The sequence below is a fragment of the Sphaeramia orbicularis genome, chromosome 1 (genome assembly GCF_902148855.1).
Source record: "Sphaeramia orbicularis chromosome 1, fSphaOr1.1, whole genome shotgun sequence".
NCBI lineage: Eukaryota > Metazoa > Chordata > Actinopteri > Kurtiformes > Apogonidae > Sphaeramia > Sphaeramia orbicularis.
This window is the reverse complement of record NC_043957.1, coordinates 38548958-38621046: the sequence shown is the minus strand read 5'-3', so window position 1 is coordinate 38621046 and position 72089 is coordinate 38548958. Positions and strand designations below refer to the sequence as shown.

At 37.1% G+C, this 72089-nt stretch overlaps 2 protein-coding genes across 3 annotated transcripts; both read left to right on the top strand.

The window, feature by feature from the left end:
- Positions 1–31850: 31850 nt before the first annotated feature.
- On the top strand, positions 31851–63260 carry rab11fip4b (RAB11 family interacting protein 4 (class II) b). 2 transcript variants are annotated; one of them, XM_030137699.1, is made up of 14 exons: positions 31851–32301; positions 48580–48830; positions 49282–49467; positions 51021–51155; positions 53662–53697; positions 54876–54975; positions 55258–55361; positions 56025–56165; positions 56744–56825; positions 57339–57476; positions 57620–57778; positions 59182–59262; positions 59723–59866; positions 60797–63260. In XM_030137699.1, exons 2-14 carry the CDS (start codon positions 48613–48615, stop codon positions 60911–60913), a joined length of 1641 nt encoding a protein of 546 aa, XP_029993559.1. In that variant the 5' UTR covers positions 31851–32301; positions 48580–48612; the 3' UTR covers positions 60914–63260. The 2 variants fall into 2 exon arrangements, with proteins under 2 accessions (XP_029993559.1, XP_029993560.1); XM_030137700.1 differs by lacking the exon at positions 59182–59262 and having other exon boundaries at positions 31852–32301.
- Positions 63261–64567: 1307 nt separating this feature from the next.
- On the top strand, positions 64568–70269 carry LOC115417778 (uncharacterized). Its single transcript, XM_030131874.1, has 4 exons — positions 64568–64670; positions 66144–66591; positions 67054–67181; positions 69461–70269. Exons 1-4 carry the CDS (start codon positions 64568–64570, stop codon positions 69634–69636), a joined length of 855 nt encoding a protein of 284 aa, XP_029987734.1. The 3' UTR covers positions 69637–70269.
- Positions 70270–72089: the final 1820 nt, after the last annotated feature.

Sequence of the window (72089 nt, the reverse complement as noted above, 5' to 3'; positions counted from 1 at the left end):
TAATGATCAATGGTATACGTATACACGGGATGGTCACTTCTCAATGCATTATGTTCCATATGAAATATCTTAATTGTCTTCTGGCAAACCAGAACTCTGCATCTAGTCTGTTTTTAGATGCATAAATGTTTTTAATGGTTGCCTGTTGAAGTCTAGCTTCAATCTGATGTCCAGTAGTTAATGGTATAATGCATTTGACTGTACACTCTGTGCTTTTATCTTGTTCCATCATTGGCATAAAAATGAAAACTATGAAACTGTAATGCATTGATTACTGAGAGATGGAGAACGCACACTTTATTACAGACGACATTTCAAATTCAGCGTTTTCTGCAGGTTTTCAGAAGACCTCCGTTCCGACTGGGTCTCAGAGTTTTCTTGAAAGCTAAAGGAAAAAACATTAGAATTTGAAAAAATTAGAGCTGGGCACGTTAACGTGTTAATATCACGTTAACTCATTTATTTGATAACGGCGACAAATATTTTATCGCGCGTTAATGCAGTTTTATTATAATCATTTTCAATTGTGAAATTCACGGATTCATAGTCACGGTGCTGCTATGTCATTACCTGGAGAAGTCACAACAATGTCATTTCAGTGCCGTAAAATAGACCTATGTTGTTGTTGGAATATTCGTGTAAGCCGAGGGAAACAAGCATGGAGAAAGGTTTACTTTTGAATAGACATTTCATTTTTAAATTGCTGCTGGACGGCCAAATCGATCCAAATAAATAATATGTATTTTTTCAAAAAATACATAATATTTATTTGGTAACTCTCTCCCTCTGACCAAAATCAAGCGAATAAATATAAATGCCTGATCTGGTGGCGTTTCCCGCTGCAGCAGAAAACACATTTTTCCAAAGTTCGGTGTTAAGTCACAGAGCAGGAGAATCAGGTCAGAGGTAATCTGATCAGCAATGAGTAATCAGACATTCAACCCCTTACCTGCCTGAAGACACTTGTGATTAACCAAAGTCTGCACCATGGGGTAGATTTTTTACAGAAGTTTAAGGTACATTTCATGTTTCCACTCATACCACTTCACTTACATTATACTAAATGGTAATTATGATTTTAGCACAGTAACCCTAAAGAACTACAACACATTGGATCTTTAAGTAAGAGACAGAAACACAAATATATATTATCTCCCATGATTGATATTGTTACTATATCAGTGTACAAAATTGGAAAATCTGAAGCGAATAATAAGTAACTTTCAAAAACGTAAGTAATGCAGTAATTTAGTTTTAATTTTGGTCAATTTCAAGTGATTCAGTAATTTACAAAATTTTCACACTCTCTACATTACTTTTACATTATTTTTACCCCGCTAGCCAAAGAGGAGGCAAGGAGTATTGTTTTTGGTTTGGTTTGGTTTGGTTTGGTTTGGTTTGTTTGTTTGTTTGTTTGTTTGTTTGTTTGTTTGTTTGTTTAACACTGTAGCAGCAAAACTTTTGGTTGAATTCATACTAAACTGAGTTTATAGACTGCCAGTGAACCAGAATAGATCTGATTACATTGCAGGAACAGTAGGCCAAAATTAAAAACATTTTTCTGAATTTTCAAAACCTCTTTTTTTCTCCTCATTTACTTATAATGGCTGAAATTTTTAATGTCTGTAGCAGCAAAACTATTGGTTGAATTCATACCAAACTGGGTTTATAGATTGCCAGTGACCCATAATAGATCTGATTACATTTTGTGAACAGTAGGTCAAAATTAAAAAAAAAAAAAAATTCTGAATTTTTATGATCTTTTTTTCCCCCATTTACTTAAAATGGCCGAAATTTTTAATGTCTGTAGCAGCAAAACTATTGGTTGAATTCATACCAAATAGGGATTATAGATTGCCTATGGCCCAGAATAGACATCATTACATTTTGGGAGAAGAAGGTCAAAGTTCAAATTTTTTAGGAATTTTTTTAATTTTTTTTTTTCTCCCATTTACATATAATGGGCAAAATTTCAAATGTCTATAAAAACAGCAATTTTGTTTTAATTTACTTCAAACTTGGGACATATATAGATGCAACTGATATGATGACATTACCACACACATAGACATGATGACATCAGCTGAATAGATGCCAAAATAAGCTACAATACGTGCGAGGGTTTGTTGTCCCTGGCACCACTTCTTATTTAGGTAGAGCCCAAAAAAGCATGAGAAAACCTGAATGTTCATTCCTCCAGTGGATCATTGTTATCTAAGTTAGAGATCATGGCAGGGCTACAATACAGACTCTGTATACGCAATATCTACCTTATTCATCAGGCTGATTACAGCGAATTTGATGAAGACAAAGGTCCAATGTGATAAAAATCATTATTATTTGTAGTGTATTATGTGTATTTATTTAAACCAACAATGTGCTGTGCAACATTACATCTTCACGTGGCCTCTTTTCAGCTGTAAGTGTAGTAGATTGTCTTTTACTGAAGATGACTAAACAGCACTTATACATTCTGCACATTTATTGCTCAGGTTTAATCTTGCAAGGTTATAGATTGTAATCACCACTTGAGGCATAATTTTGCTTGACATAGAATAGCAGATGCAGATAATAACACATTAAATACATAAAGTCTGCAATGCATATTTAACACTGCATTATATAGCAATTACTTGACTACCTTACATGAATAATGAAAAGGGAGATAGATACAGGGTGAAGTAATATTACGATTACCAAATTAACATTGCTGTGTGTAATAATGAGAATCGTAAGTGGCCCATGCATCTCTTTTAAAACTATAGGCAGTGTTGAAAGTGAGAATACAGATACAGATATCAGATACCACTACGTCTCAAATCCCAGCTGGTGGAAAATGTTCCAATCCAATCCGATCCAACTTTATTGGTAAAGCACTTTAAAACAACCACATTGGACCAAAGAGCTGTACAGAAAAATACATAAAAACCAAAATAAGATAGTAAAATACAAGAATAGATTTAAAGACATAGAACAACTGTAAAAATAAAATATAAATAAATAAATAAATAAATAAATAAATAAATACAGAAGAATAGATAAAACCAAAATAAAATAATACAATACAAGAATAGATTACAACATAAAAAGCTGTAAACTAAAAATAAACAACAAACAAGAACAATAAACCAATACCAAATAAAGCAATTGAATAAAAATAATACATTCAAACATCTCATGTGGTTTCAAAAGCCAGAGAGAAAAGATGGGTTTGTCACGCCTACAGGACAGGGGAGAACAAACACACTATACAGAAAACATATATACATATACAGATAAATGGACAAATTATGACCCAGGGTCATAACAGGTTTTAAGAAGGGATTTATGAGGCACTGCGTACTAATGAAAGTGAAGCATAAACATGCACATGTGTAAATATACATGTTAAAGGTACTGGAGGTTTATTCTCTGAGGTGTAAAGAGCACAAGTAAAAGCCTCATGATGCTTCAGTTCCATTAAATGTGTCAGTAAGCCACTGCACTCAAGATGTCATTACTGCTGTTAATTACATCTGCGCTTTTATGTCTGAAAGCTGCAGGATACAAGACCTGTCAGAGCTGTGGCAGCAAACACAGAATAGTAAATGTTGACTGTAGCAGTTCCTCACAGACACAGACGGGGGAGATGCCTGTAAAAGTGTTTCTGTAAGCAATACAGGGTGTATCAAAAAAAAACTACACATTTTGAAAAATTAGCTCCAGTTCCGCATTTGATAATTTTTGGAATTTTCTTTGATGGACGTCGGTAGGTAGGGGATTGGTGGATATTTGTCCAAATTTACAGACCCAGGTTTTCATGCATGAGTGAGCAGGGACAAATTGCACAATCCAAGTTAAAACTGGTTTGTGCAAAGTAGCGGTGGGATTTAAATCCAATCAAAGGTCATGAGAGGGGACAATGGGCATCCATCTTGTTTTCCACTAAATTGCCAGGTTACAGCATTAACACTTTGGCCACCATGTCAATTTAATTTCTTTAACCATGACAGCTGATCCTGCCTTTCAAACTTAATTCAACTTGTTTAGGCCTGAAAATGTCTGAAAATGCCTGTCCTCAGTGACATTTTCAGGCCTAAACAAGTTGAAGCACCCCCTATTGGTGATAAATGATAACTGCAGGAGTTAGATTTATCTGTGGTTGTGTGTCCACCATGTCACTAACATTCATGCATGAAGTAGTGTTTCCTACAGTATTAGATATGACTTATTCATCAATACCAATATCAACTGATTAGATATTGATGTTAGACTACCTGGCACAAATATGTTGGAATCTTTTATTGAACAAATGTTGCTGTCAGGATGAATAGTTGTGATGAGAATTTTCCTTGGGTCATTATTTCAGACTTTTCTCTTGTTAAGTCATCATGCGCAGGATGTACATAACTGTATCACAAGTGTTTTTATGACACTGTATGACACGGCTTACAACTGGTAGGTTAACTCACTTCACAAAAATATTGAAATATATGTTTGCTGCCGTTGAGACAAAATGATATTGATTTGATTGTTTTAGTGCATAATGTGTAATCCTATCTGATGAACAACCTTCAGCCTGTCTCTCTGTACAAATTCCAGGTAATAAAGTTGGCTAAATGTTTGGACCCTGATTCTTATGGGAGAATCAACTTTAAAGCCTTTTCCAGTGGAGTCCTCACTATGAAAGGTGGGTTTAGCACAAGCACTTCAGTGTCACAACCAGGATGAAAAACAACAAAAAAAGAAACCAAATCTAAATATATTAAGCTGTTTAACCTATAAAGACCCAGTGCTTTTCTCTCTATTTTAACCTTTCTTAGTTGATTTATCACCATTTATTATAATATTATCATCTATATTAAATGTTTTGGGGGTTTTTTTCAGTTAAAATCATGTATTTTCCTATATTTAATTCACTGATCATGTAGATGTTCAGAGAAAGCTCAGAGTAAATTCAAAGGTTATTATATCAAAACAGAGACAACTGAAGAAAAAAGTGACTTTTTCAGCAAAATATATCATAAATTGAACATAAACCAAGTGTTTCCATCCATTATTATTCATCAAACTCTATGGGTTTTACTGGTGAATCCATGTTGTAGAACAGGGATGTCAAACTCATTTTTGTTCAGGGGCCATATTTAGCCCAATTTGATCTCAAGCGGGCCAGACCAGTAAAATAATGACTTAATAACCTATAAATAATGACACTTCCAAGTTTTTCTTTTTGTTTAAGTACAAACAAACCCCAATTAAATTATGAGAATATTTACATTTTACAAAAAAGATGAGAATAACCTGAAAAACAGAAATTTCATTTGAAAAATTAGTGCAATTTTAACAATATTATGCCTTGACTTATTATTTATACATGTACATTACACACAGTGTTACATAGACATTTGGTAACAGGCAGAATATTGTTAAAATTTTGGAGTTTGGAACTAAAATTTGAACAATTTCTACAATATTACACCTCTTATTATTAACACAACTACAGATCACAGTGGATCCATAAATGCACAAAATATTTAGTAACAGGCAGAATATTGTTCAAATTGCACATTTCGGGTTGTTCATCTTTGTTTTTATTTGTGTATTTATTTCCATTTTATTGTGAAAGAACAGTTTTGTAAATGTAAATATTTTCACAGTGTAATGTTATTTTTTTCACTTAATTTTTTTCCACATAATTTTTCACAAAGAAAATTTGTCATCAATGTTTATGGGTTATTGTGTTGTTATTTTTACTAGAAATCACATTGGTCTGTATGTGGAACCTGAACCAAAAGGATTTTGACAACCTTGACTGTTCAGGTTAATTTTTGCACTTTCATCCTGTGGGCCAGATTGGAACCTTTGGCGGGCCGGTTTTGGCCCCCGGGCCACATGTTTGACACCTGTGTTGTAGAAGATGATGTGTTTCCACGGTAACTACGGAATCTCTGAACGTCCAAATGGGTCATATCTGATCACCATGAAAAGATGACAAACTGAAGGTTACACCAATACTTTTGGTCAATGGCGGTTGTTTGGGTCTTTATGGGTTAAACAATATACAAGAATTTCTGTTCAACTTCAAGAATAACTTGGCAAAGATTATTATTCTAGTTAAAATAGTGTCTTAATTCTGGTGTGTAACAGTGTGCATCTGTGTTGTTATTGAACAGTACTCTAGACTGACATACACAACAATCACAGGATGACACTGAATGCATTTTTTTGGTGCACGTATATGTGAATCCTTAACCCATAAAGACCCAGTGCTATTTTTGTGGTGGTTCCCAAATGAATTTTTCTCTAGATTTAACCTTTCTTGAGTGATTTACCATAATATTATCCTCTTATTTTGCATTTTTTCTGTGAAAATCAGGTATTTTCTGATATTTAATTTTCTGATTATGTACTTTAATCATCATGCCGGGACTACATTTGAGGGTTATTACACCAAAAACAGAGAAAACTTAAGAAAAAGTGACTTTTTCAGTAAAATATATCATTAACTGAGCATAAACCACGCGTTTCCATCCACTGTCATTGATCCAACTCCATGAGTTTTACTGGTGAATGAATGTTGTAGAAGATGACAGTGTTTCCACGGTAACTATGGAGCCTCTGAACATCCAAATGGGTCATATCTGATATTCATGAAAAGACGACAAACTGCATTTTACACCAATTATTTACACAGATTGATAGGATTAGTGGATCAACAGTGATATACCTTTTTAGATCAGTAAATAATTTTGGTCACGGGTGGATATTTGGGTCTTTATGGGTTAAATCACCCAAAGCTTTGTTACTTACTGAAGGGGAATATCAGTGTGTTTTTGCCGATCCAAGGCCTTTTCACTATAGGTCACATCCTCTTGGTATTCTGCACACGTCAGCTGAGTATAAACCCAGGTCAGCTGCTCTACCAGAGTGAAAACAGGACAATCATGACAAGAAGAAACAGAGTCAAAGTACAAGTAAATACAAATGGGGTGTTTAGTTCAGTATTGTTGAGTAATATTAAATTAATCTTACATTTAGGATTTCTGTATATATTTCACAGTCATTGTTGACACAGGCTCAGTTAAATGTTACAACCAACTGATTTCTTTTTCCTTATATCTTTAATGTAGTACATCAAGTACATCTTACTTTTGGATTTTTTTCCCTCCCACACTTATTTTCAATGTTTTGTTGAAGAAAGCACTATTTTCACCTCATCTCAATCCTTTAAGCCCTTTGTACACTTTTACAGCTGCTTCCACTGGTTCTCTCAATAGGGTTAGAATCTCTTCAATAAATTATAAAGTACTTTCAAGAATTACAGCATTTGCAGTGTTTCTTACTGCAAGTTTTATCAGAGCCGAGGTTTTGTCAGATGTTGTCCTGCTGCTTTTGGAGTGGAATTGAAAGTTTGGAGAATGATTTACTGGGGCCTGTATTGCCCGCATGATGTTGTAAACAGTCTAGTGTTGTGGATGTGAGTGGATGTCACTAGTCGTACCTGGATTCCAAGCACCTCCAAATTTATCTGATACGTATGGTTAGACCAGGGGTCAGCAACCCTGGTCCTAGAGAGCCACTATCCTGCATGTTTTAGATGGTTCCTCTTCCAGCACACCTGACGGTCATTATCAGGCTTCTGCAGAGCTTGATGATAGGCTTATCATTTGAATCAGCTGTAAAAATCACGCAAAAAATGTTAAATATGTGCTTAACAAACCAGCACATAGTATTTTATTACTTCTCTTTGCAGTATATGCACTCAGTTTTCATTTTGTATGCTTTTTTCTAAGCCGATGTGGTTTTAGCTTTATGGAAAGGAAATGATCGCTTTGCAGAAACTTCATGCATGCTTGTATGTGGTTGCAGGTCACATGAAGTCACATCAAAATGCAAGTGGGGCACAGTTCATCAAAAGGCCATATGTGATGAAGAGAAAATATTCTAAGGTCTGTAGAGAAGTGTGTTATATGTGCATGTGTGGTTTGGTGTAGGTGGGTGTTTCATTAAATTCTCTCCAGACATTTCACCAACACAGTGACTGTCAGTGACTGACTTCACTTTTTTTAAGTGTAATGTAAAATGTCAGCCAAAAGGAGTTCTAGTACTCTAATGGGTATTAAAAAGCATTTATTAACTTATGGATAAGATGATCTCTTCTGACTACAAAGAGAATTCAGGACATGCAACCTAACCATGGAACTTTAATTATGAGGTGAAGATGAATAGTTTTGGTGCTTTTTACTGCTATTTTGACTCAGTCCTGTCCTCCATGAGCATTTTTTGTTTTGTTTTGTTTTGTTTTTATACCTTCAATCCAATGGGGCACCCACCACACCTTTCTCTTCCCACTTCTCTATTTGTTTTATTTTTATTTTAACCTTACTAACTAATCTGATAATCTGAATCCATTTTAAAGGCACTTATTTACATGTTTTTAGTGATTAATTTTACTGGCTAACACCAGTATAGCCGTCCCTGCTACAATAGCAAACATAATGTAGCATAGCTGGCAATATAACAGCAACTACAGTCTCTTCTACATATTTTTGACTTAAGGAAATAGTGAGGTATTGATGAGTGTTATCTGAACTAGCTAAACTGAAAAAGCAATAACACTTTCAGGAAGTAAAAGTGGAGCTTGTACTACATGAGTCTGTCCACTTGGTGGCAGTGTACAGCTGATCATGGTCAGTCTGAAGTTCACATAGCAGAATAAAGTAATTAAGGATCACTCTGAAACTGCTCTGCTGAATTCTTGGAAATATTTTAGGTAATTGTTGGACTTGCCATTCTGTTTAGCTTTAAAACCTCATGCCATAGGATTGGTCTATTTGGACATCTTGGGAAACCTCATAAAACAGTTCAAAATAAGGTTTATATAATAATGTCATCATTTCACAGGAAGATATGTTCATCTGTTTTCCCAGAGAGGTAGTTTTGACAGATATAATGAAGACATAACAGTGGCTGTCATTGCCCCACAGTGATGTTCACTGTCTTTGTTTTACACTGAGGTAATTGCTTCAGTACATCATAGTTCAGATGAGAGGAAAGATCCTTAGGTGTTACATGTGACACATATTTCACAAATTCCTGAGGCTTTCTCTTGGGAAATCTGATGCCTTGTACAATACTTACTGTAACCCTGTCCCCTTGCACTAATAAGAACCTGAGTACCTTCAACTGGCTCAGCTCTAGCTTTAAAACACAAGTATTAAATGAAACATACGTAATATATGTAAAGGTATAGATGTTTTGGAGAGTATCATTCTTTTAATATATTCTGTTGTTACTTTAAATTGGTAGGATATTTGGTTTTTTTTGTTTATGTCTTTACGGGGAAGTCCATGATTGTTTTTTTTTTTATGGTCTGGGTACAGTATAACATGTCATTATACCAGTGGAGAAGTGCTCTTGAAATATTCACACTGAGTGAAATGCAATACGGTTCCTACCTGCAGAGTCTTTGACCGGCAACACAAAGCACTTCTCTTTTTTGGAAATGTCTCATTTGAGCACTTCCCTGTGAAATGTTTGTTTCTAGGTAACAATTGTATGCTCTTTACTACCTTATTTGCCTCTTCTTGTTTTCTCTGCACAGTGGCAGGTAGGTGAAACTTTTCTCTGAAATGTAATTCTGTTTTTTACTCTTGGAAGGTTTTTCTTTTGACTGGAAGATTATTAAATGAACTTAATGACCCGTCTAAAAGACATATTGATGTTATTGTTCGCTGAAAAACCTTTGTGCTATATTCATAAGTTTTTATTATGAGTCTTACTGTGTAGATAGATGAATAGTGTAAAAAACTCTTAAGTTTTATTGTAATTGTTTGACACCACATGTATTTTTCACAAACGCAACATAATAGGAGGTCAAACTTGCAATCATTGACATGTTAAAGCTAAGGCTCATGATGCTATTACTCAAGTTTATGACAAAGCTAAAAATGATCATATTCAAGGTAGTGTTCATGAACTTCTTTTAGAAGTTAATTAAACATTTCACCCTTGTATCCTACATTTTTGAATACTTAATTCTTAAATTCTACACACTGGATAGATGGCAGTTCATATGGACTAAAGGCTACAGTCTATGGCAGAGTGTTGGTTTCCAGTACATGGATACAAAGAGGCTTTCACTGCTCTGTCTACAAGGTTGTAAATCTTGGCAGAGCTTATCTAATTTTTCAGTTGGAAGCAGTTTTCCTCTTCTGGTCATAAGTGACGGCGTGAAACTAATAACTACAGTTTACCTTAACGTTGGTAGTTGACTGCTTCAATAACTAGTGGGCTTTTGGATATTTTGTATAATATGTGTACCAGTAATTATATTTATGATCTGTAGAAGCTATGCTAGTGGGAAAAAATGTTGCGGAATGAAGTTTAGTTTCCAAGTTTGGAAAGGAGAGGGTGGAAATGCAAAGCTCATCAGGATAGCACCTCACAGGTGTGTGTGTGTGTGTGTGTGTGTGTGTGTGTGTGTGTGTGTGTGTGTGTGTGTGTGTGTGTGTGTGTGTGTGTGTGTGTGTGTGTGTGTGTGTATTGGGTATTTAAGGGCTAAGGCATGTTTTTTTGTTGGTTTTTTTTTTCACTTTTTATTGAAATTTTATAAGCACAGAATCACCAAAAACAACAAAAAGCGAACAAACAAACCTTGCTTGCGTGACACTACATTCACATTATTCAGTCCTTCCACCATTCCAGGTTTTGTAATCAGTCCATTTATTCCATTTTTTGTCCATTTGTGCTTCTTGTAGTTGCAGTTTGAGAGTTATTTTTTCCATTGTATGTATTCCTTCAATAATTGTGATCCATTGGTCCTTTGTTGGTAGTTCTGTCTTTCCCCAGTTCCTTGTAATAGCTTTTTTGTAAGCCACTAAAAGTACCTTAACCAAGTCTATGTCGTTTCCCACTACATTTCCATCGGACAAGTTACACAAATACAGTACATCACAGCACACTGGAATCTCATACCTCATTATTTGCTGTAGCACTCCACACACCATCTCCTTAAACACAGTTATTTTTATCACATTTCTAAGACAAGGTTTTATGGTTAAAATTAGGTATTTAATTGGGATGTGTAAGGTTAGGGTGAGGGCTAATATGTCACTCCTGTTTTGTATGTGCGTGTCAGAGGATGAAAAAGAGAAGGAGTGAAAAAGGAGGAGGAGGAAGGTGAGAAGTGTCTCATTATTGATATGGGTGTCATGTGAGGATTTATTCGCCTGCTCTGTCCTGCCTGCTGCTGGGCTTCACACAATTGGACACACACGCACACACACACACACACACACACACACACACACACACACACACACACACAAGTGAGTTTTGGGGAAACACTCAGCACAGCCAGAACAGGTGCTGAAATGAATTTTGGCATGCAGCGAAGACAGATTTCTCTGTGTTTTTATGCTTGCCTGCTTATGTGTGTTGGGATGCCTTGGCCTAGTTGTTCAGCTCTAGAGAAGGAAAAAAAAAAGATAGATTACAGGATCAGTGGGAGAAATAGGGAGAGGCTGTCAATGATGCATTTAACCCCAGCAAAAAAAAAAAAAAAAAGACAATTAAGTCATATTCCTTTCAGTCTGGGCATCATGGATGATATATTGTGTGTCTGTTAATCTATAGTCTTCCCTGCTATAATACATAAACTAGTGCATCAGCTGTGTTTTGGCCACTTGGGAGAACTTGGCCTCTTTTCAAATCTAAAGTTTTTGCCCAAATATTACTCTCCTTTTTGCTCTCTTCCAACTCCAGATGGTATTTCTTGGCTGTGTAAATGCCTCTCTTACTTCACCAACTGCACATTATCATTGTTTTTGTCTGATTGGGAGCAGGTTGTGTATTCGTTTGTTAGATGTTCAAAGGAAGCCTATGTTGTTAACAGATAGCAATAAAAATTTATTTAAATGAACAGAGAATTTGATGCAATAGATTTGTGTGGTTTTACAAGGCAGGAAAAAAAAAAAAATCTATAATCCACACCTTAAAACAGGGATGTCAAACTCAGTTTAGTTCAGGGGCCACATTCAGCTAACTTTGATCAGAAGTGGGCCGAACCAGTAAAATAATATAACATATATAACAATATAACATAATAATATATAAATAATGTCAACTCCAAACTTTTCTCTATGTTTTAGAGCGAAAAAAGTACATTTACATTATGAAAAGATTTACATCTACAAACTATCCTTTCAAAAAATGTGAATAACATGAACAAACAATACAACAAACAATATTATGCTTCAATTTATCATTTACACATGTACATTATAACTTACAGATCACAGTGGATCTACAAACACACAAAACATTTAATAACAGGCAGAATATTGTTAAAATTGGACTTACTTCTCTTAAGACATTTCATGTTGTTCATATTTGTTCAGGTTATTCATATTTTTTGCAAAAGTATACTTTAGTTTAGTGTAAATACATGAAAATATTTACATTTACAAAGAGAAAAATTTGGAATTGTCATTGTTTATATGTTATTATGATAGTATTTTACTGAATCTTGCCCACTTGAGATTGAATTGGTCTGAATGTGGAACCTGAACTAAAAGGATTGTTAATATCTTAGTGTAATTGTTACTTTTCACAAATTCATCCCAAGGGCCGGACTGGACCCTTTGATGGGCTGGATTTGGCCCCCAGGCCGCATGTTTGACACCTGTGCCTTAAAAGGAGAGAGGTTAATTTCTCATCCTGGATTTCTAACAGGTCAGAGGAATGATGTGCTCTCTCTGTTTCTAATCCTCTTTCCTGTCAAAGCTTGTCTGCACTTTCTCTGTGTGTTTTCTTCATCTCCTGCATATTTCGTTTGATCTCAGAGCTAACTGTGAACATATATCCTGCTGTGTTGTTGTCTCAGAAAGATTTCAGTTTCCCTGTTTCAGTTGCAGGAGGCTGAAGGTTGCAGATCAGAGCTTAAATCCTGGTTGTGACTTCATTCATTCACCTTTTTCTATTCCCTTTAATTATTTATCCTTGTTTCATCTGTCCTTTAGTGCACGCTGTTGTTTTCATTAATTACTTTTCAGTCTTCCCCTGTTGCTCTGATGCTCCTTTTTGTTTTGCTTTTGCTTCTTTCTTCTCTCTTAAATTCATCACTTCAGCTCTCTCAACCCCACTTGTCAAGGGATTGCTCTCCCTTTGACTTTTCCATCTTTTCTCACTCCCATCATCCTTTTTCTCATCTCCTCCCTCCTCATACATTAGCACTTCAGATGAACAGTGAGGAGGAGATTTCTCTGCCAGGCTCTGCAGTCATTTCATGGTCTGATTAAAGAACTGACACAGTGAAAAAAAATTTGATGTAGAGAGGCAAAATGGATGTCAAGAGAGAGTCAAAAGGACAAAGTTGAAACAAAAACACAAACATATGCTGGAAAAGGGAACCAGTAAAAGGTCTTTTACTGTTTTTACTGTTTCACTGCTGCTTGTGCAAGGACATGGACAAAATGTATCCAGTAAATTTATCAGCTTTGACTTTGACTTCCCTGTCACCACCTGCAGCTTCAACACAAATGTCATATCATCAAGCCTACTTACAAATACAGAAGTGAACTGTTTTTAATCCAAGTCCCACTAAGAGGAAGACTGATTAAAGGTTAATTTTTGGTTACAATAGATTTATGTATTAGTTTGCTACAGTTGCATTGTTCTTCACAATCAACAGTGCAATCATGCAAATGTCTCCTCTTTCTCTTCACGCTCAGATATTTAATCCTTTTCGTGAAGAAATAATCAATACCATCAACCACAACTGCTAGTTAAAAGCCACACACACAATCTCCAGTCAGATAAAAGAGGGATCGGGTCAGCATGCGCGTTGTCTCTGAGTTCTGAGCACTTAAATATAAAAAAGAGAAAAGATCACACTTCCCCTTATTATCTCGCAATACTGGAATGTAATAGTTGAAGAACACACAACATTAATGGACATTAGATCCTGAATATTCTACTGTAAATTAAGTTACAGGTGCTGTGTCATGTTCGAAAATGCAAAAAGTCTCTTTTGGAGTTCAAAGACACCATAAGACAACCCAGCTGTGACACAAAATACCATAAGAACATCAGTACTAATGTTTCAGCAAAGACATGTACCCAACACATTTCAGATCTACCTGCAAAAAAGTAAAACGAAAAAAAAAAAAAAAAAAAAAGCTTATTTTGATTCACACTTCAGTAGATACTGTTATAGATGTGAAATACTATAAAAGCATAAAAGTTGGTTTGTGACCGTGGTGAGTTCTTTGTGCACATCTCTGCTCATTAAAGACATACACCTTGAGGGTTTTTGTCATTTCTATAGTTTTCATCATGGACTAATACGTATGATGAATTGTGAAATAATATCTGACACTTGGAACTCTGATGCAAAAAAAAAAAGGACAAATTATATTCAGATGCAAATCCTTAAAGGCGTGTTGCCACCAGCATATTATCAGCATATATTAGATCTTTTGCAAATAGGTCCTCAAAACAAAACAAAATTTGGGCGCTCATGCTGTACAAATCCCCAAATACTTAGCAAGCACAAGTCTATCTTTGTTAATTTGACTGGCTGTATATATTTTGGAGGAGTCTGACCATATTCCAAAATTTGCACTATATGGATATGATTAACAATAAACAATTAGTTTTGTCACTAAATTTGGACGATGTCTTGGCTCACTTTATTCCAGTATATTTGGTCATCTTGCAACAAGACTAAAAATGACTGATATACTCCATCACCTACCCAGAGCTATTTTAGCCACTTAAAATGTTAAAATCTAAATGTTATTTAAGTCTATATGCCAGAAGTTCTCAACCTTTTTTGGCTCATGACCCCATTTTAACATCACAAATTTCTGGTCACCCCAGACATTCAAAACTGAAACTTTTTTTTTGCTAAAATTTATTTGTTTTTGATCATGTAATAGTTTGCTATATTATATTGCAAATAAACATTAATTTTAGATGACATTTAGTCTATATAATGTATATTTTTATGGACGGAGGCAGAAAAGCCAGGTGTAGATTACTGCACAAAGTGAGAATTTTATTTTCCTTGGTCAGGATATGTACAGTCATTTCAGCTTGGATTTACAAGGCTGACAATTAATACTGAACAAACAAGAACTCAAACTATGAATTATGAAAGAGCTGCAGCATCTTAAACCGACCACAATGAACATTTGAAAGATAAACAGTACCACAGAGCATCAGTTTCAGCTTCAGAGGTTGTCTTTTATGTGTTGTGATTGTCTCTGTCAACTCACCATATATTTTTTATTTGTACATTGTTTTTAATCAATTACTAGAAATTTCAGGCGACCCCATTTGAATTCAAGGCGACCCCAAGTGGGGTCCCAACCCCAAGGTTGAAAAACACTGCTATATACTATAGTGGCTGATAAATGATCACTAAATCACATTTTCAGTAGTATGACAATATGAATATGTGCAATAAGCACATTGCAAAACAAAATAACTTTATTTACAAGTTAAAAGGTTGACTCATACGTATCTCAATTCATATTGTCAGTGCAGTATCAAACAGATTTGCCTCATATTATGCAAACCTAGTATTTAAAGTAAAAAGTATTTAATCTTTAATTTTTTCTGCAGATGGAGGTGAAGATTGCCCTGGTGTTTTACATTTGTTAAAGCCTAGAGACACGTTATCTTTGGGCAGTCACAAACTAACATGGGGAACTTTCATAACAAATTAAAAGCCAGCCAGTTGATTGACAGCTACACTGACAGCCATGCAGACCTTGTGTAATCCAATGTCACACAGTGAGGCCTCTGGTATGATTGAATGTGAAGGCACATCATGACAGGGTGTCTTTTAGATTTATAGTTTTCGGTGTGAGCCTTTTCTGTGATGCTTTCAACAGGCTGTGCTTAACATTGTTTATAAGACAGCTGCCATCTTCTGCCATACAGAGGTATAGATAACTAAAATGAAGGTTCCATTATCTGTAGACTTTACTCACACATCTGTCATCATATCTCAGACACTATTTGTTTGTAATAGATCCTGTGGTTGTGTATGTGTAGCTCTGCTGTGTTTTATAACATTGCACAACACGGTGGTTTTAGTGTTGTGCACCATGTAATCTGTAGTGTGTGATATCAACATAGTGAATAAGTTGTTTTTTCCCATAACATTTATTTGAGCAACACCAAGTGACAAGGAAACTTGTGTGCAATGGTATACAATATTTACATTAAAACATCACAATGTGGAGGGAGGGAGGGGGAGGGGGTTAGGATATAGGCTATAGCATGTAATGTACAAAAGAAACAATCTGTGTGAGTGACCAGGTAGTATAAATCAATGTCCTGTCTTGGTTGTGTAAATGTTCTGTGTGTGGTGAAGTGTGTGAGATGTGTATGTGGTGTGAATGTTGTGATGTGGGCTTCTCCAAAAGTCAGGAGTTTGACAAAAGATAATCATTTTAATCAACACAATTAACTAAAATTAAGTGAGAGGAAGAGAGAGAGAGAGAGAGAGAGAGAGAGAGAGAGAGAGAGGAGGAAAACGGGGGATAGTAAAAATAAACAAGTAAATAAATAAATGATAATAACCAAATGAGATGAAACGTACAATTTATCTAAATATAATGTCATCATCGTTAATGCCATTGTTGTTGCCCCCAGGGGCAGTGACATAGTGAATAAGTACAAAACTCAACACTAACTCACTGTCTGCAACAGAAGAATCATTACTTGTTTGTTGACTAGCTGTAGCTCATATAGCCTAGAGCAAAAAATGGATTTCTGTTCATTGCATTTGTTTACTTTATTGATTCTACACTCCAACCCTAATTTAAAAAAAATTGGGACGCAGTGTAAAATCTAAATAAATAAGACCAGTGTTCATGTTGTAATGAAGCCTCACTCAGCCCCTTTTGATAATGAGTACCTGCACCTATACTCCTGTTGCTCCCTTCACACCTTCTCTAACTCTTCACATCATCTGTGCTTCTTCTATTTGCCCCCATGACCTTACACTGACCCTGAAAGACCCAAACAATGTATGTCATGTAACACTGATGTCCAAATCTGACATGTTGATTTGACCTCGAAAATGAAGGTCAGGTTGACGCCCAAAGAAATGATCCAAGAGCTTCCGAAGTTGCACCTAAACACCAAACATGAATGAGATCTGATGATTTGGTGAAGAGTAATTGTGTTGGCACTGATGGACAGACACACGGATGGATGCTGCAGGGTACAACAAATAGCAGCAACATATCTCAAAAAAATTGGGATGGGAAACAAAAGGCTGGCTTTTTTGAAAGGTAAATTTTCTTACTTTAAACATTCGATATCTTTTATGTGTTCTATGGTAAATAAAATATTTACATTTTATGTAGCATCCCAGTTTTTTTGACAATAGGTTTATAGTTGTGAGCATGTCTAAAGTTATGTAGAATGAGTGTGAATGTAATACTCTGTGCACTTGAAGTGGTGGAATTAAAAGTGTGATGAAACATAAAAATAAAGGTGAAACCTGATGGTGCTGCATCAGGTGTGAATTGATGGATGGAAAAGGGAATGAGTTTGGATAGAGATAAGAGGAGCAGATGGAATGCAGGCAAAGAGGAAAAAATGTGTGGAGAGACAAAAGAGAAACAGAAAAGAAAAAAAGATAAGGGTGGAATAAAAAATAACTGGTTCAGATAACTACATAGCACCTTTATCTACTTTATGAACGGGTGAGCCATTTGGTCTGTGGTTGTGAGTGACAGGACCCTTTAGTACAGGTGACGCACATCAGGCATCGCTTCCAAATCGGTCCGTGGCCTTTGTCTCCACTGTTGAAAGAAGAAACAGATGATAAAGGGATGATGCCACAAACACACCTTGCCAAAAAAGACTACAAAATATTAACTAAAAAGAGTCCAAAGTACAGTCATTGCATATAAACTGCTACATTTACTATTAAAAGTTCTTTGAATATTGTGATCTGAGATTATTTTAACCATCTAAGTTGTAGATATGTCTGTGATTGTATCCCATTTGGGGGAAAAAAATAGTTTTAAGCTTTAAAATGTAAGTTCAGAGGTTCAGAGTATATTCTGTAATGTTGCCTTCTTGCTTTAAACCGTGTCTGTTTGCTCTGTATCGACCGCCGCCAGAGCTATGAGTTTGCAGTTGCATCATAAGAATAAAAAAATACTGATAACATGCTTAAAAATGTAAATAATGTAATCTGCAGAGAAAATGTATTCAGCTGTGTTGAAAATATGCTCTATTTTTCACCTGTTTACACTGCATAAGTTCCGCATAAAATACCCATGAGAACTGCAGCAATTCAGTCCAATATTGGAGAGTTGCAAGATCGGTCTGTGTTGAAGCAGAATGCGATCAATTGGTGATATCAATAAGGAAATTCACTGGGGCCTCTGTGTTGTGGTTGTTAAAGATGTAAACAGCTGTAACACCAAGCTGGTTCACTGATTCATATTTCCTTCTTTCATTTTACAAGGTGGACACTTGTCAAATAAAACCAGGTTAGACCGATTGTTTGGAAGTGCACAAGCAGTACTGTCTCACTTTCTGGCATCGGTCCGAACAGTGTGTGTGGCTTAGTCGGTTAATTAAAATTTGGAAAATACACACACACACATGCACAACACAACACAACAGTGTGTCTGGAATAGAGACAAGGCCCAGCAGAGTCCTACCAATGACATTCAAGGGCACACAAGTAGCACGCAGACGTGATTATCCAGTAACCGTGCAGCTATAAGGGGCGACTGCTAATGAACAGAAACATCACTCGTCACCCTGAGACCCTCCTTTACTCTGATTCTCCCTCTCTCTCTCCCTTCATCTCTCTCATGCACACATCCACTGTTGCTTTTCTGCTCTGATCTCACTGACTGGCACTGCCTATAAATTTTCTGCAGAACTGGCTTCGACTCATTTCCCTTGAACTGCCCGATTTTCCGCTATGAATTGTATGCATAAAACACATGCAATTTGCATATTCCCCTTCAACTATGTCTTTACCCTTGTATCTGACACCTATACATACGATACTTTTATACTTTCAGTGTTGAGTCCTGCCCCATTTCCCAGCTCCATTATTTCATCCCCCTTTGCCTTTATCATCTCTGAAACTGGATTGCCCAGCATTAACTACTTTTTGCTCCACTTTCTGATGAACGATGCTTTTCACTGGTGTTTGATTACCTCAGCCAGTTCCACCTTGTTGATGCAGTGTATGTCTTAAGGCTGTGTCTTATGTTGGAGAACAGAATTACAAACTCTACTGAAGATGCCTAAAATCTATTTTTAACCACAGTCATAGTGCTGATACAAGAATATTACATTACATCTCCAGCTTGAGGCAGGTGTTGTTGGAGTTGTAAAATCTGGAAGAGAACTGGTGCAATTGCAACGAGGAAAGTTAGAATCAAAGAGGAAGCTGAGGAGGGTTTAATGTTAGGTATTTCTGATAGCTACTCTGGGAGTTTACATGACCTTAAAGTAACTTTCAGCAGGATTTGATTTTGTCTTACTGTTACAGTGTTTGTGCATTGTGGGTTTTATGTTTTTTTTGCCACAGCACCAGACAGTCTGTTAGTGGGCAGGGGTCACCTCCTGCCAGGAGCATCTGGGTGGACAGCATGAAACACAAGCTATTACACACAAATACACTCACTTGGTGGATGAACTCGTATGGAACTTGTAGCCTGTTTTCTTGCAGGAAGGCTAATAAATTCTGCAATCCTGTAATTTCTGTTCATTTTGCCTTGAAGGGGCCACATTCTTCTTGTTTTGCTTTTAATTTTTACATTTTACTCCACTAATATATATTTCAGGATGCAGAGAATGGAGTTGCAGTGTGCAAAAAGTAGAGCAGCATTGCATCTTTTAGGCTATACAGTGCAGAGTAGCCTGCCACTGGAGCAGTGCCCTACTTTTATAAGTCCCACTGCCCACTGTTGGAAGTCATCTTTAGCACTCCTACGATAACAGGTGCGTCATATATGCCATAACTTCTATTGTAGTTTATTTTTATTTTAGACTACTATGTGCTTGTATTGCTATGCTAACACTGAGGACTGAATGTGTTTATGGACCTATTCTCTCCTCCATGTCCATCTCTGTATGTGCGTGGGTGATCTCCACTTGCACTTCCTTTTGTGATGACATCCCTCTTAACACTGCTTTGCCATCACTTTTTTTTCCTTCCAAATAACTTCTCCTTCTGTTTGGATGCCTCTGTCATCATTCCCTGCAAGACCGAACAGAGAACATGTGAACTCACAGCTGCTTGGTCCTTTCCTGAAGAGGGAACAACTATGTTACTCAGCAGAACTAAGAAAAAGTGCTTGAGTATGCAAATGCAAGTGCCATTTGCATTGTTTAACTCCTTAACACACTTTCTGCATACTTTAGGCATATTTAGTAATGATCCTGTGCATAAAAGAGGTGCATACTGTACTTAAAAGTATATACATACTGATCTCATTGCCACATAAATTTGTCACCATCAAAGTTGAAAAGAGAGACTACCAGATAGAGGATGGCAATAAGACAAAAAAATTTAATTTAATTTTATTTTTTTTTTTTTTTTTTCAATGTAATGGAAGATTCATGATTTTGTTCTTCTCTTGCTACATGTAATGAAAACAAAACTGAACTGAAGTCAAACATCATTTTCCTTTTCTAAAACTATATGCTAATTATGACTGGAGATGTTACAAGAAGAAAACAGGGTGCAATATGAAATTTTGTCATAGAACAAATGTCTCCAGATGGATAGTCTCAGTTTTGAGTTTCAGGCACAATATTCAGAAAACAAAATTATTGATTAATCATAATAACTCAATATATTGCCCAGCCCTGCTGTCAGGTATAAATCTATGAAACAGTCAAAGTCTATTAAACAGTTTCACATGATGTAGACTATGGCCGAATCGAAATTTACCCCTTACCCCTAGCCCTAGCCCCACCCCTACATTTTGTGTATGTGAAGGGGTAGGGTTGTCCCAATTCTCTATGAGTCAGAGTGGAAGGGCTGTAACAGAAACGGTTACAGCTGCTGACGGCATGATGAAGTATTTCGGAAACAAAGTTGTTGCATCTGTTTATAGTGGCATCATCTTTTTAAAACAATGGATAAAGCATTTCTAAAACTCTTGGTAAGATCATGAATAGAAAGAATATGAAAACATTCAGAGTCCACACTTGCTTCCAGCACTATGGAGGCAGATAGAGCAATGAGGGAAGAGATGCTGTTTATGACACTTATAATAGTATTATTACTGTTCTTTTGTTTTGCTTTGTGGTGACTGGCATCAATAAAGTTTTTTTTCTTTTTACAGTAGTGAAGTTTATGACATGTCACTCTCACACTTTGATGGTGATGCCAAGAATTCCATGCAAGCCTGTATGTTTATAAAGTAAAGTAGTGATGAGTCATACATCAATAATAGCCTAATTGTTTCTTTACACAGAAAAGTAGAAATGCATGTCATATAATGTCAGTATGTTAGAGAACCACTAAAATTTCACTAATTATTTTTTAGGAGAGATCTAATTCAGATGAGCCAGTCTCTCTCTAGCTCCTCCAGAGATCATATCCTAAGTTTGTTTTTGACAAATTTCCAAAAACTTCCAGCAGGTTGGGTTGTTTGCTGCAGACAGAAGATAGAAATATTGTGTCTTTGTGGTGGTGGGCATAAACCCAACCCTAGTGCCACCCACGTGTGCTGCCTCATTAAATAAAATAATGAACTCTCTCTTACTTTCTGTGTGGCCTTCCTCTCTTCCCTCTTTCCTGTTGTCTTTCTCCTCTTTCTTCTCAAGGTGGATAAACTGAAGTGATCCCCCCAGTCTCCCTCTTTCTGCCCCAAATCTGACCAAAATATTTTTAGGTTTCTCCAGACATGGCTTTGCACCCATTTTCATAACTGTCCCTCTGTTTTTGTTTTTTGTTTTTTTTTTTGAATAAAGCCTTACTTTTTCCTCTCTGCAGCTCATGTTTTATTTGGTTCTTGCCTGATTTAATCATTGATTTATCCAGCAGCTCTTTAGCTCCTCTGCTTCACCTTCTGTGCCACTGTAGTTTTTTTTCTGTTTTCTCACTCCCTCCCAACCAACTTTTTCTCCGACATTGCTCTCTTTCCCTTCATCTTCTTTCTTCTCCTCTCTCTGTTTCTTTCTCTTTTTTTCTCTCATTGTCTTTTTGTTTGTTTAATTAGGTCGCTGATTGTGCTGTGATGTGTGGACTGAATGGAAAAGCTGTCACAGGAGTTCAGTTCTGGACCACTGCTTCCTTCTTCCCACTCTCATTCGCTCTCTACTCTTTCATGCAAACCCACACAAACTTTCATCAAAGTGGGAGTTATGATGAAGCATGGTACGCTACTGGATCATTCATCAAACCTTCTACCACGCAGACAACAATTAAATGTATTACATTAAATGGTCTATTCATTCACATTCTACTCAAATTCACCCAGCTTTGAAGTATTCACAGGAAAATAAAAGATAAGATAAAGTGTCATAGATTAAAGCATGAACTTGGATTTATATCTTAGTTATATCTTAGTATCTTAGTTTATTTAAATACAAAGTAGCGAGTGAAAAAAGAGGCCGAAATACTGAGTTCAGGGCTCAAAAGTGAAATTCCATTTTTTCCCAAGAACCAAATGTACAAAATTCATGAACTGCAATTACATCTACATTTTTTAGTGAGTCTTCAACTGTCAAAGACAGTGCACATCATTTGAGATGAACAGATACATAATGCCAAAAAAAAAGATCTCCTGTATTCAAACTGGACAGAGGTGGGAGAAGGATTCAGTAAAAATAGAAATATCATAGTGTAGAAATACTCCATTACAAGGAAAAGCCCTGAATTGTACGTTACTTAAGTACATTAGTGTTTTCAGTAAAACTTCAGTTGAGGCAAAGTTGTTATAGATAATATAGAATTTTATATTATTGCTTTTATCAAATACGTGTAAGAGCCTTTTAATGTTGCAGTCGTTAGAGCCGATTGTAAATCATTTCTCTACCAGAGGGTAAATTATTAGCCTAGTACGGCATCGTAGCATGTACAGACAATATCATTTTTAAATGGAAAGTTACAACTAACGACAAGTACAACTAGAAAAGCACTCGGAGATCAGTACCCCCCCCCCCCCCCCCCCCCCCCCCATTCACCACCAAAATTTTATCATTTTTACTTCCTTGTGTCAGTATCAACATTTCTTGAAACTTTCACCAAAATCCATCCATAACTTCTTGAATTATCTTACTAACAGACAGACAAACAAACAAAAAAATGTGAGTCAATATAGTGAGTTATATTTCAACTCAGTAACTCGGTATTGGAAAATTAATTTGCATATTATAGCATTTTTGTTTTGCATTTTACACATCACATTTGGGGCCCTGAGCCTATGTTAGGAAGAGGCACTTATGTAGTATTTGGCACAGTTTTTGGTCATGACATGTAAAGATTTCACTGATAGTGAAATATAATTTTAGGTCTATGATGCATGAGACCTTTGTATTTCATTACTGGTTTAGCCACAGGAGGTCGCTTACAGTGCACAGTCAAATAATGTTGGCTTGCACAAGTTGTTTTTGCAACAACACTTTGCCCTATTGCCTGTTTGCAGACACTACAACTGAAGAAAACTTGTCATCTTATAAACGTTAACCAACTTCCTGTTTCAGGTGTCTTTAAACTACACCATCTGTTTTTTGTTGATGTCAGTGGCAGTGGAGCAATATAACAGTGAAAGCACTGTGGTTTATTGCATGTTACACATAAATCAAGGAATGAAAAATGGATCCTCGTGCGTTGGCAGGTCTAGGTACTTGCAATACTTTTTACATTTTGTGGGTTTTTTTTATAGCACATAATGCAGTAAAATATTATGACTATTGAGGAAAGCTTTAAAAGACTCGTGTTAAAGAATATAACCTATCCAGTAGCCTCTGAAATCCTTCAGGAGCTGCTGCTATTACTTTGCAGTGTGCATTTATATTCCATGACCTTGGTCGATGGCTCCTTCTGTGGTCCAGTGTTTTCTCGCTCCTGTCTGTCAGGCTAATTAACAGCTGTTGTCTAGCAGCACTGTTTCACTTCACTTCACACCAAATATCCTGCTATCCACTGTAACCTTTTAGTAGAGGAAGTGAAAGTCTCCATTAAACCATAAATATGCAGCTCAGTCTCTGTGCATGTTTACTTCAGCTGTGAGTGACAGGTTCGACACATGCAGCAGAGGGTTTGTAAAACTGCAGCTCAGCGATCAGTAAACTCAGCTGTGTTTACCTTATTTTTACATCTAAGACATTCTGCTATGTCTTTCTTTAACTCATTCAATTGTGTCATTCTACTGTATATGTTTTCAGCACTCTTGTCTTGATCTCCATCCTCCTTATTTCTTTATTGATCCTTTTGTCACTTGTCCCAGTGGGGTGTTAGGTATTTGATATATGGGGGGTGGTCAGGTTGTGCATTGATCGTGGGGCTTTGACCTGTTGTCAGTCAGCTGTTAGACAGGTCTACTCAGCATAATATAAAGGATTCTCTGTTTGTTTATGTTTGTATTTACCTTTTTTTTCTCACTGTCCCAGGAAAGGATGGTATAACGTGAAACTCAGACAAGAAATATAAATACTGATGAAGGGCTGGTATCAAACATTCTGTAATGGACTCTATGCACAGCCCCTCTACTTCCTGAACTTCAGGTGGGTCCTTTATTTCTTGTCTATTATTATTGGACACACCGATTAATCTAGGTGTGCCTAATTAATCAGTAGTCACAACAAGAAGTAGCAGGCACACCTGGATTAATCAGTGTGTCCAATAATAAAAGACAGGAAATAAAGGACCCACCCGAAGTTCAGGAAGTAGTGAGGTTGTGCATAGAGTCCATTAAATTGTGACTAAACCAATAAACTGCAGTACATAAGTGTGTTTGCATGAAAAACAAATGACAGATCTCCACAGCACTGCTCTGCATTATTATAGGTTTACGATGTCTAACTAGCAACTCGTATGCTTGCAATATTAAAAATAGGAACTACCGATTGTTGAAACTCCTCAGTAAAAAGGGAAGAGTTGTACTCTTTAAAGCTTTTTTCTTTTACAGAGAAATAAGGTTTAAACTTAATATGATAGGAACTATATTGAAATATATGCTTCTACCCAGTGGAGTGATGTTATAGCGTAGTTACACAGTCATTTGCATTGTTACTACATAAACTCTTTACAAAAATATGTGTAAGTGTGTGTTTTAGCTATAACTTCATCACTTTCTAATGTCCCCTGTCCCTTGTCTGTCAGTCAAAACTGTGTCAACGTATTGTTTCTCTTCCTAAACAACTGGATTCTAACCATGTGTATAATAGCAATAGGAATCAATACTTGGAGTTTACCCTGAGGGGGGAAACTAACCCATTAGCCTGGTTTCACTCAAATTACAGCCTTATATCCACTAACAGATGCTACAGAAAAGTACTCATTCTTCACATAGCATCATACATACTGTAGATAGCTGTGAGATTTCTTCACCATGCATGTGTCCTCTGTGTAACTCAATATGTGACTTATTCTGTTTGTAATATATGTGATATTTATTTGACGTGTGATCGTAGTCTTCCTCATAGTCTACTCTAGTCCTCTCGTCATGGTCTTGAACAGAATATTGTATAAATTTATATCAAATTCAGCAACGGCAGGAGATAATATCTGAGATGTATGAGATAAGAACATGATAGGCCTGCCTGCTGGTTTTGTTTGTTGCATTGTCTGCAAACAATGGGTATAGTATAGTATTGCACAGATGAGATATAAACATTGAGGAAGCTGATTTAGAACAGTCATTGTTCTTAGTTTAGATGACACTAAACAGTTATGGTGACCAGGGTTAAACACTATACTTATCATTGTATATAATCAGTCATTTCTGCCTTACATAGTTATGCTTTACAAGAGTACATTTGTGTGCATTTATATATACAGTGTCTTCTTTTATTTCATCACAGTCTAGGTGCATGTTCTCTTTTAATGCACTGAAACAAAACAGAAATGTCTCATTTCAGTTTAATGTTTTAGCCCTTGTTTTCATAATACCCCCCCCCCTTTTTTCACGTCAAATACATCATGTAAAATTTTCACCCACATAAAAACTCTTTTCCTATCCAGTCTTGCAAAGTCAAGATAGTAGCAGAAACAATATGGCAGATTTTAGCATTTTCAATCTCTCACTCACTGATTTGTTCACTCACACTCTATGTGACCCCTTTCCTGTACCTCCTCCACTGCCTACATTGTCGATATAGTGAGTCTCACAGAGTTGTGCAGTTGCTGCTTGCATTTCTAGTTATATCTCATCCCCTGTCACCCCTGTATAAACGAGCTAAGATTGGACAAAATAAAACCAGGGTGCCTGAAATGCAATATTAAATATTATGTGTGATTTTTGATTGTGCCAGACGTGATACAATCTGTGAGTGTGGCGTCGAGCCTTATGAGCCAATGCTATGACTCAGACTGTAACAGTACATCTCAGGGGCAGAAGCAGTAAAGAAACCTCCTAGACAATCAGCAGCAGCATAACAATGTTAACGGTGTTAACTGGTTTCTTTTATCTTTGAAGGCAAATTGATATAGTACATTCAGGATAATGCTAGGTGCACATGAGGCTGTACATGCAAGTTTTCAAATGCCTTTGCACTTAGAAAAAGCACCAGCAGTTATTGGCATTCGTGGCACTCAGCCTAAATAAGCAGCCGACCAACCCACTGCCCCCTGAAGAGTCTCCTAGCCTCGATTATTTCTCATGAGCTCCTTCCCTCCTTTCCTTCTCTAATTCAGTGGGGCCTCTCCCTCTTATGCTGTTTCCATCTCTACCCCCACCCTCTTCCTCTCTATCATTCGTCTTGCTGCATTGCGAACCCCAGCAGCTGGTGGAGAATCCCTACAGAGCTGCTTCAGTTGAACTCTGCAGCACATACATTTGTAGGTTTGTGTTTTTAACACACCTTTGTACACCTAAAGAGTGCATATATGTGAGGTTATGTATGTCTTGAAAACTGAAAATCTCTGTTGTCTATGAGAAGTATGATGCAGACTTCTCAACCACATCCTCTCTTGCCACATCGTACTCTTGACACTGAATTCTCCTTTGCAGCTTTGCAACGTGTAATCTGATAATGCAGTTTCTTTGTCTTCCTCCTTCTGAATACCATTAACATATAACTATGTCAACACTTTGTGAATGTATGTGGTTAAAAAACAGTTGCCTTGGTCCATAACTACATGCTGCTGTCCAAATGAGGCAGGTAGACATGAATAGAATTGCAAATGGCTTCTTTGAAAAGGGGGAAAGAGGCCAGCCCTCAAACAAATTGCACATAAACAAATAGCTGCAGGCTATTGGTTGAGCCACTGCCAACATCTTTGAGAAGTGAAGGAGAAAGGGAGAAAGAGAGAGAAGACTGTAGGACGGGTGCATTCCTTTCCACATAATAGGTTTTATTTGGCCTGCGCAGCTACCTTGGATCATATCTCCTTCCGTCTTGTCATCTTTCTCACCACTTTTCTGTCTTTGTCTCGTCCTTCCACCAGAGGAAGGCCAAACATCTGGACTTGGACACTATGACACGCAGTGTGAGACAAGGTTATTATCGTTAACGAAAACGAACGAAAAGACGAAAACTAAAATTGAAATAACATTTTCGTTAACTGAAATAAATAAAAACTCTAATTAAAAGAAAAAAAACGATAACTAACTGAAACTGTATTGTGAGCTTACAAAACTAACTAAAACGTATAAAAATTATGGATACAATTCCCTTCGTTTTCGTCTTTGTCAATGTCGGATTGATATCAAATTAATTTCTTTGGCTCCAGCAGTTTGAGCTGGTGACACCATACGACACTACACAGTCTGTCATGTGTGGTCACTGGTGGTTTCCAGTCGTCTTCTGGTCCCCACTCTACCTGGAACATACAGACTAAAGCTGGGACAAAGCAGCACAGTCCTGTCTGGGGTTTACTGTAGTGATACATGGGTCGGGTTTTTTTTTTTTTTTTTTTTGGCGTACCGTGTGTGCGCGCGTGAGTGACAGAGACAGAGCAGAGCTAAAGGACAGAGTCAAACAGGACTAGCATCCAGGTTAAAACTGGAGAGTTTATCACCATGAAAAGGCCTTCCAAGCCCTGAACTGCACAGTTTAGAAGAGGAGAAAAGAGGAGGATGAAAACTAATCTAATTACAGAGGTATGGAACCTGTTCTAATGTTAAAAAACGTTTGATGTTACTAGCTACAGCTAGCTGAACTGAACTGAAGCAAAGTTGGCTAATAATGGAACTGGAGATGATTAAGATATGAGAGATCTGCTAAGGTGTGGTTTACTGCTGATGAACTGGGTTACATATGTTTATAAGTGGTTTATATATGTTTCTGTCTGCTTTAACTGCTGGTTAGCTGGTTTATAATAGGTTCCTATCTGGTTTAACTGCTGGTTAGCTGGTTAATATATGTTTCTGTCTGCTTTAACTGCTGGTTAGCTGGTTTATAATAGGCTCCTATCTGGTTTAACTGCTGGTTAGCTGGTTTATATATGTTTCTGTATGCTTTAACTACTGGTTAGCTGGTTTATATATGTTTCTGTCTGCTTTAACTACTGGTTAGCTGGTTTATAATATGTTCCTATCTGCTTTAACTGCTGGTTAGCTGGTTTATATATGTTTCTGTCTGCTTTAACTACTGGTTAGCTGGTTTATACATGTTTCTGTCTGCTTTAACTGCTGGTTAGCTGGTTTATAATATGTTCCTATCTGCTTTAACTGCTGGTTAGCTGGTTTATAATATGTTCCTATCTGCTTTAACTGCTGGTTAGCTTGTTTATATATGTTTCTATCTGCTTTAAATGCTGGCTGCTTTGTGCATCTCCTCTCAAGCTTTGCACATCTTCGCATTGTTTCATGTAAGTGACGTTGTGTATGGATTGCACCCCACCTCAACCTGCTATAGGGAATTTATACATTGTACGGTACATTGTGTCTCTGCTCAGTCCATGAGCCGCCCTAACCCGACCCCCAAATAAAGTGTCCTGGGTAGCCCATATCCGCGCCTCACTAATTTCTTTGAATAGGATGATGAGGAAGATAAAATATATGAAATAACTAAAACTAATACTAAAACTAAACTAAACTAAAACTAAGCATTCAGAAAAAAAAACGATAACTAATAAAAACTAACAAACCTGCTCTAAAAACTAATTAAAACTAACTGAATAAGAGAAAAAAAAGTCAAAACTAATTAAAACTAAACTATAATTAAAAATCCAAAACTATTATAACCTTGGTGTGAGAGTCAAACATGTAATACTGAGCACTGAAAAAATGCCAACAAAGGAGGGAGACGGATTTTGAGATGACAAAAGTTCAGTTATAATTCCTTGTAATTTTAGAAGGCTTATATTTTGGCTGAGCTGCTGTTAGCATTTGCCAAGGGCTACTAAGTCCTGTTAGTGGAATAATACATGAAGCATTGAAACTTGAGCTTATGTTACACAAGGATTTACACAGAACATGCATGACACATTATTGTAGTCACACTAGTAATACATTAGGTTTCGGTGTAGTGTAATGTGGTAGAAAGGCAGCTAGAAGGTAATAGAAAAAATACTGAAACTATCATCTATCTGGGTTTATTTCAAGTAGCACAGAGACCAGGGGGGATTTGTTGTGATGGTGTGTGATTTATGTTTCCACAGCACTGGGAATATGTCCTTCAGATAGAAGTAGGACAACAGGAATATGGCCATTGGGAAAGTTTTCAGATGACAATATCAAGAAGAGGTTCACGTAATGGCTTGTGGAGTAAAGTAAATTATGCAGAAGTATGGTAGATTTTATGTTTCTACAAAATTATTTGCAGAAAAACACTATAATCTGAGTGACAATTTGATGTTAAGGCCTTGTGTTTAGTGTACAATACCATGTCTCCAGTCACATCCTAATTCATCTATATGGTCCTCATTTGACTTGCAGCCTAAGTAGAGCAATAATCTAATGTTAAAACATTGTACAAACTCTATATGAAAAAGCAACTGAAGCTGCAAAGGTGAGTGTGGTAGCAGATGTGGTACTTTAAATAGCCACCCTGTGGACTGTAGGGACCGGCCATACTGAGAAACAGCAACACAGATTATCATTTACTGTATAGAGCATTAGTCAGAGGAAGTCCAGGCTCTACAGTGCTGACTCCGAGTTGTTTTCTGTATCCTTGACTCTGATAAGAGGGTTTGGTCCGCTTCCAACTCTGATAGCAGCAGTTAAAAAAAATACAAGAAGGAAGAAAGAATGGGTGAAAAGTTGCTGAGATAAGAGTTAAAAGACTATAATTATAACTATACTATGAAGTTCACCTTCAGGACATCATTACTAACCCCCTGAATAAATAAGTTTAAGGAAATATCCGTGAGACCAAGACTTATGTGAACTAGTTTTAAAAAGTATGACTATGGTAATAGCTTCCCTTACTGCAAAGTATAGGAAATAACTTAATCCTAATCATGTGATTTTTGAGGATTTGGATTGAAATTCCCTATATGTCACAAGTGTTATGGCACTGTACAGTTGCAGAAAAAAATATTAGACCACCCCTTGTTTTCTTGTTTATTTTAAAGCCTGGTACAACTAAAGGTACATTTGTTTGGATAAATATAATGATAACAACAAAAATAGCTCATAAGAGTTTAATTTCAGAGCTGATATCTGGCCATTTTCCATGTTTTCTTGATAATAACCAAAATCATTTCAGTTCTTACATCAATAGCTGTGGCATTGTACTGCCAAAAACAGTGTGCTTAGGCATTCCATGTTTTCTGTTCTGTCCGTTATAGTCACATGATACACACAGGAGTTAGTACTTGATTGCATAATCATTGTTTTTGATGACTTTTGATAGTCTAATAATTTTTTTCCGCGACTGTATGTATGAAAAAGTTTACAGGAACCGAGGGAAGCTTCATTAACCTGAAAAGAGTTGAGGATTTTCTAAACTCCTATAAACAGATCTTTAAAAAATCTGGGTTTCAAAGGTAAAATCTGATGTAATAGTAGATAAATTGACATCATTATTTGAAATACTGTGAAGATCATTGTAAAAATGGCTCATGTATCAAAGGTTTTTATCATTATGTATTAATTCTGATCAGCAGACTGGTAAGCCCAAGGTGTACCTTAACCCTAACCTGGGACAAGCTCTGGCACCCCCGAGACCCTCTTGAGGACTAAGCAGTTCAGAAAATGAATGAATGAATTAAGACTAGCAACAAAAAAAATAGTTAAGTAATTATTTTATATCAATTGTTTAGTTGTTTCTTCCTGTTCATACATCTCATCTGAACTGATGTTGTCTTTCCTGACACTCTTTCACTCAAAGCCTCAAGCTGCCTTGCTATCATCTCTGCCCTTCTCTCTAATCCCTCCCTCCTCCCCTCTCTGTCTTACCCATTGTGACTAGAGCACGTCTTTTCTTTTTGACCCATCTTGTGGAATCTGCTGCATCACTGAAGACAAACTGTTTCATTTTAAGTGACAACATTCCCCCTCCTCCCCCCTCTTCACGGCCCACACAGCCGCTGGCCTCTTCCACAGCACAGACAGAGGCAGGCAGGGCTTCATATGCAAATATAGCCTGAGTGGGCGGCAGCCAAGAGCAGAGTGTGCAGCAATGTGAGAGCTCTCACAAGCCCTGCCCACAGAAGCCAGTTGCCTAGCAACAACCAACGAGGGGGAGGCGGAGGGAAGGAGGGGCCATGAATTCAACAACTGTTGCCTGGTCTGAGCTCTCAGTGTGTGAATGCGAGTCAGCCGGCGGAGCAGTCCCAGAGAGAAGGGAAGTGTGTGAGGGTGTGAGGTGCACAGTCTGTGCTTGTGCTGTGAGTGTGTGTGTGTGTGTGAGTGTGTGTGTGTATGTGTGTGACAGGGAGAGTCAGGCAGTTGCCGTAGCTGTCGATGTAGGAAAAGCAGGCAGTGCGGTGTTAGAAGTGAGCCCATCCTGCTCGGCTCTGGGAGTGTGTTTGGACTATACCACCGACAGGGACTCACCCTTTGGACTATCCCCACCGTGCCTCCTCCTCTCGCCTTTGAAGGGAACACCTGAGTGTGTGTTTGTGTGTGTGTGTGAGGGCAGACAGCGGACTTAGCCCTGGTGAACACACCGAGCACAAGGACTCCAGTGAATGAGGGCTCGGCCGGTGGGAAGAGGGGGACTGCTAACCATGGACTCCCCTCTCTAGTAAACGGGGTAAGAGCCCACACTGCACACACAAGGGGGGGGGGGGGGGGGGGGTGATGAAACAATACTTGACAGAATGAGGGCAAAAATGAGAAAATAGCCAATTTAGATAGATGTGAGGCTCTAGGTGTATAGAACAAGAAGGAGGTGACTGTGTGGATGTTAAATGGGGGGCAGCTAAGTGGCTATTGTCCCCACCACCACCACCACTGTTAGTGTTTGTGTGTGGATGTGCTTATGTGTATCTGTGTGGAGTTGACCCTGCCTCACAGCTTGCTTGTGTGTCCTTCTCAGCTGTTGTCGTCACTGTCATCACACTGCTCCTCTTCGTCCCTGTCTTATTTCTAGTATCACTTCATATCATCCCTCATCCCTGTCAGCTCTCCCTCAGTTGCTGCTGCCGCTGCTGTGTTGTGGTTCACATCTCTCTGATTATAATGGGATTAATTGGATATCAGTGTAGCTGCAAGGAGAGAGACTGACTGAGCCAAAGAGAGATATAGTGATCAAAAGAAGTGTGAAGGGAACTGGACAGATAAAGCATATGTGGATCAAGACAGACTAAAGATAGAGGAATGATGTAAATGTGAGAACAACAGGTCTGGTATCTGACAGGACAGAAGAGCTCACAATCTGTGGATGTAAAATCTGAATTGTTGATCATTTAAAACTTAAATGTTCCTGTCTGCATCAGCTTTAAGTGGATTTCTCAACAGTGAAATTATTTAGGATCTCAGTGTGTATATGTCAACCAGATACTACTTGTTGTACCTTTTGTCCCTTCTACTATGCATTTGTGGTTCCAAAAATAGCCAGGGTTTTATTTGTACTCAAAAGAGACAACCTGTGACGTCAGACTAGAGTTCATTTGAATACTCCTGGTTACTGGACATTACATAATGAGATTTACTTGTACTTGTCTCAGCAGGACATTGTCAGTTCGTTTCCCAGCATCGACACGATCTTGGACAATGTCCCATGGAAATCATTTTTACAGAGAGTTGCTTTTTGCAGTCATATGATTTTATCTCCTGAAATAAGACTGACATTCAGATAAATGTCTTTGACACGGCACAGCCTGTACACTAGGACTAGAATAACTAGATTAGCATGCAGCACTAAGCCACGATGGATGAATGGAGGCTAATCTGCAGCTGTTTTAACAGTCGCTCCTCTCTCATGATTTCTTTCATACTTTCTAACATATTGATGCAAAGAGAGAACAGCAAATAATCTCTGGACAAAACATTACCACTAATGAATTCGCAGCTTTTCTATCACAGAGTCTAGAAAACAACATTTGAATCACAATATTCACATACAACAGTGGACAACAGGCGGGGACTGACCACCTGCTGAGTGTCGGCCACCAATGAAGGGCCAACAGCAAGAGGGCTGACAAACAGTCTCTTAAAAGAAAGACAATGCACAACAGAGGGGCGCTCTCTTTTCTTTTCTTTGGACATGAGTCTGATGACACAGAGAGGACAATCACCATGCTAGACACAACACACTTTGACTGTGAGACATTAGCTTCCAACTACTGAGCAGTGAGTTAGCAAGGCAGCTGTAAACTTCTAGCATACAGTGTGAGAATAGGAAGTAGAGCTTTTTCTTTGAGATAATTCATACTTCTGTTCTTGTCATTTTTGCATTAATAGACTATTTTAATGATGATACTAATAACACTGGTCTGCACATAAAATGCCCCTAGTGTTAAAGAAACCTTACAAAGTTTGAGTCACTAATAAAGAAATGTTGGTTGACTGAAGTTTTTTGGGCCAAAATGTGAAATTCTGAGAATTAATGACAGAATGAGTTTTACTCTAAAGGAATGTTTTTCTCAGATCGAGGGCCTACTTCAAAACACTGTCTTCACATTACAGGGCATTCACATTACAGCTTCTTTAGAGTGGAAGATTTATAAATCTGTTGTATAAATGTACATAAACCAGTAGCTGAAAGATGTGGAATAAAAGTCATATACATTGAAAACATCAACTAACTAGCAATTTTGTCATTTGTTTTCCAATTCATCCTATTAAAATATGTAAGATTTAGCACATTTAATCTCTGAGACAGATAATTTCTTATAAAAAAAAAAAAAAAGATCGAGTCCAGTGTAGTTCAAAGAATCTGTCAAAAACCTCTTCAGCGCTTTTCTTCTAAAATTAATAAACAGTTTTATAATCTTAGTAGGTAGTCAGTGATTTATATGTCCTTTGCCAAAAAGATCATTCTGTTCTTTTTTGACAGTTTGGCTGAATTGACTCATATAAAGACTAAATAACTATTTAATACAAAAATGTGAGAGAATAATAAATGTTTCATAATAATAATCAGTGATCCTGAGGGTGAAACCAAAGCTTTCATATGACTTTGGTTTGACTTTGTTTTCTGTGTCAACCTTCCTGCTGTGATATGAAACACATTTTGTTTAAACACAGGTGCAGTACTCAAACACTGAAAGTTAACAGGTGGTTGACACCTTAAGGACAAATGGCCTAATAAACACCCAACACACACACACACACACAGACACACACACACGCACACACACACACACACACACACAGCTGCTTACTTAGTGTGAAAGCTGTTAATGTACTTCAGAACTGATCACTGCTTGGTTTGCATATGTTTTTTTTAATGGCAAATGCAAACACGCAAACAAATAGTCTACGTCAACACTGTCTCGTCTCTCACTTTTCACACGCTGACAGCAGACTGGATATGTTTGACATTATCTAAATGTTTTGCGTTGACAGAAGTCTGCAGGGTATAATAACTGCCGTGCATGCTGTGTAATCTACAATTTATAAAGTCAGATTGTTCTGTCATGTTCTCGGCAATTGTGTCTTGTAATCACTCATAATCAACAGATGTATTTCAAGTTCTCCTTGTTTAACGGGCCAGTGTACACACCCCACCAGACACACATTCTCACATTTCAATTAACTAACTTGTAAGGATCTATGTGCTGCCTTCAGTCAGTCTTCAGCTTTGACATCCCCAATATGAGTCCAAACCGTACTTTAGTCTCCAAATTGTTGCATCCAACACGGAGTAGGCTCTGTGAATGAAGTCACATGAGTAAACACCTGTATACTTAATGTACATGTACACACAACTCCTGGGGTTTCCTGTGTTTACACGTGATTTCACTGAAATTACCTCAACACAGTGTTCGGTGTGCTGCCACAGTCCCTCCCTACATTGTCCTTTGTCCAGTGCAGCATTCCTGGTAATCCAAGCAGCTACCTGTTCCCGTGGTACTCAGGTGGAAACAAATGGGTATCTATGTGAGTGTGACTGAAACCCGTGAGGACAAAGTTGCAGTGTTTTTATACATGTAGCCATGTGTTATGTAGCATTAAAGCCCCTTTAATGGGTGATTAACTTTGTGTTTCTTTTAGTTTGCTCCTTCAACATGAATTACCATTAACGTACACTGTTGTAGTTGTGTGAGTCTTTAACCCTTAATAGGTAACCTGGGGTCCTAGCAGACCCTACGTTTTTAATTTTTTCTGTTTTCACGCAGTAAAGGAGAATTGTACTTCATGCAGTAAAGGAGAATTTATTTGGAAAATAAAGCACAATTTTGTTATATTTTTTTTTCGTTTCATTGCTATCCTTTCATACTATAAGCAATAAAGTACCGTAGCTGTGGGGGGCACCATGGTTACCTATTAAGGGTTAATGTGGCCAAATAGCAATGAAAGATGAGTCACTAGGTTGTGTAAAATATGAGTGTATGGAAATATTAGTGTGTACCATAGGAGGTGAATAATAGACATTCATGTAGATACAGGCTCTTACACTTAGTCATTGGATGTTATTATCTCTTCCTGTAGTCTTGGATTTGTGTATAACCCAAAAGTAATATGGTCTGTGCTCTTAGAACGTCCTACAAATAGTGGTTTCGAGAGTCTGAACAGTGTTGGGTTAAAAAAAAAAAACAACTTCTTGATATGAAGCTTCATCTTCATGGAATGATTTATAGAAAGACCTGAAACTGTCAGAACCTGTTACTTTGGAGGAATTTAAGTCAATCTCAAAGGACTAGGACAGTAAAACTGTTGGTCAGTGTAGGCCTACTTATTTCTCGATTTTTCACTTAAATCGATGTTGAACTCTTTATTTATGTTGGTGTTTGGTTGTATATAACTACATTGTTGCCCGTTAAGTTGGAAAAATTTTGTTTTCAGTCACAGTCCTCTTTCTATTTCCTAATTATACATAGGTGCAATGATCACATACTGAGTCCCAGTTACATTTTATCTATCAAGAATAAATCACATTGTCACAATCATTTCATGAGAAGAGGTAAAAATATTTTATTCTGACTTCATGGGCAACAGTGAAGATATTGGCTTTTATTTACTTGTAATGAATGAAAATAGTTGGTTTGTTGTATATATCTATAGCCTATATAATACAGGGACTATATATAACTATATATTTAAAGAATACTCACCTGTTTAAATAATTGATAGCTTCATAATAAAACAGGTAAAGACTAACTATTCACCATCTTCTTAAGTCTATGTATTTTGATATTGGAAAAAAAAAAAAAAAAAACAGCAAATGTTCTTCAAGACTAATGGTACTAAGAAAGACTAAAGATGGGTTAATACTGATTGATCATTTTGACGCTCTAAGGTGTGTTTTTGAATTATAATATCCCTTTTTGTGCTGTGAAGTTGCTCCTGCTTGTCTCGTTTCCCACTGTGGGATCTGACGTGACAGAAGCAGCCACAACACTGAATATCACAACGGAGGTATTAAAGGCTTCACTATGGGTGAATATTTTTATGGTAATGCACTTGAGGAGCTTGGCTGAAAAGAACAGAAAGAAAGAGCAAGAAAGGATGAAATGAACAAAGAGCAACACTAGATGGAGGGAGCCTCTGCCTAGAAATAACGCCTCTTATCTCTGGAGCTCAGTTTGGCAAATGCAAGCAGTGAGAATCTGCAGCTCTCCATCCTTGTGTCTGCGCTTCATCTTCTTCCTTCTCTCTTTTTGTTACTCTCCTTACTCAATGCCTCCTTCTTTTCTGGTTCTGGAAAATCCATCCTTTTCAGAGTCAGACTCCTCGGCTCATCCTCCGGTCCGTTTTACTGCTGACTCACACCAAATCAAAGCTTCATCAGTGCGAATCAATCCAATCAATGTGACTTCACTTTTCTTCTCATTCAGTCCCAACCTATACCGGTGTGGCACTTCTCAGTCTTTGTTTTCTTCTCTGGCTTTTGCTCAAGGTTTGTTTTGCAAATATTTTGCAACAAGATGGGGTTACTATCCAATTACATAACCCTCAAAGCCTTAAACAGCAGCCAGAGATGATAAATATCAAAGGATTTGAAATTATTAATAACTTTTGAACAAATTAGGTGAATACAATGAAATAATTCAGGTAAAATGCAGTTTCTCAGCATTTCAGTGGCATCAGATGTGTTTTATTTGTATCTTAATTTCCATAAAGAAGTCACTTTTTCTTAAATTTCTCTGTTTGGATATGATAACTACTGAATTTACCCAGAGTCAATTAAATATAGGCAATATAGGAAAACAGTTGTTCTTTTTTCTATTATTTGATTTTTTATTTTTGTTTTGTTTCATTTATTTTTTTTCCCCTATGTTTTGTATTATGTTTGTGTCTGAAATAAACTTAAGTAAACTAAACTGAAAACTAAAAATATTTTGTTAGCCTCATAGCATAATTGCCAGAGTCTTATTTTTTTCAGGTCATAGCCAAAGACGAAAAATTAAGCAGCAGTGTCAGGTGAGTAGTTAAACAGATTTTGGTCAAAAATATGACTAAGGCAAATCAGGCGATGAGGCTAACGATTTGCTTTTTCGCTGAGGACAATGTGATCCTGTTAGAACGGGACGAATGAATGAACTCAAATGCACAGAACTGAAGGAAGTAAACAGGTTTATTTAACATTAATTAAACAAGAACATGAATAACTCAAAAACCTGAGGGTGGAAAGTAACAGTCAGAGTCCAGGTGAGGCTATGGAGAAATGGTAACAGCTACAGCAGCAGTGGAAACAGTAGCAGCAGTAATGATCCGGCACCGCCCTGGAGCACAGGAGCCCCTTATATGGGGTCCTGACTGAGATCTGCTCCAGGTGCGATGTTGGCAGGTGATAATCATTATTCAGTAGCTCCTTTTTACATAGCATTTCTGTTACGGGAATATTTCACCTTTATTCCGGAATGTCTGTGTAAATGAAATGGTGGGATCATGTGGTCCCACCTTTATTGTGGCTTTGTACAGTCCAGCCTGTCTCACTTCTGTTACTCCTTTGACTTGGCTGTGTAAATTGGTCATTTAAATTTCCGGGATCTCTGTGTAAAAGTTGCTAATCTGAGGGAGGGGTCTGTGGCAAAGCATGAGTGCATGGCGATAAACTATTTTGTGCAAGTTAAATGTACAGAAAAATTCATTTAGATATCACCACAAATATAGTTCTGTTTTTAAGGTTTAAGCAACACCCACACCTGATCATTAGAATAAACACCTTTCACAACCACAGAAACTCTATAATCCCTTTAATCTACGGTCGAACATGACGAAAATGTTCCATAAATTAAGAGCCCTCCTTAACAAAGAACTCTTTTTGTCACAATAATGCAGATGAAAGGGTGTAAATAATATACAACTTTTATTGTCAAAGGCGTCATATTTTGCTAAACCCATTGTTATTAGTCTTAGGTACATTTATTTTTGTATTTGGACCCTAATAGTTCAACAAGTTTGAATTTGAACCCTCCAGGTGCTACAAAGTTATCTTTATATTCATTTTGGCAAAAATCGAGTGGATTTCTACAACCTGTTTTAATTCCTGCTTAATGTGTTACATGTTTTTTCAGAGTTAGCCATAATTGTTTATCAGCAGCAGTGATTGTAGTTCATACTCAAAATATGTCCAAACTTCAAGCCGATTACCTAAAATGTTCAGTTGTTGGTTGTATTAACAAACACTAGTGGCTGAACGGGTCAGAGCAGCCCAGCCAACAACCTGGAGGGGGTGGGGTGTGAAGTGGCTCATTTGCATTTAAAGGGCCAGCGCTCAAAATGACCTTTCTGGTGTCATTACTCAGAACTAGGGTTGAAGATGGACCTGTGGAGTTGAATTAATGAAGAATTCAGACTCAAGAATAGCATTTACAGTTTATGTAGACCGCAGGGAAAAATGCATAATTCCGTTTAAAAAATTTTTTTAAAAAAGCAAAATATCAGTCCTTTAAACAAGTCAGACAGGATTAGAAAAGCATAATTTTATAATGTTGTACTGAATGTTGCTGAATTTTGCATTAGAATATAACACATTTCAGCCACACTGCTCCTGCGCTGTTATATTCTGGCAAATTCCAAACTATCTTTCCCCCCTTTTTTGCATTTAGATCAATGTGGTCTTAAAACGCGTGGTCATCCACATAATTGTGCACCAGAAGTGCTGATTAATGATTTGTTCAGCACTAAAATGTTATTGACCCTCAGCACTCAGCGTGGGCCGAAGGCATGCGAGCAGAGGTGGATCGAGTCTTCCCTTTTAATGACAGCTGCAACAATGTGGTTGTTGTACATCCTGTTAAAGAGTTGGGGCCTTTATGGCGGAAAGATTGAACACTAACCTCGAAGTAATTGGCCTCTGTCTAATTAGCTGCCATTCTACCTGTCACTCACCGTGGTTGTGTGTCTCTATGTTAACATGTGTAGGTGTATCCTTCAGAATAAATAGCAGAATGGAGAATAAAGGCGTATTCTATAGGGGAGGAATGCAGATGCTTTCACATGTCATCATTCTTGCATGCTCTGAATAGGAAAACTCAGGTGTAAATAATATGATTAAGTATGATTCTGTTTAATTGGAGGATGTTATTAAGCATTCAACAGCGGGACTCAAGCACCTCAGTGGGATCATCAATGTTATTATATTCACAGTTCTTCTTTAACTGCTACCATGTTAAAAGGTCTACTGTGAAAAAGGGTTCTGTTCAGATTCCCTTATTTGCCAGTGAATAATCAATCAGTTTTGCTTTACTTGACATGGTTCAAACCAGGGCCAGGTGATGTGGTCAAAAGGTCTTATGACCATATTTTGAGGTAAAATCGCAAATCACAATTTCCTCACCTCTTCTAAAATACAGGCAAGTTACAACCAAGGTTTTCTCTGGTTTCTGGAGGTTAAGGCTGTGAATGATGGCTTTTTTTTTTTTTTTTTGCAATCTGACTAGAAACTGCATCATTGTGGATCAAAATTATTCCAATATTTTGAGTAGATGATGTCTAGATGAAGTAGACAGACATATCCACTTTTTAATGTACGTAAATGCAGCGTTTCCTTAAAATACACAGGCTAGATTCTAGTGGCCTATTTTGCCCCATCTGAGTTCTATAAAATCAAAAACATGTTTACGCTCTAGCATAACTACTTCACATCTTCGTAAATTAGACTCACTGCTCATCATAGTTCAGAAGAGTTCAGATGGGCAACTCATTGACTGTCATTTCATCAGCAGCTGCAAAAAAAAAAACATGTTACACAAAAGCTTCAAGTTAATGTGGACTCTCACTGAATCTTTTAATGCAGAAACGTGTTAACGTATCACTAAACAGACTTAAACAAGTGGTGCCAGGTACAACAAACCCCGCCCCTCGCTTGTATTTCACCTATTATAAGAAAATGGGAAGATTTTAAAAATTCATAAAAATGTATTTTAACTTTAACCTATTGTTCCCAAAATATAGTAAGATCCATTCTGGGACACTGGCATTCTATAAAGTCAATTTGGTATAAATTCAACCAATAGTTTTGCTGCTATAGATATGTGAAATTTCACCCATTATAAGTAAATGGGGAAAAAAAAGATTTAAAAATTCATAAAAATTTAATCTTTGACCTACTTTTCCCAAAATATACTAAGGTCTATTCTGGGTCTCTGGCAATCTAGGATCCAAATTTAGTATGAATTGAACCAATAGTTTTGCTGCTAGAGTGTTAACAAAGAAACAAACAAATCAAACCAAAAACAATACCCCTTGTCTTCCCTTAAGGGGGTGGGGGCAATAAACTCCCTAGCCTAGCAAGTTGTGTTAGCAACAGTAATGCTACAAACTCATAAAGATCTATGCTTTTGGATGTTGCAAAAGCTGTCTGTAAATTGCCATAATTGTAATGATAAAAGGGCCACTGTTGGTAGAAAAGCTTTGACAACACTTATTTTTTTGTTACCCTCTAAAAATAGATATGACAAATTGGGATTTATTACAATTTAAGACTGTATGCAAATGTGCCTTATACATACAGGCTAAACCTGATATTTCTCTGTGTATAAGAATTAACTTTCTCTGAAAATAATTTGAATTTAGGAGGAATTAAAATAAATATTTTCAAATAGTGGTAAAGCTTTCTCGGAATCATCACCCACTCTGCCCTGTGTCTTAAAGTACTGTATCGGTCGCACAACCATTAATTAGTAATTGCAAATATAATGACATCCTGTGTCTTTCACAATTTTCCGTAGTGTAATTTCCCAGTGTGGCTCAGTAATGGCACATCATCACCATCAACAACAACAACAGATTACATTACTCAGTGATGAGTTTCGGGACCATGTCAACATTCATATTACGTAATGGAATTCACCCATTGCTAAAAATAAATAATATTGTTTCAACAGATTAACCTTCCTTTAATTAGGACAAGTTGTATTCAGGTTGCTTTCTGAAGCTGAGATCCTTGGAATGTGAATAGTCTTCAGAAAATCCTCCTGTTGCGTGTTGCTATTTAAAGTTGGCTCCAGTTCCCTCTTTTTTTTTTATTGTTCTGCCATCTGTCTTTGTCTCTTTTACTCTTTTTTTTAACAACAATTTTTCTCCACATCACATCTGGTAATTGTTGTGTTTGCATCCAAAGAAAGTCAACACTTTGTGAATGTTACGACTCTTTTCTCTTTATTTCTTACATTGTGTTGCAGCTGCAGAATTAATAATAAATAATTCACAAATTTTTCCTCCTTCAGAGCCTAATTGTACTCATTTCTCTTTCTTGCTTCTATCTGTGACTATTCATGCTGCTCTGTTTTGTCTACCTGGCAGACTGTGTACTACTGATAAACCTGAAGGGCATTAGATGAACTTTAATGAGCGCACATACTAGCACAGCCTCACCACACAAATAATGGACTAGTTATACATTAGTCGCGTGAGGGTAGGTCAGCAATAGGATGTAGACATTCATTGCCAGTTATTGAAATGATCTGAAATAGGGTTAAAACCAGCAAACTAGACAAAAAAAACCCCCCAAATTTCTTTCTCTGTCTTCTTCATCTCTTTATTGACATTAGTCTCACCAGGGATCAGGAACGATATGCCTGGATGCATTTTATCTAGACTGAACCCCACAGCAACACACAGAGGGAAATAATCTCTTTCTAAACTTGCTAAACAAAAACATAATACAATGTGTGCAATTGCATTCATGTTGTATAGTGTAGTTGCTTCACTGTTCACATTTGACAAAGCAATTTTGCCAACATGGAGATCAGATCGAGATCAAAACTCAGCACACTATTGATGTTTTTCAATGAATATGATAAAATACTTGAAACATCTGACAATTACTATTAATAGACTATGCAAATTAACCCTCAAAGACCCTAACAGCCACTGGAAACCCAAAACATCTGCTGATCTAAACTGTTTAATAACTTTTGAACCACTCGTCCTATTAATGCATTTTAATAATTCAGGTAAAATGTAGTTTCTCAGCTGTGCATGGTCATCAAACATTACCCATTTGGATGTTCGAAGGCTCCGTAGTGAACATGGAAACACCATCATTATATGTAACACTGTTTCACAAGTAAAACAGATGCAATTTAACAAATAACAGTGACTGCAGACACTTATTTTTATGTTCACCTAATGATTTCTTTTTGCAAAAAATTCCTCTTTTTTCAGTTTTCTCTGAACCTTTGAATTTACTCTGAGGTTTTATTAACATCTTCATGACCAGTAAATTAAATATTGGAAAATACCTGATTTTCACTGAAAAACAAAAAATACAAAATACAGAGGATAATATTACTATCAATGAATGATGATAAATTGCTTAGGAAAGGTTAAATATGAAGGGGAAAATATAATTTGGAAAAAGTACTTCTATGTCTATAAAGGTCAAAGAGAATTCACGAGTCTGAAAATATTTTTGTATTTATTTTTAATAATAAATACACAAAAGGCTCTAGACTCAGAGATGAATTAACCTTGTAAGATCTGGTGATAAATCAGAAGTAACAGTACTGCAAAAACTAATATTTAATGCTTATAGACAAATCCTCCTTCAGCAGTGCTGCAGCACTAAAAGGCACAGCAGATCTTGGCGTCCTCAGTTCAAAGCCAGTGGCAGGTTGGACGCTCATTGGCTGTGTTGGCTGTGTTTTTACTCTGGGAAATCAAGCAGCTCAAAACACTCTGTAGCCCCATGTTTTGGCAGTTACAGCCCCCGGGTCTGTTTGAAGAAAGCGTAGTCGGTACATACTCAAAAAGGCACACATGTAGCGCGCATCCCTAAATCATCACTTTATTATTCACATTATTCACAAAGAAATGTATATGACTGAGAGTGTTTTTATTTTAAAGTGCACTCACACACACACACACACACACACACACAGCAGGATGTTAGCATCCATCAGTGTTTTTTCCTGAAACAGCAGCTGTCAGTAAAGCTTTAACTGGAGGCCAAAATGTGCTGATGTTTGACTAAAACCGATACTGACTACTGTAGGATAGAGCTATTTCAGACGAAAAAAATCATACGTAATGGAGAGTAAGTAAAGCTCCTAGTATGAGCTTTTTAAATCTGAAAATGAAAAGGCAATACAGGTTTTCTGTAGTTGTGGAAAAACAAATATTGTATGAACCATCTTACTATAGCCTAATTGAACTTATACTAATTGAAAATGAAGATTATGGAGTCTAATAGTTTACAGCAAGAAGACACAAAGGGACTACTTTCATGTTATTTTAATAGAATTTCATTTTAAGTCAAGGTCATCATTATCACCTCACTTAACTTTATTAAAATATATAGCCGCTATATGGCTATTTGTACCCAAGTCTATATACAAAATAGTGTTCCTTTAGTTGCAATTCACATTCTTAATATGCCAAAGGTGTCTTGGATGAATAGATCCATTGGAGAAGTAGGCTGTGATTCTCATATATGCCTCAGAAGTTTCCTGTTTTTATTTCTTTTAAAAATTAGTTTTCAGTTACAGTCTGGTTAATTCAAGTCACCAAAAGTACTAAAATAGATCCTTTTACAATGTTACAGCAGCCAAAATCAGGGGATAAACGAGTGTGATAATTTATGTATTTATTTAACCAGGAAATCCTGTGAGATTAAAATCTCTTTTTCAAGGGAAACCTGGTCAAGACAGCACACCATTACAAAGCTACAAAAATTCTAAAATAAACAGACAAAGGACAACAGACACATACAACAAAATCCACCTTTGGAAAATCAGTTGCATTATTCAGTAACACAGTTTTTTATCAGAGCTTTGAACTCTCCCAGTACACACTTTCCCTCGGCACTTCTGTCTTTTTGGTCCAAATCAAAAGCGCATGTAATATAAAATATGAATATACATGACCTGGATCAATACATACATGATATATGTAGATATATGCATGACATATAAATATATTATAACATACTTCTGTTGAAAAGACGTAACACTTTTCCAAATGTGTCGAGCCAAGTCGAGTCATGCCTAAAAATACCAGTGTTTAGTCAAGGTCTGAAACCATTTGACTATAGATTTGGTGCAATCTGTAAGGTGGTAGGTTATTTCCTCTCAAACTATTGTGAGTGAATATATATTGGAAGATATGTGTGTATTTTTGCTCAAACAATGACTAAGCCTTAGTAGACTTTGCACCCGGCTGCAGATGTCATACTCTTGTAGTCCTCCCCCGAAAAATACTGTCTCTGTGGGATGGGTGTGCATCGCCACATGGACTATTCCACCCTGGGCATCTGCCTCAAATTAATAGTATTTTGACAAAAAAATAAATAAATAAATAAAAAAGTTAAAAATAAATAAATAAATTAATTAATTAATTAAAATAAATAAAAAAATAAAAAATAGAATAAACTTAATTTTAAAAAATTATTTAAAAAAATAGTATTTTGACAGAGTCCATGTTTTATTTGCATTACTTAAAAAAACAAACTATTTGTGGTCCTCAAAATAAGCCCAACAGATGCCAGTCTTGCTGGCTGTCCTAGCTTGTTCAGTTTTGTGCATTGTTATGAGGAGGATGGTAGGGGGGCTGCTTTATTTCCTCGCCTCACACTGCGTTTCTTTTTCTACTGCAAGGAAAAAAAGAGACTGGTCTAAGGAATGTTAAAGAGACCTTTATCCTTCATTTTATTCTGTTTGACTCAGACCTCAGACCTCATGTCGGCTCTTTGTGACAGAACAGAGCTGAAGGATAGTTTTATTTTTAATCAGTGTGTGGTCATCATGTACACATACATGTCATTCTGTGTGTATTTGATACTGAATATTTCCTATTGAAGCAAGACACTCACATCAGTGGAAGTTAAGAGGATGGAGGATAGTGGTTGTGTGTTTGAAGTAGTTTGACTCAAAGTTGCTAAAGTCTTTTGGACTTTAATGTTGTCTAATATATGTCTGGTAGTGTCTCTGTACTCTACATGTCCTACATCTCATACTTATAATCTCATCCCTATACTAACTGTGAACCTAATACCCTTTATTCATCCTTTTGTTGTTCCCTTTGCCCTCCTTTTCTCCTTACTCATTAGTTTTTTCTTTAATAGTGTTTCTTCCTCCTCACTTATTTGCATATACACCTTATACATTTCTTTTTTCCTGCCTCCCTTTTCAATCATTGTCGTCATGCTCCCCTCTCTGATTACCTCCTCGTCCCACCATCCTCCTCCTCCTCGCTGTTCAGTCATGCTGAGACAACTTGGCCTTGTTTTGTGTTGCGTTAGGCTAGTTAAAGAGTGAAACTTGATGGAGAAGGCTCTTTGACCTTTGACCTGTTAACCTTTCACCCACTGCGCCCCATGAAGACAATTCCCATAGTGGAGGAATGTACTGAATAAGAAAGACATACTAAAACAGAACAGAATTCACCTGCATGTCTTATAACGCTTGATTGAGAGCAGCTTGTGCTAAAAATAAGTCTAAATGGTCTCAAGTATATTCTAATTTTGAAATACATTTAGACATGTTTTGGGGGGGAATATAATTGGTCCAGGGAGGTCTGAAACTGGAAGCAAACCATGAATCCACTGTGCTCATTTTTAGTCCTGCTCGAGGTGATGTTGCGTTGTATGCCATCCCTCATTTCTGTTTCTAACAGTGGTACAAAAATACTCCACATATATAAAGCCCATAACGTTTAACCCATTCTCTACATTGTGTAACCAATACATACTTTACACTGTGAACAATATTCAACAGCTGTGTCCTTTGACTTTTGGTTCGAGACGTAAGCAAAGTTATTTTAGTATGCTGTAATTTAGGTTATGCCATCACCATGTTGGGAATCATTTGGATTATTTACCTTTAATATCCATTGGCTACTGTAAGTGTGAAGATGCATTACAGCCATTGCATTACTGTTAAAGCTCCTGTCAAAAGTTTACTGTGTTTGACACCTGCATCTTCCTATTGTTTACATCTAACAAAGTGGGTCGTTTAATGGTATTTTGACCAAAACACATCAGATGCTAACACCAAACTGCAGTGTGAAAATGCACATTTAATAAGGAAGTAAAGGTGGGAGGCCTGGCAGAAGAAAAAAAACAAGGAGAAACTAAGATGACAGATAATTGCCTAAACAAAACAAAGAAAAACTGAAAAAACCGACCTGCCAGTGATTCCCAACTCAGACAATAACGAAATAAATATAACTGTAGAAATCAACATAAGGCTGTGATGCTCCACTCCATTGACTCTAATCCCTCTCCTGATTTCTTTGCAGCTAATGGAAGCTGGGGAAGGCAGAAATAATCACAAGTTAATAAAAAATGTATATTGATGGATGAAAGGTACATCACAGAAGCATTAAACAAATATACACACGTGCAGGTATTAGTACAAACTTTAAGTGGCATCCAGACAGTAGTTTTTCCAAATAATCAGCTGAAATACATATTATGCCTCTTGTGTTGTTGACTAGTTCGATATTTCTTTCTGACCTTGCAATCCAATTCATGTCAGAGCAGTTCAATAGGATTTAGGTTGGGTGACTGGTCAGGCTATTCCATGATAAATAGCACTCCCAACTGTTTTGTCATTAAGTAACCCTCACAGAGCTTGGACACATGTGTGTCAGGTCATTTTTGTGTTGCGGTATGGAACAGTAGTCATGCCTTGTATACTAGTCTGTATCAATGCTGAACTAACAAACTGTTTTTTATTGTATTTCATGCCTCAGTGCACTCAGTCATGGTCTACAGGGCAGTTAACCTACATGTACATAATGAGTTAGCGTGTTCTTTAAACCTGTTGTGAAAAGAAACACATGAAGTGGAATGTGACATAGTTGCACGTATTTCATAGAAAATCTGCTGCTGTTGCCTAAGGTGACATTTTGCTGAATATTAAGCTACTAATATTTGTATATTCATATATTTCTTTGGTCATACCATTGAATTCTCTTATTGTTTTCATATAAACAATAGGAACATGTATATTTTTCTCCAAAAATGCAAAGAGGTGGTGTTTCCAAGATTTTGACAGGAACTGTATAAACTTTTTTTTTTAATATCTCGGTGAATTAGCATGAAAAAATGTCATTCTGTACTGGCCTTTGTCTTATTTTAATCTTTAACTTGATCTACAGTACAAACAAAAAGTTATGGATATTTTAATTTTTGGGCTACTTTTTTCAGTTGGGATTCTTGCACAGCGCTTTTTACTTTTTTGTGTGTGAACTGAATTGAAACACATTTTTTAATGACCAGACAGTTTTATTTACAAATGGCAAAAATGACAAAAAAATGACAAAAAAGAAATGAAATTTCCTTAACTTTTTGTTTGTAGTGTAAAATGACAGTGTAAGGACCAGTGTTTTGTGGAAATTGGTGTCTGCAGTGGACAGCAATACTACCGACGTAAACTTTAGTTATTGAAAGGTAGATTGTTAGTGTTTGTAAAGATCCTCATCGTGAACTTCCCTGTGTTTTCTCTGCGTCCGCCTCATCATGTGTCTGCAGGGCAGTGAGGAGGAGTGGGTTTGTCCGGTCATCATGTGCACACGGGCCCATCCTGACCCTGTCCCTGAGTGCCAGCTGTTCCCTGGAGAGGTGGACGAACCTGAGGAGGAAGTGGCAGACGAGGGCAGGGAGAGGGAATCTGACAGAGACAGCGCTGTGGAGAGCACCCAAGGGTCAGACACTTCAGAGGGGCTGGCCAGAGTAGGAGACAAGGAAGACGCATTGGGGGAGCTCTTTTTCCCTGGCGACAAGTCAGTATTTTGTTTAATGCTAGATCTAAATACTATCAACTTGTAGTAAACTAAAATAAAAAGTGTATTTTTTCTTTATCATGTTAGATTGTTAGACGAAACAAGAGCAAATGTAGTCGTTTCGAGTGTAATCTTACAAAATGGGGAAAACAATCTAATGTTTTTAATGATTATTAATTAGGGGCATTTAATGTTAAAAAGAAGTCCCTACATTATTCACAATCTTCCTTTTCAGCATCAAATGAAAGAAACAACGGTGGCAATCCAACATGATATATAGAGCTGCCGGCTGGTCTCTGTAATTTCACCAATAAAAAGCTCAATAGACTACGTTTTTCTCTAGGACATGTTCAGTTTCCTCCTGAAAAGCTACAACACAGCCATTTGTTTACATCCAGTGATAATGATAATGAATGCTCTAATAGACCTCCTTCTACCTGTTTTCCTTAAGGTGCGGTCAGACCAGTATCTCAGTGACCTCTGACCTTTCAACACGCTCCTCAGCATCTTTGAACGAGGAGCAATTTGAGGATTACGGTGAAGGGGAGGAACCGGACTACATTCCCAGCAGCCCTTGCCCCGACGACGAGACCCGTACCAACGGCTACTCTGACCTTGGCTCTTCCGTTCCGTCTAGGTACGAGAAAGACAAACCCGGTGGACTTTAGTTCTAGTCTAAATGCGTAAGAGTATGGTACATGTAAATATTTGAGTATGTCTTTCTTAATGATGTAATGTATTTCAACAAGGGTCAGATCATTGTTTTAAGAAGGTTTAAGCAGGCATCCAAAATTTATATTAAATGACTAAATTGTTTTTTTAATGTCGGAAATCAAGCTTTTACAATGCTTACTATTGCTAAGACAAGGGATGTAGGAATTTCTGAATATTATAGTGGGATTACAATAAAAAAATCACCTGATCGTAATTGGTAAATTTGGTCATATTTATTTATTAAGACAGTTTACATCATGTAGATCAGAGAATGGAACCAAGGACACTTGTATGATCATATGTTTTATAGTAAACATGGGTAAAATTGTTACTATCCCTACGTAATGGACATTTCTACTTCTTTCCATATTTTTTTATTACAGCAAAGTTGGTGTTAAGTTTAATACCAAGTAATACTGAAAATATAAAGTCTCGTGGCTTGAGTTAGTAAACAGATTGTTCAAGCTTCACTCTTCATCTCTTCAGCGAACAAGGAAAGCAGGTAGTGGTGGTAAAGCAAACAGTAGAATGAATGTTATTTTCTGATTTTCACAGCGACTATGTTTGAAAACCAAAATATACATATCCATATTAATGTAAAAAATCTATGGGATCATTTCCCCTTTGTGTGATAGGCAAGTGAGAGGTTGAGAGCTGTGCATCTAAGTGCTTTTCCCAGAATTTTGTCTCTCTGACAGAACTGCACCACACTATGAGAGATTCAGTAACATTTAAGAGCAGGATAAATGTGAATGTCCACATTGGTATATTGTACAAACAGAGAGATGCTGTTTTTGGTTGGTCATACAAACTCACTGTTCAAAGTTTGCTGCAAGAATGAGGCAGAGGAAAGACTCATATGTTTTCCTTCCAAGATGTACTGTGGCCAAGAATACCTGACCCTGGGGGCTGCAAAATACTTGAAGAGGCCAGTGTTGTATTGGCACCTCACAGGTTAGGTCACAATAAATCTAAATGGAAAACTGATCAGTTCAAGGTATGCCTTTGATACGACTCTATTAGATATTATGCATTTCAGACTTCACTCTTCACTGCAAGCTCCAAATTCATTACCTGACTCATATTATTCGGAGTCTTGACTAGAAGAGTGTAGCTTAGGAGCTTCTGCCCTTAAGGCCACATTAATATTCATCAAAGGCCTGTGCTTAATGGGATTAAGTTTCCTGGCTGATAGACTGGCAATACTGCTCCATGTTCCTTCCATGCATACCAAGCAGACAAAACTGGAGCTGGCATGGAGATTTAAATTGAAAATGAGGCCCAGATTTACAAGAAGTCTTAGGAAACTCAGCATGGGAAAAAAGTTAAATAACTGCAGTCAAAGCCGAGGAAAAGTGCATTCTTAAAAAACAAACACCCAAGTCCCATGTGCACGTAATCAGAGCCATTTCACTTCCAAATGGCCTTTAGCCATCTCCTTTGTGTCCGCTGAATGTGCTCGATGTGTGTTTGCAGTGCGGGCCAGACTCCTCGTAAGGTGCGTCAACATTACACTGGTGAGCTCATGGATGTCTACTGTTCCCAGTGCAGCAAAAAGGTCAACCTACTAAATGACCTGGAAGCGCGCCTCAAAAATCTGAAGGCGAGCAGGTAGGACGCTCAGATTCCAACGCATGCAAAACCCACTGCTTGTATTACACAAGATCATACACCCACCAAATGTTATTGTTAGCGAGAAAATTCAATAACCCTCACCTGGCAGACTGACCAGAAACCTTCTAAGGCAAGAAAAAAAATCTGATATGGAAGGTTCTGTTTCCCTGCTGATCATTACTCTGCTACTTATTTTCTTTTCTGTCAGCCTTACTTAACACGATGAAATATAGTACAAAATCGATTGAACACAGGCAATTTTTGTGATGTTTATTTTTTTCATACAATGGTACATCTAAGCACATTTAACTACAGCAAGTCAATACAAGAGAAGAGCTTTAAAGCACTTGTTAGGATATAAATACATGCATGAATGTAGATGAGATGATGAAATGAGATGGACTTCACTGATCCCTGTAAAATTTGGTTAGCATATATAGCACTTTACAAAAGCCAACATTAGGTTTGTTGTTTTAGTAAAGTTCTAATGATCACACAAATGCATTTATCTGTTTCTGTATTAAAATCCCATCTGGATATATGTGAAGTGTGTACAGCATTAAAAACAAAAGTTTCAGGGAAAAACACATTCTATAAACCAAAGAGATAGTGTTTAGTGTGACCTTTTTACATTAACATGTCATTAACCCTATTGTTCAGACAATATGACATTTATTGCACTAATTTTCTGACGTTATACACCAGGTTTCATTCAATACATGTCAGATGTTTCTAACCATTTGTGCTGCTTCGTGTCATGGGGTCAGGAGTCACACTAAATAGTAACTTCAACCTTTAGAACCCATTTAGTTTAGTGTTTTTGTGTGTGTTTTTAAGGCTGTACACATTTTTCCTGTATTTTCTTGTTGTGTAGGAAGAAAACAGAATGAGAAATAAATATGCAACCCTGCAAAAACAACAAAGCTAGTGGTAGCCTAAGACTTTTGCACAGAACTGTAGCTAAAAAAAAAGTAAATTATGCATTATTTGTAAAACATAGTAAACAGTAAAAAATGTATTAAGTCGTAGTGGGAGTAATAATTATGGCTGTATACAGTAATAAATATGAGACATCGGTCAGTGACAGGCTAACACTGATTTACTTTTTGTAAGCATGTAATATGTGTATTTCTTTTTAATGCCTCATTAAACACATCATCACCATTATTTACTCATCTTTAAAATGTACACACACAGTACGGTACAGTACAGTAATTGATTGTGTAAGGCTGTTGGTCCTGTGCTTATCTCATCAACCATTGTTATAGGGACCCTATTATTAGAAACATAATCCTCTGTGACCATTAATAGCTGTACTGATGTATCTGCAGACACAAAGGCACACACACGGAGCCACAGTGTCATCTGGACACACTAAATTCAGATTTTCAGCATGCCCTTGAATGTAGCATTCGTGTCTTCCAGCTATTAGTAACTTAGTGTCTCTGCAGACACTGCAAGATTTTTCCCTTTAAAGAAATGACTCTGTAATCCAAAATGGTTTTTCTAATTAGACCAGTGCTCTCCCTTTATAAATAATGAAGTAGAGATGTCAGAAACAAAGTACATCAAGAGTAAGAGCTGAGGTATATGTGAGGCTGAGGTATGTATGAAAATATATTGATTAGAAAATTACTTTTAGCAGAGTGAGCACATAGGAAGTGGCCAGAGTCTGAAAACACTGATGGTGGAGTGGATTTGAAGTATTTGTTGTCTAATTTATTAACCCTTTGAAAGCAGTGAGGTTGCAGTTTTGTAGCCCAGCCCATAGCACTGGGCAAATATGAATCAAATTAATTAGATTAACTGAATGTAGCTTTTAGTAATGTGAAATATGCCAAATCACTATTTTGTTGATATATTTTGCTCGTAAATATGCTATCCCAGTCATTTCCTGATAGTGACGCTTTATTCTATTTAGTTATTTTTAATTCTTGACAATATTTTTTATTTTCATTACTTTTTTTTTTAGCAAAAAATGCACATTGACAACTTTCCAAGAGCTAATTTTTTATTTTTTTTTCTAATGTAAATGTAATCTAATGTAAATGTTCTATAGCAGTCAATAGAAGTAGAATATTTTTTGGACAGTTGTTATAACCTGAGCTCTTGTCTTTTTACTATTAACAATGATCAGTTTTATGTCTACATCAGCTACTGCTTTCTTCACCCTGCACCACGTTTGCTCATTTTTGTCCCGTTAGAAACCCGGCAAAGACAGACATCAGACTGAACAGTCTTTCTGGCTTTTGTACCCCTGAGAACGGTGCTGACTGAGCTAAAAGAAACCCCTGCTTGGTGAACCAGATATGAAATTGTATTATCATTGACACGTCCTTCAGTGTTTTTTTCCCTCATATCTGTAACACAGAATAGCCAAAATCTTAATTGCCATCAGCCGTTCCAGGTCCAATACATGGTTTAGCTGTGAGTCTAGACATATCCATGACAATTTAATGTGATAATAATGTCTGTAAATTTGTTTTGTCCTTTCCCTTTGTAGCCCCAACAGGAAAATCTCCAGCACTGCTTTTGGAAGGTACAGTATGTCATGTATCAAGTGTAAATGTGTGTGTATGTCTGTCTGCATGCATTCATTTGTGTTTATGTGTTTGTCTTGAAGCACAGAAGGTCACTTGTACATTGTGTTTATCCTTTATACAGCTGTGGCTGCACATGTTTGCTCTATTTGTTGACAGAGGCACACACACATAGTGAGCAATTACTGTCTCCTTATCACTGTTGCCTTACAGTTGTGTTTTAACTTCCAGTTAATTATTACTAACTGGTTATTCAGGGAATCCACAACGTCTGGATGAAATCTGTCTAATCTGGCTAAGTGAGCCTGCTCTAAGTTAAGAAACAGAGTTGAGTATTAGCTTGGCATGGATCAGTGACAGTGTCACAGTTTGTACCAAGTGAAATGTTTTGTATCAGGGCTTTGTTTTATGTCCACCCACAGTAACTGAGTTATAGTGACAGAGTTAAAATGGCCTGTCAGACCTGATCTATGTTTTCAATATAAGGGTTGGCTCTCCCTCCCTTTTCCTCCTACTGTCCTCTATGTCGGCTTGGATTACTGCTCCTGCTTTATTACTGTCTTTATCTATTCTGCTATGTCACCTCTCCTTGTTTCTCCCCCTTCTCTGTCTAAATTTTCATTTGTCCAGGTCATCGTTCATCCATAGGTTGCTTTCAAAGTTCAACTGGACTGGTTTTTGTTCCAGAAAAAGAGAATAAAAAAACAGTCCAGTTGAACTTTGAAAGCAACCTATGGATTTTCCTCTCCTCGTTTCTCCTCTCTTCTACTCATTTCTCCTCTCCTCGATTCTCCTCTCCTCTCCTTGTTTCTCCTCTTCTTGTTTCTCCTTGTTTCTCCTCTCCTTGTTTCTCCTCGTTTCTCCTCTCCTCTCCTCGTTTCTCCTCTCCTCTCCTTGTTGTTTCCTAAGTTATTCCATCAGTGAAAGTGGTGGCAGCTATATTCACATCTTGGCAGAAACATCACACTTGGTTGTTCGACACAGTGAGACGTATGCCCGCCCTTGTGCTATATCCTCTTTTCTATGTTGCAGCAGTAGCACTGCAGGACATCACACACTTCCTTTTCCCTCGTACACACATTCAAAACCAGCTGGTTCTCACCTGCATCTATTCTCAGCAGGTACCACCTCTTCTTAAATGTGTGCATCTCTGCTGTGTCTCCTTATATTTGAGCAGACAGCTGCTCCACAACAGCAACCTAAGCAGCAGTAACGGCAGTACAGAGGATCTATTCAGAGACAGCATCGACTCCTGTGACATCGACATCAATGAGAAGGTATGAATGGGTTTATGTCCAGTAAGAGTAAATATGCCTGTCAATTTATATTTTCGGTGCTCTGAGAAGTTGGTTAGAGACGTCGTCTGTGAATTCACGAAGTAAGATGCCCTTTCCAAATTTAAGGATTATTTGAAGACTTTAAATCTCAGAGTCACCAAGCAGTATCAGAAATATAAAAAAATTGCTGTGTAGTTGCTGACTGACAAGCATTTTACTGTAATTTTGAATCTGACATATAATTTGGGTCAAAGATTAGTAACGTGTTTGTGTTTCTTCCAGGTAAGCTTTCTGGAAAAGAAGGTGGCAGAACTGGAGAGTGAGATTCTTACAAACGGGGATCTCAAGTCTAAACTGAAACAGGAGAACACACAACTGGTGCACAGGTACAGTCAGAAATTAGGAACACAGATCAGCTTCTTTAATTTCTCATTGTACAGGGTGTCCCAAAAAAATTTACATCATTTCATCACCTAATAATTTGTTTAAAATTTCTTTGCTCTTTTTGCTCAAAGACGTGTAATAATTTTTATTGTTGTGCTTTCAGGAATAGACATGCCATTTACTGCAACAGAAAATGCATTCTGTGTATTAAAGTATGCCCAAACTCAGTTAAATGTGAATGCACAACTTGAATTTGTTAGAACATTGTTAGAAAACAGATTTGGACATGGCATAAGAAGTTTCAGGAGGAAGGCTGTTTGTGTTGGAAAAAAGGACTCCGCTACTGATTTGATGTGTGCTGCGTCACAAGCGGCGCACACATTGAACATTTGTAATAACTTTGGAACATTTTAAAATTACATCCCACAGAATTTTGTTTGAAATTTGTAGAATAAAACATTTTATGCCCAAAATAAATCCTATTAAGTATCATTTCTCTTGACCATGTAGTCACTCCGATATGGACATCTCAAATTATGTCAGTTTTTTTGGGGACACCCTGTACTTTAAAACAGTAGCCAGAGTGTTACTGCTGTTCACTGAGTATCCTAGCCTCTCTTTGATACTGGACTGGAATGTTTACTGTGAATTACTGATCATGTCAGGGTTCATGAGCTGGAGGAGCAGCTGAAAGACCAGGAGACTCGGGCAGAACAGAACCTACAGGAGGAACTAAGACGACACCGAGAGGCCTATAGTAAGATGGAGAGAGACAAGACTACACAGATAGAGCTGTTGACCAACCGGTGAGTGACAGGCACTGTAACATTCAACACTTCCACTCACTCCATTTTTATTCTTAGGGTATTTTGAGACTCGGCACATTTTATCTCTAACTTCCTGTTTTAGTGGACTCTTTTGTTTTGTATTACAATGATTGCAATTATTCTTAAACTTGTATTATTTTTACTGAATTGCATAACCTTTTTTGTATCACTATTGTGTCTTTATTTAGTGTCTATTATTTTGCTATGTTGAAAATAAGTCAAAGTTAAAAGGTTTAAGAGAGTGAATGAATGAACTGTTTGATATGATTTACAGATACATCAAATGCTAATTGGTTTAGTAGTGTCTTCTAAATAGATTGAACACCTTTGTCTTAAATCCCCTGGATATATGAAATGTCAGGGAGGCCTGTAAAAGGAAAATAAATTATTTAAGACTGAATGCTAAGCAGTTCTCAAAGATTCCTCTGAACTGTAGCTGGTTGAAAATACTATGGAATCTACCCAGTGCCTTAACTGATGGTTAAAAAAAAAAAAAAAAAAAAAGAACTCTTCTTGCATAAGAGTGTACTAAAATGCAGGAGGTTTTATGTTTTTAGAGTGAGGCAGCTGGAGGATGAGAACACTGAGGTGACTCTGAACATGTGTCGACTCAAGTCACAGACAGAGAAACTAGATGAGGTAAGATTTTTAATATTCATGTTTTTCATACGATATGATACACTTCATTGTTTCATTGGGGAAATTTGTTCTTGACTCCAGTGCTGTTACCGATAGCTGTAACTTAATAATCAACAATGAGTAAAAAACAGATGCAATAATTATAAAAAATCTTCATCTTTGTGTACTTAACAGCGGATGCTCTTACGTGAAGCAAATTGCATTAATCTGTCTTTATGATTTTTATAGAGTTTTACTTTCCCTAAAAGCGGCATTTTTTAATATTCATATAATGATTAAAATGTGTGTGAAGACATAGTGTGCAAAGGGGTGTAGGTCGAATAGCAGGAAGAATAAAACTCGCATATTTTAAGTAGCGTCACACAGTAGTGTCATTATATCTAAACCTTACAGTGTGACCAGTAAGAGAAAAACAGAATTCTACAGTATGACGCTAATAAATAAGTAAATAGTTACGACGTAATCTAAGTGCATAAAAGTACATGTTACTCACGTATGTATATGTATCATCAGGAGAAGCAAAGAATGACAGACAAGCTGGAGGACACTAGTCTGCGTCTGAAAGATGAGATGGACCTTTACAGGAAAATGATGGACAAACTGAGACAGAACAGACACCAGTTCCAAAAAGAGAAGGAAGCCATGCAGGAGGTAGGAGAAATTATTAAAAACAACTATATTTGTTTTACTCCTCACTCACTGCAGTTAAATTGCATGCTCGCTCACACACTGTCATTTATGAAACACTGCACTGGCCTTATGTAACATTGCTCTTTGCTCTTTCTCTTTTGTAGCTGATAGAGGATCTGCGTCGAGAGCTGGAACATTTGCAGCTCTTCAAGCTGGAGGCAGAAAAGCCCGGTCGTGGCCGCAGCTCTTCCTCCGGCCTGGCAGACTTCAACAGCAGGACGAGGGAGGTGGAGCTGGAGCATGAGGTCAAGAGGCTCAAGCAGGTACTGATGATTGGCTTCTTCGTCCTGCAGGGCCAGTTCACAGCTGTACACATGGTACAGGGTAGTGCAGCTTATCAAACCACTGACACTGTAGCAACACCTTTCCTCAATCATTTTTTTGGAAAACAGGGAGCCAGAATTAGCTCTTAGGCATGGGTAAAACCGACACATTTTCAGATATATTGCAAATTTAAGGCAACTATTGGTGCTTGGACTTGCCGTGCGGCAGTTTGAAGAAGAAATGGTATGAGATGCATGAAGATAGTGATACTCAGATTTAAATAATTATACAGTTAGGGGTCAAATACTATACTAAAACCATGATATCTTGGCTTACCATGTGTTTTTTATGTAGCATGAATGTAATGCTCTTAATTGCTTGTTTTTTATAAGTAAAAAAACAATTCCACATGGTGTCAGTATTTATTTATAAGTATTTTTAAGTGTCATTCCGCTGCAGGATTTTGCAGTGTTATACCCCTGATAATAGATGCACATACATTTGAGGAACAAATATTTTTACTCAAAATAACCAATTAATAGCAGGTTTTGGACAGTCATCACATTTTTCCCTGAAATGTAAATGTTGCACCACAGGTGTTGGTGATAGTAAATGGATTCACGTAGAGCTTAACGCAGCTACATCACAATTTATGTGGGTTTCTTTATTGTTTATTTATTGTGATACATTATTACTTATGCACCTCCTGCTGTGTCTGTTTACACGTCAAATGCTGATGTATTTTTCAGTGCAACGTCAGAAAATAGAAGCTGATGTTTGCTTCTAGGTATCTGCGTCCAAAGTTTCAAATGTTCTGCTTTCAGTCCCTGATAAGAGTGTTTGCAATGTGATTTTTCTGATGGGAGTAATTCAGGTAGAAACTCCTTAAAGTTACACAGAGGCTTGTGCCAACGTCATATTAATGATTTGAGATACACATTAAAGGCACTATGTTCTTCCAAGTTCCCAACCCAAAAGAAAATGTGATACGGGCTGAAACCACCAACCCTTGAGGTCATAAGTAATAAAGCTTAGCAGTGACACCAGATGGTTAGAGTTGCTGATTTGATCAGTTTGTGTATATGATTAAGAGCAGAGCTGTAGCCAGTGGCCAAATTTGTCACATAAAATGCGCAGGCAAGCCACAAGGGAATACGTTTAGTGATTTTACATCAGCTCTGACTACAGATACTTTTCTTTATCATTTCAAAATATTAGCGTCTTGTCCTGAACTTCTTTTTAGTTGTTATAATGCTTATCGACTGTCTGTAGTTGGACAGAGTATATTAGTAAATGAGGGCAACAACCTAAACTTAGAGGGCACAGCCCAGGGGTAAAAACTGGTATCTTACTATCTTATGCTTGCCTGTGCACTTCTGTAAATGTCTGTATGTGTGTCCAGCCGTTTGTGTCCCAGGACTTTCTCCCCCCTGAATTCCAGCACCTGGTGTTGTCTGGGGCTCGGCTCCGTCCCGGTCTGATGGTAAAATTGCTTCTATGACCTTTGACCTCCCGATTAACCACTAATCACAATGGAGTAGGGCGAACATGCCCAAGCTGAACTGGGGTCAGTGCTGCAATTCCCTTCGTTAATGTTCCTGATCATGGAAAAAAGCAAACTGACCTCTTGTCAGCACTCCAGGAACCACTTTATCATGGGGCTTTAACAAGACACCAGACAGCGCAGGGGAGCAGTTTGTTCTGTAACACGCATAACCCGTGTTATGTCCTGTAGGTGTTGGCGAAATAGATGTGCGCTGCTGTGGTTGTTGCTGGATGAGAAGTCAACTACAGTGTGTGTATGGGCTGAGTGAGGCTTGAGTAGTGGACATTTTAAAAAGGCATCATCACCCCTGATACTTCGTGTCATCCAGATGCTTAATCTTCTTCTTGATGTCTCTCTCTCTCTTTTTCCTTCCACCCTCCCTGATTCTTGGTTATAGGAAAACCAGAAGCTTAGGGAGCAGAACGAAGAGCTGAATGGTCAGATCCTCAGCCTCAGTCTATACGAGGCCAAGAACCTGTTTGCCACACAGACCAAGGCCCAGTCATTGGCCGCCGAGATAGACAACGCCTCCAGAGACCAGGTACACTCAGGACACTGGGCAGTGGGCTATAAATACTGACAATGCACTGCAATTACATTCATAAATGCACTGTAGGTCACGCCATAGCATGGCAGTGCTATATATTACATTATTATAAATCAGCCATACAGCCATAGCCAGTTATAGGAACTTAAAATTTAATAAGCGGTTCTTTACCTATAACAAGATGTCTATGTAGTGCTGATATGCACTGCAAACTTGAGTTAAATATTCTAAACTATTACTTTTGTAGCAGAACAAAAACTTGTCTAAATTTTAGGAAATTTTGCTTTGATTAAAAATACTATTACGACTACTGCTACTACTACTACTACTACTACTACTAATAATAATAATAATAATAATAATAATAATAATGATTGTGATAATAATCTAGGAGTTGAAAACTTTTACTTTAAAACAGACTGTATGAAAAAAATAGGAACACAATAGAAAAATTTACAAATTTAAGCAAGATGCTTTGCACAAGCACCAAAAGCAAAGTTATTACAACAGGTTTAATGTTTTTAAATAGTGAAGTTGTGCAAAAGGAAAGAAATCTTGTCTCCTTTACTGGGATAATTCATAAACTATTATTTTAACTTGTTACTGGATATATCTATGTCTGAATTAGATGGAATATTTTATTAAGACAAAGTTTTGTCTATTTTCTTAAGATTAAATTACTCCTCTAATAAGAAACAGATAAGACAATGATTATTTTTCAGAAAAATAAGACTAATTTTCCAGAAAAAAGGTCTCACATTACAGAATAAAATTCCCAAATGCAACTTAGGAAGAAATTTGCACACAAACACAAATAAAAAATACCGGAATATGCCACAGGATAATTGAATTTTGTTGAAGGGTTAAATGAAGTTAATCTCATTTCATTTTATCTCATCATCTTTGTTACAACTCTCTCTCCAGCTAATGGAAGCCTTGAAAGAGCAGGAAGAAATTAACTTGCGCCTGCGACAATACATGGACAAAATCATCCTTTCAATCCTGGACCACAACCCCTCCATCTTGGAGATAAAGAACTAGCAGTGACTCAACTGGAATGAGAACTGATCCCATCGGGGTACTGAGGATCATTCCAGTTGTTTGACAAGAGCCGGAAACCTGACTTTAGGAATATGTACAGGAAAGCATAAAGAACCAAAGCCAGTCCTGGAAACTGGAATATATAAATGGACACGCATCCCCCCCTGCTGTTTGTGGGGTGAAAATAACTTCTCTCATAGTGAAGAAGAAGAAGAAGACGATCTTGTGCTGATTTAAAGGGAGGTTTATCCGCCAGTAATTGCTCACAGACTGTCATACTAATGCAACTCCTTTGTGTGATCTTTCCTCTGATGATCTGTTTTTACTCTCATTACTGTCTTTACTGTGAACTGTAACTACATCTCTGATCTCACATGACAAAATGGTCACTTATTGCCAGGAATATTCTGAGCTTGAATTGATTTATCACACTGGACGTATGTGTTTTGGCATAGCAACTGGAACAATTTATCAAATCTGACGTGGGTTCTACTGTATCTCTGTGTAATATTAGTTGTAATATTCACAAACAGTTTGGTGTGATAAAAAGAGGCATTTTTAGGAAAAAAATAAGGTGACAAGCAGTCTGTAAAACAGGCTTTCTAAGTGACAGACATGAAGGCAGACAAGTTTACTTTTGCCCGATCTGTAAACCGACAGTCTTTCGTCTACTGTCATTTATATGAATTTTAAGGAAACTGTAGAAAATATATGAAAAGGCATGTGTTAAAAGAGGACTCAGAGAAGTGGAAGAAGTGGCTGGACAAAGAAATGAAGTATAATTGTTCCTTTGAGAGAAGCAGGTTTAAAGTGAAAACAGGAAGTAAAGCACTTCTTAGAGAGTGAAACGTTGGACTGCATAGGAAAGTCAGTGTGTTTTAGTGAAGGTGGTGAGGGTTAATTGAAGGTGAATATTTGTGTTAATTCATGAGAATATGTCTTCCAGAAACCTTACAAGAGAACTTGCTGTGTCAATCAGTTCAACAGTGAATAATTTTTCACTAAGATGTGGGCCTTAGTCGGATAAGAAACAGATGAGTAGTGTCACTTTATGATGCAGAAGCTGCAACCAAGGAGTGTCTTAAACTGAAACTTTTGGTAGCACAGTGTGATCTTGAAAAAGCATGCTGTTGCTAGCATAAGACAGTGTTGTTGCACAGAAATGCATGACCTGAATGTACACAGTGTGTTGGGAGTTATGGTCATTTGTGTGACTGGAAGGCATTTTAACATGGTTTACTAAATTGCTCTCATTGTCTCAGTGAAATCAGCTCAGATACTGTATGTGAGCATGCACAGAAGACTCACCTTTTGGTACAGAAAACTGGATTAGCAATCTCATTGTGGCCTACAAGTCACAGATTGTAGTAAATGGCCAGAGGGCTCTGAAACTCTTTTAATACTGTAAATAATATGAATGTACAACTTAATATTTCACTCTCATTGTGGCCAAAAAGGCTTTCTGAGTTTAAATCTCTGTATTTGGGTAAGATGTGTTGTAATACACAGTATTCTTTACTGTAATGAAGACCTGGCATTTTGTTTTCAAAGGGGAAAATTACAATCTGCTGTATTATGAGATGATTCTAAACTTGAGTTTTGCTTCCTTGCACAAAAAATGTTATGTTTCCTTCTGCATGGTTCACCATTTCTTCTGTCTGTGCCTTTTGATGATATTTTTCACAATGATGTTGCTATGGACTTACACAGTTTTTGAGGATACTTTCAAGTCTAGGTGTGTCATATTTTCTTGACTTGTAAATGTTGTAATTATATAGTGATAATTTGTATTCATGTGCCACTCTCCACTCTTTTTCAGATTGTTTCTATGAATAATATTTTATACAGTTTATCAAAAAACAACTTGTGATTGCTTAAGTAACCAACTAGAAAAATGGCAGAGCACAATGCATCGTTGCGGTACACAGGCCAGGCTAGCATATTGTCAAAAATAATTTTTTTAAAAGCAGCCGGGAATGTTTTGTTGCATTTCTTAACTTTTTGTTTATTACAGCAAGTCCACTGTTTTTCAATTCTCACTTCATGTTAAACTGGCTTTTATATGGTTGTGAAATGTCTTCCTAGCTTAAACTTAATGGTGAGCATTATGAGCAATATTTAACCTATTTAGCAGTTTCTGCAGATTTGTGTCTTGTTTTGCTTCACAAATCTTTTCACTCTATAGCTGCTTGTGCCATTTTAGAATAAATCATTAACAAAACATTAAACTGAGCTGTAAAATTGGTCAAAAACTCAGTTTTGTAGCTTTTAAGTAATTATTAGGGCTATGCACTGTGTTGTAGTCACTATTAATAGAACATGGCAATAAAAATGGCTTTGGCAGTAACTGTTTCATAAAATGTCCTTTTCTTCTCATTCCAATTTAGGAATGTAATTTATAGAAAATGTAGTCAGTTATTGTATGACTATTGTTTATACTCATCATCTCAGCTGCTCATTTAATATAGGATACATTCTGAGCTATAAGTAAAACATTTGACATGAAAGTGACCTATTTCGATTCCGCACATAGTTGACTCTGATATTATGTCTGGAGGGTTTAACGGTGAGGATACTAAGTTAAAGTGGATATTTGGGGTCGGATTCACTCCAATGTTTAACTCCCTTGGAGACTTGTGGTTATTAAAGCAAGGCCAATCCAAGGTTGCCTTTTCAGTCATGAAACAATGTGATAAGAACACGTGTTTTCTTTTGTTTGATTTTTACCAGCTGTTGGTAAATGTCTACAGACAGTTGACAAGTTCAACAATTCTAACATGTAGCAGAAATACTTTATTTATGTACCCTTTTAGTTCACTTACTCTGTAAAATCTTTTCATGGAGTTGAATATTTGGTCTATTTCAAACCAAAAGACCACTAGTGTATAAACCATGAGAAAACTGATGAGGATTCAGAGAGCCTTGGGCACAGATTTTTGTGCCCTAAACAGGAAATGCGTCACTTGACTGCACACTAAACGACCGAAAACATTTTTAAACTAGAAGCACTCGGAGAGCGCAGACCTCCGCCAAGGCTGATCAGTGCCCCCCACGCCAAGGAGGTTATGTTTTTGCCAGGGTTTGTCTGTTTGTCTGTCCGTTAGTGTGCAACATAACTCAAAAAGTTATGGACAGATTTTGATGAAATTTTCAGGGTTTGTTGGAAGTGGGCCCCCCCACCCCCGATCACCACCAAAATTTAATCATTTCTTCCTTATCCCAGTTCCAACAAACCCTGAAAATTTCATCAAAATCTGTCCATAACTTTTTGAGTTATGTTGCACACTAACGGACAGACAAACAGACAAACAAACAAACCCTGGCAAAAACATAACTTCCTTGGCGGAGGTAATAACTATACTTTAATGCAGATTATACATGATGCACATGGGCTGTACCATGTATACCTTGTTTATTTAAATATTAATGTTTTTGTAAAATAATTAAAAATATTGCATTGCCCAATGGGTTATCTTACTTTTATAGTTTACTGCTTCCGTAATTCTCTGTCTTATAAATAGTCTATGAAGTGTTTTGTTTTTTGTTTTGTTTTTTTCTGGAAATTTGCAACCTCTTACCACTCGTCTTATCTTATTGTATATAATATGCAAATAATCTTAATTACCTACTATAGTGACTATTAATCGTGTGCATATGCCGTTGGTGCTCTGTCGCCACCTATCGGTCTGCTGTCACATTGCGGCCGGTGGATTGGAGGTGCGTGAACATCTGCTGCGTGATTCGATCCACGGCACAGGTACGGCACTAATAAAACCCCAAACACTCCTGTTGTGAGACACGCAGATATAAATCACTTTAGGCATTTACTCACCTGAATGTGGCTGGTGTAGTTCTCTGGGTGGTTGTTTTTACTACTTTCTGAAAACAGTGCATATGAGCTGCAGCTGTCCATCACACACCGGCTAATGGGGGCGTGTTAGCTAGCAACAACAGTTAGCTATCCACTCACACGTTATCCCACACTTTTACATACTTATATATATCCTGCTGAAAGTTTACAGACTGTTCTAACTATTTCAGACGACCTTTATTTTACAAGAAAGGGAGGGGACAGCAAGAAATTAAGAAAAAAAAAAACTATCTTAAAGTGACTGAGAAGCTCTTCAGGATTAGTTGGTAAAGATTGTCAACAATAAACCAAAGTTTGGGTATAAAACTACAAAGAAATTACAGACCTATGCTAGGAAAAACATTCACTATTGTGCTGTGCTGCAAAAATGGACTATTTGGTATGTGAAGGCTCTCTGCAAGGGACTATACAGACGGATACCCTCAGTGGCATTAAATATAAAGTAGTGTACTTGTAGTGGCCTACTACTTATATTTTCGGTTTCATTTGGAGTATAGTTTACAGTTTTACAACTGGATAACACCACAGTGACTTGTCCATGTGAATTTAGCCAATTCTGGCCAAAATTAGCTACAGAGACATTTTTAAACATAAAATTGGCTAAAGAGCTCATTTTGGAGCCAAAAGATACCTTTAATATGCATGTACCTTAAAGTAGTGACTATTTGAGGATCTCCTTAGGATTAGTTGGTAAAGAATATTTCAAGAGTAGCTCAAAGTTTTTGTGTATTTACAGAACTAAACTAGTGAAAACAGTGACATTCACTGTTGTGTTGTGCAGAAAAAAAATCGACTGGTATGTGAAGGCTTTTATTTGCCATGGACTATACAGACAAACACTCAGCGTTATAACCTAAAAAGTATCTACTTTTACTACCACTACTTATATTTTTGCAGTCATTTGGAGTACAGTTATAGACTTTTACAACTGCATAGCATCAGAATGACTTGTTGCGACAATAATAACAAAAGTAAGTGCAATTCATTTCCATGTGTTTTTAACAAAGCCACAGGGAGCCACCTGAAAGGGACCCAAGAGCAGGTTTCACATTCTCGACTCTTCCAGCCACTTTTTATGGTTGTTTATATATTTCAATCACATTCAAATTACACGCTGTAACCTGCGTTTTCCTCGTTTTTGTCATCATGCCATTCTCACCTAAGAAAGCAATAAACAATACCTCACCTTATTTGTACTCCAAAAATACTGGTAGTAGATAGTGCACTAGAAATATTTGGGTTAAAGTAAGTTACAGTCATCATAGATGATGCAAAATGAGTCACATATGTGAATTGGAAATGCTGTTTTCATTAGTTTTTTTTTTTTCTTTCATCTACTCAAACCTTCTAATTTTACAGGAAAAGCTATGCCTCAAACTGGGACAAACCTTGTTTGTAGAAAGGGAGGATTACGTCGCGGCACCTGTAAAGACTTCAGTCTCAGTGATCAGGTCCTGGATACAGATTCGGTTGATGGCACAGTCAGTGAGAGGACACCATCTGGCACTCATAATGGCACCAAACCACCACGCATGGTCAATGGTTACATAAAACATGGGTTTAGTGGCAAGACTACCAAAGCATTACCTGCATGGACTCACAAGAAACATGAAAACAGGATTTCATCTGTTCCTGATAAGTCAGCAGCTGCTGGGGTCAGCGGTGCGGGTCTTGGATCCAGGGCCTCAGTAAATGGAGCTGCCAGACCTGACAGTGGTTTGTGTGCTGACCAGGTTTCACTAGAGCCTGGTCAAACAGCTGCAAAGAAGACCCAGAAAAGAAAAAAGATATACAGACATAGGAAGAGGTTTGTTAACCCACTTGACACACACACTGTGTCAAAATGGTGCACCACTTTTTGTCAAGTCTCCTCCATGTGACTGAAGTATGTCTTGTGCACACAGTTCATTAGGGTGAAATTGAGATGTGTCGGTTCTTTCAGGCAGTTTTTTGGTGTAGTGAGCATGTATAGTAGCTGTTTTTCTCATTTAAACTGCAGATAGTATGGTGTGTGTAAGTACAACTCTTCCTGTATTGTGTTTTAAGGGAACTGCCAACTCAGGCTGGCAACTGGTTTAAAAGATGTATGACCAAGTTGAATATTTTATCAGTATTCAGTAAGTGAGTAGTACAACCACAAAGTAGTTATAGTGTCAGAAGCTATGCATTTGTAATTATTTTCTTGAATAAAAATTACTTGAATAACTTTTTTTCAAAATTGAGAATTAACAAATCAGCTTTGTCACCTAATTATGTCATTTTTTTGTAGAGACAGTGAGAAGACCTTTCCTACACTTCCATTAATGCCACCACAACAGGAGGAAGACTGGGAAAATGACATTCAAGATGTCACCTTCACTGGCATGGAAAATATGTGTTTTGGGATTTCACCCTACGGTAGGAATGTTTCTGCATATACAAATATTGAAACTGTCTCTATACACCCATCAGTCATAGCATTATGTCCACTGACAGGAGAAGTGGTAATAATATGGATTATTTCAGCACAATGGTGCCTTTCACTGGGTCGGATATATTAAGCAGCAAGTGAACACTGGTCCTCGAAACTGATGTGTTGGAAGCAGCAAAATGAGCAACATAAGGAACTGATGACTTTGACCAGGTCCATATTGTAACAGTGATGACTGGGTCAGAGCATCTCCACAACTGCAGGTCTTGTTTGGTGTTCCTGTTCTCCAGGGGGTAGTGGTCATTTTACTGCACATTGACCACTTTTGCTTTTCATACTTTGTGTTCATTTGACTGACAGTGCTTGCATAACTAAAGGGATAACATGTATGAAGGACAGTCAAAAAGTTCTCAGACAAATATAATAAGTTTATTTTTCAATAAGCTCCACTAAAATCTAAGTACTTTTACTATCTATGTGTCCATCAGTAGATTCCTTCTTTGTAGAATTGCTGGGGCCATCCTAGACATTTATCTGAGAACTTTTTGACTCCCTTGTATTATTTCTACTTTCAAATATTGACCTGAAATGACCGAAAATGTTCATCACAGTGTTTAGAATAAAGAGTCCTGAACCTATGCCAAAGACAGGAATGTATTGGATGGTAGGAAATATGAACTGAATCTGAAGATGGGATGAGAACCACTAAGAAACAATTTTTAGAGTCAAAGAAAGGGACAAAGTGATAAAAGCTAGAAGCACTGTTGTTGTTTTCATCATTGGAGACATTTCTAAAGGAAAATAATGGAGTATGATGCTGAAATCACAGTGTTTCCTCTACACTGGTGAGTGCGAATATGAGGTTAGGGAAGGTATAACATCATTCCGTGATGTTATTATCTATGGTAAGTTCAGTGTTTGTTGATTAGACTGAACTGTGACAATTCTAACCTTTTTTGGACGATTCTAAACAGATCTTTAGTACAGTTTAGTGTATTGACAACTTAAACCATACAGAAAACAGAGGTCATTTGTGGTTTTAGTGTTGATGTTTTCAGTCTGAAAACAGAGCTGAGCTAACAGAGCTATAATGTAAACTATCAGCTGATGCAGCTCGTGAAGATTAGGGAGGGGAGTAGCTCAGTTCCTTGGAACTGTTAGTTAATCATTAGTCTGCTTGCTTATCGGTTCTATGACGTCATCATGTCAAATGCGTCACACATCATTTCCGTATTTTGGTTCAGAAGAACGTATGGTTGTATTTCACTTGTAAAGATGACACAAGGGGCATTTGCAACAGTTGCAAAGCTTCCATTATGACAAAGAGGGGAAATACCAACTTTCAGAAACACTTAGACACACATCATGCGTTTAAATTGCATGAATGTCCCATCTTTGACTGGCTGCTTAGTGAAGGTGGTGCTGACTCTAGAAGCGGAGCTTACAGCAAGGTGTCCTCTGTTGCAGCTGGTAACATTAAACTCCTCCAGGTTCTGTCGATGTTAGCACAATTTCACTATGTCAACATGCTTTCACTTTTGTTATGAATAATCTCCTTGTCCTATAATTACATTTACATGATGACGAGGTTCAGAGGCTGCAGCAGGCAGCTCTCACTGTCCTTTAGCTACTCATTTCATAATCCTTTCTGAGTTTTTTTTTTTTTTTCAAATGAAATGCAAAATGTTGGTGCGTAATTGACAATAAAGAGTTAATGCACACAAAGCCATTTGTACTATAGTTTATTCCCTAATCCACTGAGAATCATTAAGAGAATCAATAGGGAATCGAGGGATTTCTACAATGGAACCAGAATCACTAAATTCTTATCAATTCCCATCCCTAATGAAGATTATAAGACACTGTTATTTTGACCAACTATCAAGATAACTGGGTATGTATTTTTTAAGAAGAAAACTTGACGATACCATAATGCAAATGTGTGTAGACAATGAGCTTTATACTTTATTCATGAGTGGTGCAGTCTGTGGACACATCGTGTTGATGCAGTTGTGGTTTTGGTAGCTGTAAGTGTTGCTCTGATATACAACTTCTCCCTGCTGTGTAGAGTTTTTTTAATGTTAATATTACATATAACCCCTTTGAATATATCTGGCCGACAAAACCTGCATAGTGTTACTTAAGTAAGGTAACCTAATACAGAATGACATGAAGACATATATTTAAATGAAAATCTCAGAGATTGTTAAGTGAAGTAAAGCATTTGGACACTTCTTCCACTGCTTGTATTATTTGTCTCTTCCAGGCCCAGAGGATATCCTTAACTTTGATTTGCGGGATTTGACACTGAAGCAAACAGATACAGTTCCCCCGCCAGTGACAGCCAATTACAGCCCGACCATACACCACCCATGCCCTCTCAAATGGTCCCAGTACAGATGTCCCTCTGAGCCCGACCAGTTTGCAGACGCTGAAGAATGAGCCAGACGTTCACAGTTGTGTTCCAGAAATGGTAGAAATCAGAGTTCAGCTAATGAGTTCTTATGACTGTTTGTAGGATGCTGGATGTTAGTGTTCGTATTTAGCATATTTGTTTAACAAAACACCAGCATCTGTTTCATCTAAAATATTAGGAATTCATTATAAAATATCGTTTAGGTTCTGAAAAACTCTAAATTCATTTCAGTTCTCATTCATGTAGGTCAATTATTATGGGGTGGAAACTAGGTTTCATTTGTTTTTTTAACATAGTTTTTATTTATGAATTTTACATTCAGGTTTTATATTTCTTTTAGTATGACATAAATTTGTCAGGCGTTTGATCTTGAGAGATGGTTATAGTTATACTTGCTGTTCTGTTGCTCTAGCAACTGTTAGTATTGACAATTGTCACACGTTAACTGTTTGTACATTTCATATTATTTGTCCCTAGAATTTCACAAATAGTTTTTATCAGTGTAGGTTTTTTTTGTTTTAAAATAGCTGAAATGTTGCCATGATAAGTTGCTCTTTGAATATGTACAACTTCATAACAGCAATACCAAGTAATGCCTTTAGGTTGACAGCCACAGCACAGTCAAATTTAACAACAAAAAAAAAAAATTACAGTAATAATAATTTACCTGTTCAGATCTTCATTTCATCTTTTCAAGCACAATAAATCAGATTTTCATCTCACTTTCTTCTCATTTCCTTTTTGTCATCAAAATGGGCAGTTTGTTTTTTTTTTCAGTCACTGCTGACATGAGAAAGAGGTTCTCCTGTAGTTTGTAATTTTTTCTCCCATTTAATGACTAATGGATTTGCTCATATTGTATACTTTCACTCTAACATTGCCCTTTTCTGCCAACATGGAACTGGTGCCATTGCCTCTATACCTAATTCTGAAGCATTTCAAGTGTTTCAATTTAAAATTAACATTGTGTAATGTGATTCGCTCTCTCTTGTTAAGGGTACAACCTCAGAATGAATCCACTAAAAACCTGTGGAAACAGTAATTGACCAAATATAGTCAACTGGATCTTCAGTAGGGTTTCCCATGAATCATTCCTGTATTGTATTACAGGTTAATTTATGCTTTTCAGAACTTGAATTTTTTTTCAGACTTCCACAGTTGTACAGGACAAGACTTGAAGTGCTTTTTCATTACTGCTGAATTTCTGTCATTTAATATTCACTGAAGTATTGACTTCATTTACTCATAACATCTATGCTATACTCATGATAAAAATAAAAAAAAAAACATCTGAAAAGGACTTCAATGAGTAAAAATTTATAGTATCACATTTTTTCCTTGTGTTATACCTAAACGTTTCTATCTATTAAAGCTGGTTTCCCCCCTTCTACATGTTAAATTGATGCCAGTAGTTTGATTTAGTTTCTGACTTTATATACAGTTGCGGAAAAAATTATTAGACCATCAAAAGTCGTCAAAAACAATGGTTATGCAATCAAGTACTAACTCCTGTGTGTATCATGTGACTAAAACAGACAGAAAGGAAACATGGAATGCCTAAAAGCACTGTTTTTGGCAGTACAGGGTCATAGCTATTGATGTAAGAACTGAAGTGATTTTTGTTATTATCAAGAAAACATGGAAAATGGCCAGATATCAGCTCTGAAATTAAACTCTTCTGAGCTATTTTTGTTGTTATCATTATATGTGTCCAAACAAATGTACCTTTAGTTGTACCAGGCATTAAAATGAAGAAGAAATTGAAGAAAACAAGGGACGGTCTAATAATTTTTTCCGCAACTGTGTATGAGTGACTTATTTGCCTAAGCCATTTTTTGCTCCTAACCTCTCCTGCACGATGTGATAACTACTTTAAGTTTGATCAAACTATGGTGTGTAATTTCCCAATATTTTAAACCAGACTACACCAAAATGAACTAAAGGTCCAAGAATCCTGAATAGACCTGGTTCAAGGAGCAGAAGCATTTTGGATAAGGTCTAACAATGTTCACAGTGAAGATAGATTTTTAAAGCGATGACAGCTTTTGGCCACTAGGTGGGAGAGTTGGTGTAATATTGTGTTCTCTCCAAGTTTGCACACCTTTGGAAGTTCAATGGGTTCATTCCCAAGGACTTGGGAGACCCATGCATTTACTGTTTCACTTAGAATGTGACTGTAGATGGAGTTGTGAGCTGCTGTTGGTGAGAAAATTAATGTCATCCAATAATACTAAATCATTCATGTCCACAGACGCAGTGTCAATAATAGATTGAGGTCATAATCTCTAGTGAAATTCAACAGCCTTGTGTTCTGATGAGAGTTTGTTGTTGAATTTGAAGCAGCGCTTTGGGCTTTTCTCAAGCAGAGGACGCAACATCACAATTACAGAGATGAAGTTGCTTTTGACGTTTTTCAGCCTCGTGTTAGATTTCAGTTGTTGATTTTAAGGATGAAGGCGCCTCTGGGGGGTAGATGATA

Excerpts from the sequence above, each read along its gene's own strand:
- rab11fip4b (XM_030137699.1), top strand. The coding sequence starts at position 48,613 with ATGTGCACACGGGCCCATCCTGACCCTGTCCCTGAGTGCCAGCTGTTC. Across the intron at positions 49,468-51,020 it reads GGCTCTTCCGTTCCGTCTAG|TGCGGGCCAGACTCCTCGTA; the intron begins GTACGAGAAAGA and ends GTGTGTTTGCAG. Across the intron at positions 56,826-57,338 it reads AGACAGAGAAACTAGATGAG|GAGAAGCAAAGAATGACAGA; the intron begins GTAAGATTTTTA and ends ATGTATCATCAG.
- LOC115417778 (XM_030131874.1), top strand. The coding sequence starts at position 64,568 with ATGCCGTTGGTGCTCTGTCGCCACCTATCGGTCTGCTGTCACATTGCG. Across the intron at positions 64,671-66,143 it reads TGATTCGATCCACGGCACAG|GAAAAGCTATGCCTCAAACT; the intron begins GTACGGCACTAA and ends CTAATTTTACAG. Across the intron at positions 67,182-69,460 it reads TTTTGGGATTTCACCCTACG|GCCCAGAGGATATCCTTAAC; the intron begins GTAGGAATGTTT and ends TGTCTCTTCCAG.